The sequence below is a fragment of the Trichosurus vulpecula genome, chromosome 2, assembly GCF_011100635.1.
Source record: "Trichosurus vulpecula isolate mTriVul1 chromosome 2, mTriVul1.pri, whole genome shotgun sequence".
Classification (NCBI taxonomy): Eukaryota; Metazoa; Chordata; class Mammalia; order Diprotodontia; family Phalangeridae; genus Trichosurus; species Trichosurus vulpecula.
Genome location: NC_050574.1, coordinates 69,982,494 through 70,054,582, shown reverse-complemented (window position 1 = coordinate 70,054,582; position 72,089 = coordinate 69,982,494). Strand labels below are relative to the sequence as shown.

The 72,089-nt window shown below is 41.9% G+C and overlaps 2 protein-coding genes and 1 pseudogene across 2 annotated transcripts; all 3 read left to right on the top strand.

The window, feature by feature from the left end:
- Positions 1-5,005, top strand: part of LOC118836470 — a 14,997-nt pseudogene extending 9,992 nt beyond the window's left edge.
- Positions 5,006-19,557: 14,552 nt separating this feature from the next.
- On the top strand, positions 19,558-31,114 carry LOC118836468 (antizyme inhibitor 2-like). Its single transcript, XM_036743752.1, is given in 10 exon segments — positions 19,558-19,571; positions 20,195-20,354; positions 22,835-22,934; positions 22,937-23,007; positions 23,715-23,887; positions 25,050-25,184; positions 25,580-25,745; positions 27,271-27,436; positions 29,858-29,955; positions 30,800-31,114. Coding segments are annotated over 10 exon segments (1,398 nt in total).
- Positions 31,115-46,923: 15,809 nt separating this feature from the next.
- LOC118839138 (antizyme inhibitor 2-like) lies at positions 46,924-57,122 on the top strand. The gene is made up of 10 exons (XM_036746581.1): positions 46,924-46,937; positions 47,567-47,726; positions 48,808-48,981; positions 49,706-49,878; positions 50,919-51,053; positions 51,478-51,643; positions 53,178-53,325; positions 54,905-55,002; positions 56,351-56,568; positions 57,098-57,122. Exons 1-10 carry the CDS (start codon positions 46,924-46,926, stop codon positions 57,120-57,122), a joined length of 1,311 nt encoding a protein of 436 aa, XP_036602476.1.
- The last annotated feature ends 14,967 nt before the right edge of the window (positions 57,123-72,089 follow it).

Below are 72,089 nucleotides of genomic sequence, written 5' to 3'. Positions count from 1 at the left end.
TTCCCATTGCTCCTAACTCTGTTTTCTGGGCAAACAGAATGAGTGTAATTCTTTCCCTTTCTTTTTCCTTTACATACTCCCAATGAAACCAGTTCAACAAACATTGACCACTTAAGGAATCCATCCTTGAAGACAGCTATCGTATTCCCTTAGTCTTCCCTTCTCCAATATCTGCTGCCAATTGTCTTTTAGCTCAATATTCAGTCTTTTCAACACCTAAGTCTCCAACTTCTGTACATTCCCCAGCTTGTCTAGGTCCTTCTTAAAATCTGTTACCCAGAATCCAACTGGGAACTCTAAGTGTGTCCCACTAGGGCAGCATACATGGGAAAGATCACTTCTCTTCTTCTAGAGAGATGTAGTCAACCTGATAATGGGCCTCCCTGAGATTGGCCAGGCTGGTCCTTAGACAGTAGATGTATGAGTTTATCCCCAAGGCCAGCCTTGTGGGTCCTACCAGAACTTGGGTCCCCTGGCACAGCCTTCTAGAACCCAGAGTCACCTCCACACTATGCTGAGGTTTTGAAGAATCCATCTATAAGTGGGATAAATCCTTAACTTCTAGGTAAATGTCTTTGATAAGCTGCTCACAAAACCATCACCCCACTGAGAATTCTCCCAGGCCTCCAACTACCTACCTGGCTCTCATGAACCTAGCCCTAGGCTTAGGTGAAGCTAGAATTTGGGGGAGGAAATAGAGGCAGAGACCTTTTCATTGGCCTCAGGGCACTCAGACTCTGAGGGAGACATAGGAGCAGACCCTATGTCTACCACACTGTGCTGGAAAAACACAGAGTTAATGAGATCAGGCTTTGCCTTCACAGAACTAACAGACCCAAGCCCTGCCCCTGGGAAGCTCATATCTTATTGAGGAGACCAGCCTACCACCCACAGAATAGTGAAGGAACAGGAAGGATGGAAAGGTTGGGTTGTGTTGCTCTGATTTCAGGAAGGCTTTCTGGAGGAGTTGGTGCTTGAGCTGGGCCTTGATACTTTGGATACATTGAAGAATGTTGGCAGAAAGGATTGGGGAGGACTTTCAGGTGTTTGGGGGGAGGAGGAAAACAACAGCATCACCCAAGAGAAAATCTTGGTGTACTTGTGAGGTACTGGGTAGTAGACAACAAGGGGAAGGGATGTCCAGAGCCAATCCACATGGAGCAATCCCACATCTGGGAAGATAGATGGCAAATCCTGACAGATGTGAGACAACTTAATGGCACAGAGCAAGTCCTCCATGACATGCTCTTTTTGACAAGGTATGAGACGTGAACAGGTATATGCTATGGATCAGTCCAAAGTGTGCCTTTTACAAATACCTTGACTGGAAGGGAATGTGGTCTTGGGGGACAGGTAGGGCAGTCTGTACTGTTTGAGACCATCCTTTTTCCTACAGATCGCAGCTGTCATCAACTCGGTCTTGGACCAGAATTTCCCAGAAGGTAGTGGTGTGGAGATTATTGTGGAGCCTGGTCATTTCTATTCCACCAAGATGTGTACTGCAGCCCTCAATATCATCTCCAAGAAAGATGTGGTAGTACAAGGTAGGCCAAGTTGTTGGGCAGGTCATGTTGGGCTCAGATAACTCTTCCATCTAAGTTATGGTCCTTGGACCCACTCCACAGTGTTGTCAAGGGCCAAGCAGACACCAAGATCACAGAATCATACAATCAGAATCTCAGAGCTGAAAAGCCCTCAGCTGCATTGAGTCCAACCCCTAACTCAACAAGACATTGACTTTTCCTTTTGACTTTCCTAATTCTATCTGGCACCATCCATTCACTCCATCTCTTTTATTTACTGCCTTGAGGTTATATTTGCCTCTTCCTTTCCCATCCCTTCTAACGTTTGAACAGTTATTATGTCCTATCCAGTCTACCTAAGGAGTATCTCTCACATCCAGCCCCTCCCCTCTTTTCCTGTGACCTTCACCCCAGTGTAGGTTCTTATTACTGTCTGGCTAGATTACTGCAGTGGTATCCAAGTAAGTCTATCCTAACCTTTGCCTCCATTCTTTCCTTCTTTAATCTTTCTCTCCCATGATGACAGAATGATCTTTGTGACACTTAGATATGGTCATGTCACTTCTCTGCTCAAAAAATATCCAGTGGCTCCCTAGCACCTTCCAAGTAAAATTCAAGCTCTTCTGCTTGGCATTCAAAGCCCTGCACAATCCAGTGCTCAAATATACCTGGACCACCACCAGTCATCTTGACCTTTGTCTTGCCACTGGACTCCAATGACTATGGAGGAGAGCGTGAGGCTGACAACTTTGTGCAGCTCTGCCTCACTCAGATCCAAGTAACGCACAAGTCAAGACACCATACTCATGTTGTCATCGGTCCTCTTTGAGAATGAAGGACGAACAACAATATGCTACCCTACCTTTCTATCTCTATCTCATAGTACTTCCTCCCATGGAGTTTATCCGAAGAGCCTAATTTAATCATATTCAGTCCAATTAAACAAATATTCATTAAGTGCCTGGCACATGCAAGGATGCAGTGTGGAGTCATGGCTAGATAACTGGTCTTAAAGTCAAGAAGACCTCTTACACCCACTGGATGTATGATTCTGAATTAGTCCCTTAAACTGTCAGTGGTCTCTATAACTCTCTGTGACTAATGTCACATTTTAGTTGTTGATCCCTATTGCTAGAGAACTTCCTCTATTGTTACCAATAACTGGTGTGTTAAGACATAAAGAGAATAATCCCTGCCTTCAAGGAACTTAACAATCAATCAAGGGGATAAAATGTAAATTCAGAAAATTAAAAGAAAGAATGTGAATAGTTCTGTGAAGTAATTGAAAGAGGGAGAGAACACTGACAACTGGGGGGTTAGGAAAAGCCCTCACACAGGAGGAAACATATGAGCTGGGTTTTGAAAGAAGCTTAGGATTCTGGGAGGTAAAGAGTGAATGCAAAATCCAGATAAGGGAGACCACCTATGAGAAGGTATATTTAGTGACACAAGTTGTATCGTGTATGAGGCAGATGATAATACAGTGGATAGATCATTGGAAGACCTGAATTCAAATCCAACCTCAGGCACTTACTGGCAGTGTGACTCTGGGCAAGTCATATTACTTCTGTTTGCCTCAGTTTCCTTACCTGTAAAATGAGCTGCAGAAGTAAATGGCAAACAATTCCATTATCAACAAATACAAATAGTGCTTTAGTATAACTTTTCCCACAGGCCCTCCAACATTTGCCATTTTCATTTTTTCATCTTCATCAATCTAATAGATGCAAGGTGATACCTCAGAGGTGTTTTAATTTGCATTTCTCTAATTATTAGTGATTTACAGCATTTTTTCATAGAGCTATTCATAGCTTGCATTTTTTCTTCTGAAATCTGCCTATTCATTTCCTTTGATTGTTTATAAGTTGGAGAGGATGAAGGATGGAGGAGGTCAGGTTATTACAGTAGTATAGGCTAAGAAAATTGAAGGCTTAAGAGAAGGAAAAGGAAAAGAATAAGCATTTAAGTGCCTGTCATGTACTAGGTACTGGGCTAAACATTTTACAAATACTATCTTATTTGATTCTCACAATAACTCTTTGAGGTAGATTTAAAAGACAGTATTGCCAGTAAGAATTCATAAGAGGGACCAGATGATAGAGGTTTCATGGAGGCAGAATAATAAGAATTTGTCAATTTATTGGATGTTAAGTTAAAGGACAGAAAAGTGTCAGAAAAGACTGTGGGGTTCTGAGAGTGGTTTACTGGGAGGATTGAGGTATTCTCCACAAAAATAGGGAAACCAAGAATAGGGAAGATTAGGAAGAAAATTAGGTCAGTTTTGATGTGTTGAGTCTAAGGTGCCAATGGAATATTTCAGTAGGGAGCATCATCAGGCAGTCAGAGATAGAGATCAGGAAAGAAATTGAGGTTGTGTATTTCAGTTCAGGTAAGTAGGTAATCATTGAACCCATGGTTTCCAGGAGGACTCTAAGAACTCCATAGTGGCCCAGTGAAGTTGTGCAGCCAGGGATAAGCAATTTGTAGAATGCTAGACCTTGAGACTCAATTGGTCTGTAGTGTGTGCCGGCTGAGATAGATTAAGTGAAGCACAGTGTGGCTGCATGGGAATATCAGCTAAGGACTTTTGAAGGGAGTCAAAGTCTTGTATTTCCACCTACGTTGACCTTGCACAAGTCACAATATTTCTGGGCTTAAATTTTCTTAAGTAAAAAAATGAGTGAGTTGGACTAGGTGATCTCAAAAGTCCTTTCCAACTCTAGATGGATAATCTTGTGATTGCCCTTTCTGTATGGTAACATAATAGTTTTTAAGTGCCCAAATGCTTTTTTTGGTTTTTGTTTTGATCCTTTCAATATCAGAACTCTAAATAAGAGTTAATATCATAAGCGGTCAAAGAAAAGAGACAGTTTTAAAAAAAAAACCTATGAGATATAAGGGACCAAATGAGAACACTAACAGTAGGGATAACAAATCATAATCACTCAGAGGACTGACTTGAGATCATTCAAATTTCCACAGATAACAAAAACTGGGAAAAGTCTATGCTGGAGAGGCTTTGGGAAGATGGGCACATTGTTAGTGGATCTGTGAATTGGTACAAGGGCTGTAGATAACAATGAGAGGGGGCGGAGCCAAAATGGTGGCGTGAAAACAGCATCTCACAGGAGCTTTCTCACAAATTCTGTCAGGTACTTCTAAAAAAGTGAATCTGAGCAGATTTGAGAGAGTTAGAAGCCACTAGCAGGCTGAGTAGGGCACATTTCCGAGCCAGGAGAGCCTGCAGGGTTGACAGGATGGATCTGTAAGCTGGGAGAGGGCCTGGCGTGGAGCTGCACCAGACCACACCAAAGCTGAAGCAGCTATGGAACTCAGCCAGCAATCCAGGCTGGGAGAACGCTGAGCGCATGAAACTGGTGGTGATGCCCAGGCCTCCCAGCCCAGGATGTGAGTCTGTTGCAGCTACAGGAGGAAGCAGCACAGTGCCTGAGGCCCCAAGAACACCTACTCTGGAGGCTTGAGACCAATAGTCTAAAGGTTTGAAACTCACCTTCTTGAAATTCTGGGAGCCATAATGACCAGCTAAAATGGCTCTTGTCCCTCCCTAACTCAGATAATATGCCCTCGGGAGAAACTCTGAAATAGAGGAGCCAGAAGTGGGACTTCAGTAGACTTTTAGCTTGAGAGGTTGGGGAGAAGGCCCTTCTTGTGGTGGTGGCAGGTGACTAGTGCAGGAAGAGAGGTGTACCAGCAGGCCCCACCTCAAGCAGAATAGCAGGAGTGCTTGAGCCTCAGGGAGGCAGAGCTAGCAATCGTCAGCACCAGGACCCCTGATGTTCCTTCACACAACCAGGGGAGGTGGCAGACATCAATGCAGAAAAAGGCTGTACCATAGCACTAAGGGAAGAGGAGACTTCCAGCGGCCAGACCACCCCTCTCCCACACCTCACCAAACCAGAGGCCATAACACACGAAGCCAGTAACTACACCCACAATTCCCAGAACAAGAAGCCTGGGACAGAACCCCCTGATTCCCAGAAGCAGAAATCCACTTTAAAGCCAGGAAAAAGTTAACCAACTTAAAGAAGAATTCTAGAAAAGAGAGGACTATTAATTCTTTTTATGGAGACAGGGAAGATCAAAATACCAATTTGGAAGAGGGCAGCATTGACATTATACCCACATCTGAAATCTCAAAAGGGAATGTGAACTGGTCTCAAGCCCAAAAAGCATTCCTGGAAAAGCTCAATAAGGATTTTTAAAACCAAATTAGAGAGGTAAAAGAAAAAATGGAAAAAAATTCACTGATGAGAGCAAATTTTTAAAAAGTAAAATTGGCGAAATGGCTAAGGAGATTCAGAATCTAGTTAGAGAAAATGATGCCCTGAAAAGTAAAATCAACCAAATGGAAAAGGAAGCAAAATGAAGACAATTCATTAAAAATTAGAATGGAGCAAGTAGAAGCTAATGACTCTATGAGATCAAGAGTCAGTCAAACAAAATCTAAAGACAACAACTAGAATTACATAACAAAAATGCCTAAAATTCTTCATATCCTTGTCCCACTGATCCCACTACTGGGAATATACTCCAAGAAGGTCAAAGACAAAAACATAGGTCCAGTATGCACTAAAATTATTCATAGGAGCAATTTTGTGGAGCAAAGAATTGGAAACAAACTGGGAGCCCTTGGACTGGGAATGGTTGAACAAAATGTAGTACATGAATGTCATGGAATATGATTGTGTAGTAAGAAATGGTGAATGAGAGCAATTCAGAGAAGTGGGGAAATATTTGCATGAACTGAAACAGAGTTAAATAAGTGGAACCAGATGAATGATACACAAGATGATAATGATGTAAATTAAAAGATAAGTCAAGCAAAGCTGAATTCTATCTGAGTAATTAAAAAACCAATAATTGTCTGTGAGATCAGATCTTGAAATATCCCATCTCTGCCTCTTGGCTTCTCTGACTTCCTTCAAGTTCCAGCTAAATTTGTACTTTCTACTGGAAGCCTTTCCTAATTCCTCCTTAGTGTTAATGCTTTCCTTTGATGATTATCTCCAATTTATCCTGTCTATAGCTTTTTCATAATAATCATTTGCATCTCATCTCTCCCATGAGACAATGAGCCCCTTGAGGGCTTTGTTTGTATCTCTAGCTCCTAGGAAGGTGCCTAGAATATTGTTGTTGTTCAGTCATTTTCCATTTGGGTCCAACTCTTCATGACCCCATGTGGGATTTTCTTGACCAAGATACTGGAGTGGTTTGCCATTTCCTTCTCCAAGTCATTTTACGGCTGAAGAAACTGAAGGGAACAGGGCTAAATGACTTGCCCAGGGTCATGTAGCTAGTAAGTGTCTGAGGATAGATTTGAACTCAAGGAGTCTTTGTGACTCCAGACCCAGCACTTTATCCACTGAACCTCCTAGATTCCCATCCTAGTCAAGTGCTTAATTGTTGTGTTTGTCCTTTGTTCTCAAAGAAGACCTTGACATCAGAGAAATGATGACATGACTTGCAGTTGACTATATGCTCATTGGCTGACTGACTGGTCTTTCTTCTTTTGGCAGAAAGTCTATGGACTACTTGGTTAAGATATTTCTGGCATTATCAGATGTTGTCAATTGTTTTTCCTTAGTGTTTTTCTTTGTTAATGATAATGACAATAGATAGCACTTCAAGGTTTGCCAGGCACCTTTGCCTGTATTATGTCGGCTGATCCTCTCAATACCCCTAAGAGATAGGTGCTATTTTTACTTCCATTTTTACAGATGAAGAAACAGGATGAGTGACTTGCCTTAGGTCACACAGTGAGTCAGGAGAAGGGTCAGGAATCAAATTCAGGTGAGTTGTCTCACATAGACTCCTTGGAGGAGCTGGAGAATCTCTCTGCATATATTAGTAACAATAATTCACATTGCTCTTACAATAGAAAGTTTTACAGAGCATTCACTTCATAATTATCCTAGGAGACTGGCAGTGCTAGTATTATTAAAATCCACATTTGGAAAATTGGAGAAGCTGAAGTTCAGAGGGACTTAGTGACTGGCCAAGATAATTAAATATCAGGGCTGGGACTCATTACTTTTAGTCCAGAGTCCTTTCTACCACATACCATTGTCTCCTGTTAGGCTAAAGGGCCACATTGCTCAATATCTTTGAACATTTATACTACCCCACCCTGGCCTTGAAGGCTCCACCCAGGGCTAGTTGGGCACAAATGCATTGCATGAGGGAATTAATGGGTCCTTGAATGTAGTATTATCCCCCTCTTTATATGACATACAGGAAGAAACTTTAAAAAAAGTCCATGGAGGCCCCAAAGAAGAGATATGAGAAAATGACTCTCTCCACTCCTTTTCCTAGGTGGGGCATCCATGGGCATGGAATATCTCGTATATTGTAAGGTTTTTTTTTACAATGTGCTGATTAGTTTTGATTATTTTTCTCTTTTTCTTTTTAAAGAAATCTTCATTATATTAGTTAGATAACAAAGAGGTAGGAAGAGAAAGGATTTGTTGTTGTTCACTTGTTTTACTTGTGTCTAATTCTTCATGACCCCATTTGGGGTTTTCTTAGCAAAGATACTGGAGTGGTTTGCCATTTCCTTCTCCAACTCATTTTACAGATGAGGAAACTGAGGCAAACAGAATTAAGTGACTTGTCCAGGGTCACATAGCTAGTAAGTGTCTGAGGCCAGATTTGAAGTCAGGAAGATGAGTTTTCTTGACTCTAGGCCTAGCACTCTATCCACTGAGCTACTTAGCTGCCCAGGAGAAAAGATACAGAAAGAAATGTAGGCAACATAAAAATCAAAGACATCAATTAAAAATAATTTTAAGTCTATGCAGAGACCCCCAAACTCCCTTTACATACTTGATCTCCCCAAGAGATCAAGGCAGAGATTAGCTTCTGGTGCTTACGGGAAGCAGACACCAACCTCAAAGGAGACACCATGGGCCAGACACATTCTAGGAGGAAATGGTGGGAGATAGAAGAAATCAGAAGATTTAGAGCTGGAAGTTACCTTAGAACATTGATGCTAGAGCTACAAGTAGGGATTTCTTCACATGCAGCAAAAAGTTGAGTCAAGTTGTGGAAGGAGGCACTTCAAAGGAGACATCAAACACAGGCACGATTTTACTAGAAGAGAGGATGGTTCTTGTGGGAGAGAGTAACCCTGTGAAAGGGTACCATGGAACTAGGCCCTTGTGTACCACAGCTATAACCACATGCTCACATACTAGTACTTGAGGCAAAGCCCCATTCACACCTGTGATGATTATTAAATGCTGCGATATAATGCTCAAACTAGAAGGACTTTAGCTATCAGAGAATCATAAGAGTATTGATTTAGGTCTGGAAGGTACCTTAGACATGATCTAGTGCTAATCCAGCCCCCTCAGAAATCCTAGACTCAGAATGCAGATCGAAACACATTCTTTTCTCTTTTTTTTTCTTTCTCATGGTTAGTCCCTTTGGTTCTAATTTGAGTCTTCTTTACAACATGACTAATGTAGAAATATGTTTACTATGATTTTACATGTATAGCCTATATGAGATTGCATTCTGTCTTGGGGAGGGGGGAGGGGAAAGAGGAGAAAATTTAGAACTCAAAATCTTATGAAAGGGAATGTTGAAAACTAAAAATAAACAAATAAAAAGAAAAAAAATCCTAGACTCAGAGAAGGAGAACATCTTACCCAAGGTCCCTTGGTAAGTAATAGAATCAGGGTATGAACCCTAGAACCTGTTACTCCACATCTGGTGCTCTTCTCACCAAACCACATAGCCTTTTTGTTCCCATTAAACAGCAGTGGGTAAGATGGATAAGAGCAGGGAGGTCCTGCTGGTGGGGAGACAAGTTAGGACACTAACAAAATAGTGTTGGTATGATACGATAAAAATATAAATTAATAAAAAACCTTTTATTTTTGTTAAGGTGGAAGGGGCAAATGGAAATTTGTAACCCTTAGCTTCATAAAACATGTCTACCATAAAAAGCCCTGCAAGAGGGTTAATGTCAAACCCAGTACTAAACCAAGCCTAGAAAAGCGAGGTAGAAGAGGCATGTGATGGATGTGATACTGTGGATGTTACTTTGTAAAAATACTGTATTAGATATAGAGTTGAATCTCAGTACAGTACCGTGCCCCAGATACTCTTAACTATATGACTCTTGAATGTTAATGATTTATTTAATAACATTAGTGGTAACATCTCATAAACAAAAGTTTCCTTTGGAAAATTTTCAAGCTTTTAATGATCTTCAGTTTTCTCATCTAAGGGGGTTGGATTAGATGATTTCTAAGATCCCTGATAACTCTAAGTCTATGAACCCATAACCCTAAGCTTTCTCCTAAAACAAAACCCCCACAGTTTTTTAAAAAATAAAATTGTATTTTTAAAATAACAAGCATTTATTTTCTTCCTCTCCCACTTCCTCTTCCCAATTGAGAAGGTGAAAAAACTCCTTCTAACAAATATGCACAATCAAGCAAAATAAATTCCTCATGGGCCATGTTCAAAAATATTTGTCTTATTCTGCATATTAGTTCATCCCCTCTTGGTCAGGAGGTGGGTAGCATGTTTCAATATTGGTCTGTTGAAATCATGGTTGGCCATTGCATTGATCGAAGTTCTTAAATCTTTCAAAGTTGTTTGTCTTTACAATTTAGTTGATGTAGTATAAATTGATTCTCTTACTTCTGCTTATGCCACTCTGCTTCAGTCCGTACAAGTTTCCCAGGCTTTTCTGAAACCACCCTCTTCATAATTTCTTACAGCATAATAATATTCTGTTACATTTATATATCGTAATGTGTTCAACCATTCCCCAACTAAGGCGAGTCTTCTTAGTTTTTAATTCTTTGCCACCACAAAAAGAGCTGCTATAAATATGTCCTTTTTTTTTAATCTCTTTGCTAGGAGGCATATTGCTGGTTCAAATGCTGTGCACAGTTTAGTAACTTTGGGGATATAGTTCCAAAATGCTTTCCAGAATTCAGACACCTTTTAAATACAAATATTCTTCTGCTGTTGCTATACGGCTATAAGCTGTGATATGCCAGTCTTCAAAAATTTAAAGTTGTGAGAAGATTAAATTGATTCCATGTGATTTTCTTATTGATCCATCCTGTAACTGCTTAAGTCTTGGTTCTCTGTCTCTGAACTTGGTTCACAATTCAGCTCATCTATAATGGGTTAAGTTCAGAAATCTAGCTTTCCCATTAATTACAGATCTCTTCTTGCCTCAAGGAATTTGACTGATCTTGAGGGATATGACACACAAAGGGGAGATGAACACAAGGGAGTCAGGGTTTAATATCTTTACACCACCAAGTTATTCTTCAAAAACATCTAGTTTGCTGTCCAAAAGTCTAGGCCACTATCTTGTGCCTAGACTCAAATAAGGATCACTTATTAGTCTCAGGAGAGAAGGAGGGGGATCATTGCTAGCCCCCATTACCAAAATTCCAACCAATCCCGTTGTTCCATGTGCCTCAGCTCTATAACCAATCAAGCTGTCCTCAATCCCAGGGTGTCATCTGCCCTGTTCTGTTCTTTGTTCTCTGCTCTCCCAAACCTATAAAAGGGCTGTTTTGCTTGGGGCCTTCGGCATAAATGGAAGCAATCCATTGACCCATTTATTGACAGTCAGCATGCTGCTGTTTGTAAATGTTATCTTGCACAGAAGAATGTGCCTCAGTTTGACACAACAGTTGAGTACAAGTACAATAAGATGAAGGTTCCAAAGGAAAGTTACATTCAGAATTTTTAATCATATTTCTATTTCCACTTCTGATCTTCAACTTTCTTTTTTAATTGTATATCACCATGAGTATAAGTTTTGGGATTACTTGGACCAAGTTAACCAAAAGGGTCTTCCCCAAGTGACTTCTCAGACTCATTTTGCCCCCATCAAGAATTTCTTCTGGAAATGTGGAAACCAGCATATGGTTTGTGTCTAGGCTTCCACAGATGTGAGTTGAAGGAGTCTCCTATTCAAATATAAACATTCAAAGTAAAAGGGCATTTCAAGTATAGCATAGCCTTTTCTCCAACCTCATAGAAAAATAAAAGACAATATAAAAGACTCAGAGTGACCCATAAACATTTCACATTCTTCTTTTCCTCTTTTTTATGACTCTCACCTTCATACCAGGTTCCTGTACCCTACTCCAGCCTTAGAAGATGATCTTTAGGGTTTGGAAACCTCCAGAAGAAAATTTGCAATTACTAGACATGACATGTTGGTGAGTCCCACTTACACTCCAGAGACCAATAAATACCTCCAGGTTTATGGTACTACCATAGTGGACTTCATTTCCTGGAAAGAAATTATCATGGGACTGCTAGATAGATAGACCCCCTTCCCATTGACCCAGCACCATATGAATCACAATAGTAGCAGCTTTTTGGTCCTGTGTATATTGACTCCATCCCTTGTTTCTCTCCAAGGCCCAAAGTCATGTACATGATCCTCTTCTCCTATATAAAACTATATAGTTTGGGGGCAGCTAGGTGGCACAGTGAGTAGAGGTGGCACAGGGAGTAGAACACTGGCCCTGCAGTCAGGAGGACCTAAGTTCAAATCCTCAGACACTTGACATACTTACTAGCTGTGTGACCTTGAGCAAGTCACTTAACCCCAATTTCCCTGCCTTCCCTCTCCAAAAAAAACTATGGTTCAGAAACTCCCAATATTTTCCCAGGAATATAGGCTTTGTACACTTCTACCACTCAGCCTCGAGGTTTGCTTCTGTACAGCTGCCATCTCTTGGATTGAGAGTATACGCCACTGCCTTTTCTCTGCTTCATCCAAGAACCCTTTTGGGGGTCACTGCCTGCCACTGATACCTCTATAATTACTTGGAATTACTCTCGGTATCTGCCTTCTTAGCTCCTACTGACTTATGAGGTAGGGCAAGTAACCCAATCAGGTCCACTGGATTCAGTACACACTAACATTATCTAATCTCAATTGAACCTCCACTATAGCAAGGCAAGCACTTTACTCATTGTAATTGATTATTCCACTTATCACATTGGCTGCTCCAAACCTCCTCTTCTTCCCTTCAAGCTTCTTAAAAATGCCTTTTATCTCCACCCTCTCAACTAAGAATCCTTCTTCATACTTCACTGAAAAAAAGGTTATTTTCCTCTGAGGTTGGGTCCCTCCTCTCTTAGGCATCAAAAGCTAATCTCTGCCTTGATTCCAGGGGCAAGTGGGGAAGTGAGGGAAACCTTGAGTCTTTGCATGGACTTAAACATTTTATTGCCAGCTTTTTTATATTACCCAATTTCTTCCTATATTCCCCCTTGTCCTCCCAAAGATCTATCCCACATAAAGGTTTATTTTTAAGAAAGGAAGAGAAAAAAATCAGCAAAACTGAACAATTCATTGAAAAAAAATCTGACAATATATGCAATGTTCCTCCCTTGTAGCCTTCCTACTCTTGAAAGGAATGAAGGAAGAGAGGTGTCAAGTCTTCCTTGAGGCCTACGTGGGTCTTTCAAAATCCTGCCTTTGGCCCCCCACTATCTCCTTCTTTATTCAAATCTATGACGAAAAGGTGGCCCTCAGCCATTGTATCAGGAGGGCCGAGTTTATAATCTCAAAGAGGATCATAAACATGTCTGAAAGGTTCGGAATCGCCGGATATAAGAAACTCTCAAAGTAGAAGGCAGAAGAATCAAAACATTTATTTAGGCTCAACAGTAACCAACCCATGAACCAGCAACCCCATTTTGATATGTTGATCATAATCTTCCAGGCCCAATAAGTACGCCTTGCAAGAGTAACCAGGAGGCTACAGAGAAGCATGATTGCGTAAAGCAAAATCATGCTTCCCCCTCGATGGTAATAAGATTACCCACTGGCCTGAAGTCTTTGTTCAGCTTCCTCCCGTAGATCAGCTCTGCTACTGGCAGCTCCTGCCTCAGCTGTGTCTGTGGCTGAAACTGACGTAACTGTCGTAACTGCCTCTGTAACTGCCTCTGGCTCCAACTGTCGCTGTAACTGTCGCTGTAATGGCCTGAAGTCTTTGTTCAGCTTTCTCCCGTAGGTTAGCTCTGCTACTGGCAGCTCCTGCTTCAGCTGTGTCTGTCGCTGTGGCTGTAACTGACGTAACTGTCGTAACTGCCTCTGTAACTGTCGTTGTAACTGTCGCTGGCTCCAACCGGAAAAGGAAAGAGAGTCTTCAAGCTGTCCTCTCCCCTCTTATAGGGTTTTTGACATCATCAAGCTCCGCCCAAATGACCAGGGCCGATTGGTTCCTGAGTTGGCTCCTCCCCCTAGGGTAGACCAGGTTCTGGAGCTAACACCTCCCCTCAGCCAGCCCCATGACTCATCACACAGGAAGTTCTGGTCCTGCCCCGGAAGAGCAAGCCCCAGCGTCCAGGGAAGCTCAATGAGGTAAACTGAGTCATTCAAAGAAAACAAAAGCCATTCTGGTTACAGCCATACCAAGGCAAACCCTTCTACATGTTTCCATTATTTCTTCTCTCTTTCCTAGCAAATTTCTCCCATTCTAATCCTTTAACCTTCTACCTCTCCCTATCTATTGACTGCTCCCATGCTAATACAAACATGCACAAGTCTCTCTCATATTAAAAAAAAACTTCATGAGAAGAAGAGCCAAGATGTAGGGAAAAAGTCAGAGACTCACCTGAGCTCTCCCAAATTCCTCTCCAAACAACTTAAAATAATGCCTCAAAATAAATTCTGCAATGTCAGAACCCACAAAAGGATGGGTTGAAACAATTTCTCAGCCCAAGACAATTTAAGTAGGCTAGAAAAATGAACAAACAAAACAAAAAGATCCTGACCATGGAAAGCTACTATTGTGATGGGGAAGATCAAAATGTAAACTCAGAAAAAGGCAACAAAGTCAAAATCACTATAACCAAAGCTTCAAAGGAAAATATGAACTGATCCCAGTAAAAAATATTCTAGAAAACCTCAAAAAGGCTTTTCTAAATCAAATTAGAGAGGTAGGGGAAAAATTGGGAAAAGAAATCAGATTGATGCAAGGAAATCATGAACAAAAAGTCAACAACTTGGTAAAGGAGGTACAAAAACTATTGAAGGAAATAAGACCTTAAAAAACAGAATAAGTCAAATGGTAAAAAAGAGCCCCCAAAACCCAATGAAGACATTCTGGTAATAAACAATTTGGAACTATGCATAAAAGACTTAAAAACCATGCATACCCTTCCACTCAACAGTACCACTACTAGGTCTGTATCCCAAAGAGATAAAAAACAAAAAGGAAAAAGATCCATCTGTACACAAATATCTATAACAACTCTTTTAGTGGTGGTAAAGAATTGGAAATTGAGGGGATGCCCATCCATTAGGAAATGGCTGAACAAGTTGTGGCATATAATTTTGTGAGGGAATACTATTGTGCTATAAGAAATGATGAACAGAATACTCTCAGAAAAATCTGTAAAGAACAACTTGAACTAATGCAAAGTGAAATGAGCAGAACCAGGAGAACATTTTTACAGAATATTGTAATATTGTAAGAATGATCATCTATGAAAGAGTTATTCTCAGCAATACAACAATCCAAGACAATTCCAAAGGACTTATGATAAAAACAAATGCTATTCATCTCCAGAGAAAGAATTGATGGAGTCTAAATGCAGATCTAAGCATATTTTTCTTTACTTTCTTTATTTTTTCTTGTTTGGTTTTTTCTTGGTCTGTTTTCTTTCATAACATGTCTAACATGGAAATATATTTTGCGTGAACTGCGCAGGTATAACCTGTATCTAACTGTTTGCCTTTTCAATGATGAGGGGGAGAGGAAGGAATGACATAATTTGGAGCTCACGATTTTTTAAAAAAAGAATATTAAAAATTGTTTTTAGATGTAATTGGGGAAAAATAAAATGTTAAAAAAATTAAAACTTAGATTTTCATTCTTGCTATCATTCCATCTCTCATTCCCTTCTCATCTAAACTTGAAAAAGACTTTGATACTTTTTCTCCTCTCATCCTCTTCTAAGCCCTCTGAAATCTGGTTTCTAACCTTATCATTTAACTGAAACTATTCTCTCTAAAATTCCCAGTGAACAGCTTGCCAATTCTAAGTGTATCTTTGTGCTCCTCATCTCTCTTGATCCCTCGGTAGCATTTGTCACTCTAAACTACCTTCTCTTCCTGGATACTCTCTCTTCATACTTCTGATACCTGTCTGAAAACTCATTCTTCTTCGCTGGATCTTCATTCATGTCACACAGACCAATTATGGTTATCTCCCACAGCTGTGTCCTAGGCTTTTTCTTCTCTCTCTTTGCTCTCTCACTTGATGATCTCATCTGCCCTGAGTTAAATTATCATGTCTGTGTCAATGACTTACAGATCTATTCATCTGTCCCTAGTCTTTTTCCTGAGCTGAAGTCCTGCCTATAGAATAATGTAAACTGAATGTCCCATAAGCATCTCCAAGTCAATATGTTCAAATCAGAACTCCTTTTCTCTTCTCCCAAACACATTCCTCTTCCTAAATTCCTGATTGCCATTGAACCTGTTGTTTCTACTTCCACAAAATGCCTTATGTCTCTCTCTTTTTCTCCCTTTATATGGCCAGTCTTATTAACTTCTCCTTCCCCACCCCCAGCTGCTACTGTTTTCCTCTCAAATGTTAACTTAGATTTCCTTAGTATGTATATTTTATGTATGCTGGATTCATCACAGTAATATTCCATTATATTCACATACCCCAATTTGTTTAGCCATTGCCTATTCAATGGGCATATACTTTGCTTCCAATTCTTTGCCACCACCAAAAGTGTCCTTATAAATATTTTGTTGTATGTGAGGACTTTCTTCTTATCAATTGCCTCCTTTGAGTGAAAGATTATAAGTGGAAGCTTTGGGTCAAATGGTATGGACATTATATTCACTTTATGTGTATGATTCCAAATTGTTTTCCAAAGTGGTCGTCCTGATCCATAGCTCCATCAGCAATGCACTAGTATGCCTATCTTCCCACGATCTTCTCATTATTGACTCTTCTCATTTTTGTCACTTTCTCCAATTTGTACTGTATGGGGTGAAAATGCAGGGTTGTTTTGATTTGCATTTCCCTTATCACTAGTGATCTAGAGGGTTCTTATATGTCGTTGTTAATAGATTGTGATTCTTTTTGGGGAATTGTTTCTTCATATTCTTTGGCCACTTGATTACTGGGGAGACCTTCTTCACTGATTCTATCAATAAAGCAAAAAAAGCACAATTAACACTTGCAGAATATATTCAGTTATCTGGCAGATGCCGATAGAATGGCCTTGTGTTATTGTTTCAAGTGAGGAATCAAAAGCCTGAAAGAGATACTTATGGTCTTTTCACTTTGAGATTTTACATACGAAATACTAACTCAGATTCCACAGAGGGGAGAAATAAACTTCCAAATACTAAGATATGAAGAAGGCCTCATTTATTAATAATAGCATTGTAAAATGTATATATGTATGCATTTATTCCACCACAAGAAATATTGATTTATTTATATTTCTCAGAGTATATACACATATATACATACACATATTTTATTTCTCACAGAGCTTATTATACACAAAATAAAAACCATAAACATCATCATAAAGTACATCATAAAACATCATAAAAAACCATAGTGAATGGATGCTATGGCAGTTAAAGATTTGTTAGTCCTATTAGTGGCCTAATAAAAAGACATAAGAAGTTATTTGAAGAGATATAGGGGACCCTGTGTGTGGTGCTCTTTACATACTATCAGACTTGGTTGATGTGTTGGTTAGTTTTGCTGTCCTGATTTATTCTCCTATTCTCTTCATTGTCATAAGAGATGACTCTCTGAGTGCATAATAGTGGAAGGATATATTTGGAAATAAAGGTTATGTAAAACATAATACATCAATAATAATTTTTAAAATAAAAAATTATACCACAATCTAGGACCAAAGTACCAATTAAAAGTAACCCTAGAACATGGTTGATTCCTCTTAATTCCTCTTAATAATGAACCAAGAAGTTCTCAGGATCTAGTTTACAAAGATGAAGAGAATTTCCTGGCAAGCAAGACTCTTAACTCAAGCTTTTGGCATAGACTGACAAGCATGAAGAAGGTAAGGTGATCCACCATTTACACCTCCTGAGAGAACCCTATACATACATACATACATACATATATATATGTATGTATGTATGTATGTATGTATATGTTAATGGAGCACAAAGAATAATTGGAATAACCATTAATACTAGCCAGTTCCTCAAGAGAAGGAGTAAAAGGAAGATCCACGGACAGAGAGTGATGGGCTCTGATTCATTGAGCCATATGGTGCGTTAGTGTACAGAACAATCAACCTTAGAGAGAAGGACAAACAACAATAAGAGGTTACAAAAACACCAAAAAGCACACTGCATGCTAGTAAACACCTTTGTGGAATAGGTTAGTTTTCCTCAAATTCATGTAAAAATGTCAAATTGCAATGCTTTCTCAAGGAGAAAGAACTCTTGTTGGTCCTTTGGTCAAAGAAGTAATCAGAACCATGGCCAGGAATAATGGGGTAAAAGAATAGCTTTATGGTTCAGCACTGGGGCCATGGACAGCAGCACAACCTTTGTAGCTGCTAGGCTGTGTACCTGCAGGGGAAGGAAGGATCAGTTTTGTCTGCCTTAAGGGGTTTTAAGTAGGTTGGCTGACTTCTGTACCTTTAAACAGTTTGAATTGTTCATAGAGAAAGAACATACAACCTAGAAAAAATCTCTGGCTTATATGACGGTCAATTATATTCTTTCCACTGAAATGACTGAGGAAACTTTAGTTTCGTTTTTAAATGTCTCTCTGTTTCAGTCTCTCTCTGTCTGTCCCCCCTCTCCACCGTCCACCCCTCTTTTTCTCTCTCTTTTTGTCTCTATATATGTGTGTAAACACACTAATGAGAGATTCTCAACACCCAGGCAAAAAAAAAAGGTGAGAAAGAAAGCTGTAGCTCTCCCAGCTCTAATTGTGGGAACGCTTCTTAAATCAGACAGCTATTGGGAACGTTATTTCATCCAATGGAAGAGGCACAGAGAAAGAAAAGATGGGCATTATGGTGATGGAGACTTTAAGGGGAAAGGGGAGAGCAGGGTCTCCTATAGATAGAAAACTGGTCTATCTTGCATTTGGAAAACACAGACAGACATAATAATCTCTCTCTCTCTCCTCTCTTTCTCTCTCTGTCTCTCTACACATGTATGTGGACACAATTATATGCATATATATGTATACATAGACGCATATGTGTATCTAAAAACAGCACTAGATTTGAAAAGGACCTGCATTTGAAATCTGGCTTCACCCCTTATTACATGTGTGACCTTGGGCAAGTTAATTAACTTTTCTGGAACTCAACTTCCCCAGATGTAAAATGGGGAGATTGTACTAGCTGATGCCAAATGTTACTTCCCATTCTAAATTCATGATCTCAGGTTCTTCAGTCATAGTACATCCATTAAACATTGAAAGTGGTTCACCTCCCACCTATTGGTAAAAACAAATTGGTCAAGTTCCAGTCACCAATTTGTTGTGTACCCTTGGACAAGTTTCTTATCTCTCTGAATGTCAAATTCTGTGAAGTGCTGGCTGAGATGAGCTCTCAGTTCCTTTCTGAAGTCTGCATTGTCATTGCCTGTCATTCTTCTGTGACTTATTTGTGTTCAGAAAAATGAGTGAAGGTGTCACCACTCTGGCCTCACCCTGGACTGGAACAAAATAGATCTTTCCATGACTCTCCTTTGGGCAATCTAGGAAGGTGTGTGATTGTTGCCAGAGGGGTAGAAGGGTGTTGAGAGTAAAGTGCAATAGGGTAAGATAGAGACTACTGATGGACTCAAGGTGGGCGGGGCAGATTTGAAGCATGATTCCTTGTATACTCTCCTCTCATCACTCATTCACTCATTGCCTGGAACCACTAGCCTTACCTTGTCTGAATTGTATTCTTTCCTTCCCCAAAGGTTTGCTTCCACCTGAAGCAGCAGTTTCTCCACTTCTTAGTCCACAGAGATCAGTGCTGCCACAGAGGAATGTTGGCCAAGAGGTGAGGGCAACATTGGTTAACAATGCTTGCATGGATATGGGATGACCTTGTAGCTCCCAGAGATTGGTGGGGCAACTCTAGTGCTTTTAGAAGTTGAAGATATGATGGTTCTCAGGGGTTAATGGTAGAGAATTTAAAGTCCTCAGGGCTGGAGGAGAATATCCCTAGGGGCTGAGGGATTGTGATCCCTGAACTCCCAGAAGCTAAAAGGGGTCCCCAGGCTCTCCAGGATCAAAGGGAGCCCTTTGACTCCCCAGGGCCAAAGGGAAACATCTGGTGACTCAGAGGCTGGGGTTGTGGGACCTTTCTATTTTACTTTTATGGATATGAAAGGCCTTTTGAATGTAAAAGGGCTGTCTCACTGTCAGGGATAGCTCCATAGGGCAAATCTGAGAAAGAGCCAAAATCTTTAGCTCTCTGTGTTTTGGCTCCTCATTGGGAAAATGAGAGATCAGATTAGATGATCTCTGAAGTTTTTCTCATCTCTAAATTTTGCAATCCATAGAAGATTGTTTCCAGAAAGGGAGGGAGGTGAAGTTGAGTGCCAGATTATAGGGGGAGGGATTGGGATGGGGTGTTAAGATGAAGCAGAAGGGAGACATTTTATGGCCATCTCTTTCCAGAAACTGTGTTCAAATCCTCTCTGAGAGGCCAGAACCCGACATTCAAATTCCAAAGGGGGTTGGAAGCCCTGGGGAACTACAAGAGCAGGTGATCTGTCTAGAGCCAGGAGCCTCTGCTTGGAAGCTTGTCCAGGAAAAAATCCAGGAACTATCAGACTTGGTAAGAGAAGCTGATGCAGTGGTTCTGATGCTGTTGGGAAGTCAGGGAAGGAGGAACTCAGTTCTGGAAGAATTGCACCTATTGGGCATCTGACAATGGAGAACAAAGATGAGAGGCAAAGGCCTGGGCTCATCCCAACTCTCCCAATAACCCTCTATGTAACCTTGAACAAATGACTTCTCTGAGGCTTAGTTTCCAAAGAGAGGAAGCAAAGGGGTTGATGAAATTCTGTGAATCCTTCCTGCTGACATTCTGTGTTCTAAGATTCTTCTTAGTACTAATAGTCTTAAGTGTTAGGATCCCTCTCATCTCTAATATTCTATGTTGTAAGGTACCTTCCAGCTTTGACAGTCTATGTTCCAAGGGCATTTTTTCATTAAGACCCTTTATATTCTACTTTCTAGTATCCGTCCCAGCCCAAACATTCTATTTTCTATGTTCCAAAATCCCCCGGGTTCTCATATTCTATCTTCTAAGGGTCCTTTCAGCTCTAACATTGTTTTTCTTTCCCAACTCCAACTTTCTTTTTTGAGATCCCCTCCAGCTAAGAAATTCTATTTTCTTTTTAAAAATTCTATTTTATTTTATTTTCAAATGAAAATCCAGCTTCTCTCCCTCCCAGCTGTCCTATCCCCCACATTGAGAGAGCAAGAAAAACAAAACTCCCTTTACAAAGATGTGTAGTCAAGAAAAATAAATCCCCACATTTGGCCACATCCCTCCTTCCCCAGCAGTTTCCCCATTTCCAGTCCAAAGGGGTCAATGCTGCCACAGAGGAATATTGGCCAGGAGGTGAGGGCGACATTGGATAATGATGCTTGTGTGAGTAAAGGGAGACCTGCGTTCCCAGAGTTTGATGGGGTAACCCTAGTCCTCTTAGAAGATGAAGTCCCAAGGGTTCTCAGGAGCTGATTAAAGAACTCAAAAGTCCTCAGAGGCAGAGGAGAGCACACTAAAATTCCCAGGGGCTGATGCATACAGATCCCTGAACAACTAGGGCTAAAGGAGGTCCCCACACTCTCCAGGATTGATGGGAGCCTTCTGACCCTCCAGGGCCAAGGGACATATGTAGGGAGAACAATGTGGATTCTCAGGAAACTCAACAACTAATATAGACTTTTGAATATAAACCCAAGATAACAATAATGTTAAACAACATTTATTTAACACTTTAATATTTGCAAAGAACTTTACAAACACTCTCCCATCTGATCCTCAAAACAACCATATTAGGTAGGTGCTCACATTAACCTTATTTTAGGAGGAAATTGAGGCAGACAGAGACTAAAGTGACTCACTCAGGGTTACACTGATAGCAAGTGTCTGAGGCTGGATTTGGACTCGGGTCATCCTGATCCAGGTCCAGAGCTCTATTCTCTGTACCAACGAACTGGAAGAAAGGCCAAGTAATAGCAGATGAATACAAAGGTAAGACTTGGTCCTGTAAGAATGTGTCAGGAATTCTGATAAAACTCAGAAGGAGCTGAGACTGGTGAAGAATGAATGACAAAATGATTTGGGGATTTTTTAAAGATAGGTTGGAGGAATAAGAGTGATTGAGGGAGCGAGGGATTGACCAGACTACTGCCCCAGGTAGAATGGAATGATGATAACATATGAAGGTTTGAACTCAGAGCTAATCCATTCATTCCACTGCTGTATTCTCTGTGGATGAGAATGATCTTGGGCTTGCCATAGTAACTTCATTTCCTTTTTTGAGAGGTGGTAGATTAGCAAGCCAGGGAAATTATGAAGATATAGCTTACCTAGATTTTAGTGAAGCATTTGATAAAAATGTCATGCTATTTTTGTGTAAAAAATTGGGAGATGCAGCATAGATGATTGTACAATTAGATGGATTCAAAAATGGTTGAATGGTTGGACCCAAAGAATCATCACTAACAGGGTCAAAGAGTTGTTTACTTGTCAGGTCTTCAGCTCAGTGCTTGAGAGGTATAGACTTGGCCCTGTGCTATTGAATATTTTTATTAATAATTAGACACAGGCATAACAAATTTGCAGATGGCAGAAAGCTAAGAGGAATATTTAAAACCACTGGAATACAGATTCAGGATTCAGAAAGATATTTATAAACTAAAATATTGGGATGAATTAAGTAAGATGAAATTTAATATGCATAAGTCTAAAGTCTTCCACCTTGGTAGTACAAGTAGCAGTATATTCAATTTTCAAGGTAAGGGTACTGAGGCTCTGAGAAATTAAATAACTTAATGAAGGTGATGTAGTTAGAAAGTGTCAGAACCTCAATTTGAATGGAGGCCTCCTGATTCCCAAGCCAGGTCTCTGTCAACCACACCATTTTTGATTGCCAATGGTTCCTTTTCCACAACTCCAAGGGAGAACTTGAGTTAGTTGTGATTTGGAGTGAGTAGAAGGCAGAAGACCACAGGATAACCAAGGTCAGGAAAGTTCTTCCTTCTCCCACCAGAGATGACCCTACCCTGCCCTTTCACCCACAGGATAAGAGAGATGCCTTCATGGTGGCTGACCTGGGGGTTCCGGCTGAGCAGCACCAGATATTCCTGCAGACCCTGCCTCGTGTGACTCCCTTCTTTGCTGATAGTGCAACAATAGCCACAGCGTGTTGCAGGTGCTGGCTAACCTGGACACTGGCTTTGACTGTGCAAGTCGGGCGAGCTCCAAGGAGGCCCCATATCTGCATATGCCTGGAGGTGGCGGGTCATGATGGGAAGGCAGGAGATTCATGGAGGCCAGAAGGAAAAGGCTCTTAGAAAGACTGAACAGAGTAGCTGAGGTCAAAGGAGAACTATAAAAGAACTCAGGCTGTGGGTCATAGGAGTGGAAGGAAATCAGAACACGGGCAATACAGTTACAGATCAAGGAGGGTCTCATCTTTCCTTTCCTTTTCTCACTGGTAACATCTCCAATATAGTCTGTCTAGGAGTATAGAGTGGGGAGATTAAAATATGAATAGGAGGCTACCAGTGAAAGGAGCATATATTTGTATGTGTGTATGTACAAGGAGGTACTGAGAATGTTTTGGACCTTCTCCTTTCCTCCCCTGGCCCCCAAGAACTCCTTGGGAGCTCTCATCCAGGAAGTATTAAATCCATCCATCCCCCTCTAGTGAGAATTTGAAATTTCTTCTAAGGCTCTGGTGTTTTCTAAATGGAGTGTGAAGGAATGGGAGGTGGAGTATGGGTTAAATGTCCAGAAGCTCATGGCTGTGCCCCATTGTCTTTCCTTGGGTTTTCCAGGGCCCTTGGGAGCTTGGGCTAGGGATGAGAGTGCTCCATTGAGTTCTAATGAGCTCCTCAGGTTGAGGATGTAAGAAGGGTGTAGCTCCTAGAGGGATAACCTCTGCTGTCCTGCCATTAGGGGGAGCTGGAGCAGGTTCTGAGCATGGGAGTTGCCCCCATCTGCATCACCTATGCCAATATTTGTAAGCAGATCTCTCACTTCCAATATGCTGCCAGTTGTGGGGTCCATCTGTTGACTTTTGACTGTGGGGAGGAGCTTGGCAAGGTTGCCAAGTTTCACCCCGCTGCCAGGTAAGGATGGCAGAAGAAACCTGCCGGACACCACTGTTAGCATCAGGTTCTGGTCAGTGGTGTCATGGGATGGACCCAGAGTCCAGGTAGACCTGAATAGCAGGAGACATAACAAGGCAGAATGTTGACTCAGCAGTTTCAACTTCCTAACTTCTGACATAGGGCTAATAATAGCACTTACCTTAAGGGTGCAGTTGTGAGGATCAGATGATGTAACATATGAAAAGTGCCTTGCAAACCTTAAAGCTTTGTGTATTAATGACAGCGAATATTATTGCTGCTGTTAGTAACAACAAAGGAGTGGGTGAATGAATAAGATTGATAGATGATGGATCGGTAAAAAGTATAGATAGAATATTTACTATCTAGAAGTAGTATATATACTATTTATAAAAAAGTGCTAGGTATATTATATATAGTATATATGCAAAGAATATATATGTACTTTCTACATGTACTATCTATAAAGTAGTATATAAACTATCTATAAAAAGTATAGATAGATAGGTAAAAGGCTGCCTGATCACTGGATTTCAAAGAGATCCATGGGCAGGTGACAAGTGGATCTCCCAGAACATTCCTAAAGCCACAGCATTGGGGGGGGGGGGGACTAGACACAGGTAACAGGCACAAGTCTGCTCTAGGTGACATGGCCAGACCATGGAGCCCCAATAAATGGCAGGCGATACAAGGAGGTATCATGCAAAGGGACAGGCAAAGGTCTTAGAGCAATGGGATGTAGTCATATATAACACAATGATCTAGACCCTGGGGTAGGAGGTGGGTCAGTGCCATGGGAAGGAGGGTAAAGGTCTAGGCAGAATCAGCAGCTAGACTGACTCAGGGGTGACTGGGAAATGAGGAAAAGTGAAGATGGAGTGGGTGTGGGGTGAGGAACAGAGGTGTCTAGGAGAGACTCCAGGAGCCTGAGGCCTCCCTGGATCAATGGCTTCCCATTCCGTAGAAGTACTGTTGAGCATTAGGAAGAGCACTAACCCTGCACTCAGCCCTGAATTCCAATTCTGTCTCTAACACTAGTTATATGGCTTTGGATAACTTGCCTCCCCGGGGCACTGGGAAAGGGGATGATGATGTTTGCACTGCTTATGTTACTAAGCTTTGTTAAGGCATGAGAGAAATGTGGGCTGTTATTCCTTGGCAGGTTGTTCCTTAGAGTCTGGACCCAGGACAATGAGAGCCTGTTTCCCCTGAGTGCCAAGTTTGGGGCTCCCCTAGACCACTGTGCTCATCTGCTGAGCATTGCCAAGGACATGGGAGTGACTGTTGTTGGAATCTGGTGAGCCTGCCTGTAGGGACTCCTCCTTTTCAGTGGCTGCTGGAAAGGGAAGAGCCAAAAGGCCTGGGGTCAAACTGGGCTCTACTGTTGATGTACCAGGTCAATGACCTTGATCTTTGACCTTGGGCAAATCCTTTCCCTTCTCGGGGCCTCAGTTTCTACTCTGTCAACTAAAGGCATTGATCTCTTCCTTGTCCTCCTCACAGAGGTTTTGTGAGAATTTGCAAACTATGAAGGACTTGGCAAACAGAAAGCATTTCTAAAGTATCTGTTTATGCCCCTGTGTGTGTCTGCATGTGTATGTATTTCTAGGCTTATGTGTGAACAAGCACACATGAACCTGTGTGTTTTCATGCCTGTACCTCAACACTAACAGTATGCTTGGCTCCCCTCAGTTCCCATGTGGGTTCTGGCTGCCAGAGACCTCAGAGCTTCAACCAGGTTATTGCAGATTCCAGGCACATGTTTGACCTGGGCCTCCAGATTGGACACTCAATGAGCCTACTGGATATCGGAGGGGGCTTCCCAAGCAAGAAGAACTTTATGCTTACATTTGAAGAGGTGATCAGCCAAGATCCAAGGCTGGAGGGAGAAGGCATGAAAAGATAGCTTAGGGCAAGAGATTGGGCTCTACCAATGGAGGTGGGAGAGACATGTTTCCAGGTCCAATCCTAGCACTTTGTTAAAAAAAAAACAGTTTTATTGATGATAAAAATCTCTATCTTTTAAAATATCCATATCTATTTTTTCAATGCTGTATCCCCCACCTAGTGGCCTCACTTGGTTATTGTTTAAGAACATATGCTTCATTCTGTACCTATAATTCCCCCTCTTCCCCACTTTTTTCCAAGAGGCAGGATTCTTACTTGTCAGTCCTCAGATATCCCTTGTAATCAGAGCATCTGAGGAAGTTCTGAGGACAGCTTGCATTTACCTTGTAGTACCCACTTTCTGCCCCTTTCAACAATCAAAATTCTTGAATACAAAAAGTACTGACAATGGGTCTCTCTGAGCATAGCCAGGCTGGTCCTTGGGCAACGAATGGGTAGTTCACCCTTGGTCCCATACTTGAAAACCTCCCAGTCAGCTAGAGCCTGCCAGCAGCTGGCTCTACTCTCAGGGCCTTTCAGAACTCAAGGTCATCTTCACAAGTTATGGCATTGAAGAATGCTTTATGGTCTAAAATGAATGGTCTACAGCATTATTTCCAAAACGGAATAGCTCTGAAGAGTTGCTCACAAGAGTGTCAACTCATTGAACATTCTCTCTACCAAACGCACAATGACCCCAGGTACTATGTTCTCAGCCCTGAGCTGAGCTGGGGCTTGGGATGGGAGTGAGAAAAAAGATTAAGAGACCTTTTTCCTGACCTCAAGGAGTTCAGAGTCTTGAGAAGCAAGAGGAAGAATGGACCCAGACCTTAACCTGGGAGAGATATCTAAGAAAAAGATCCTATCTCTGCTATTCAGAAACTTAGACTGTGCTGGAGAGACAGAGAAAAAAAGAATAGACCCAATCCCTGACCTCAGAGAAGTAGCAGACCCAGGCCCTGCCCTTGAGAAGTTCGTATGTTTAGTAGAGTAACCAGCCTCCCACACACAGGGAAAATCCAAAGGTGGACTGTGTTGCTCTGACCTCAAGAAGGTTGCCTGGAAGAGGTGCCATGTAGCCTGGGCCTTGAAGACAGAAAGGATGAGGGAAAACCTCCCATGTATTTAGGGGGAAAAGATAGGGGAAGAACACAGCATAAGCAAAGACTGGGAGGCAGGTAAAAGCTTGGTGTGTGTTCATGTGTTGGTGGGGTGCCTGGTGGTAAACTGAAGAATGCTGGATGTAGGGCTGATCTACATGAAACAGTTTTAGTATCTATGGAGAAAGATGAGAAGTCCTGAGAGAAGTGAGATATCTGAGTGATATACCACAATGCAGAGCCCCCACTAACATCCCCATGGGACAAGTGAGCACTAGGCATGAGACATAAACAGGAGTGTGCTAGGGACATTGTACAAGTGAGGCCATGATAACAGGCGTGGCTGGAAGGGAGTGGAGGCATGGGGACCAAGTAGGGTGGTCTGTACTGACAGAGAGCATTCTCTTTGCTATGACGGCTGCTGTGATCAGTAGAGTCTTGGACCAGTATTTCCCAGAAGTCAGTGGAGTGGAGATCATAGCCGAACCTGGCCACTTCTATGGCACTAAAGTGTGCATTGCTGCCCTCAACATCATTGGCAAGAAGGAAGTAGTGGAACAAGGTGTGCCAGGCTATTGTGCATGGCATGTTGGGTTAGGATAACTTCCTCAACCAGGTCGTGGTCTTTGGACTTGGTCCACAGTGTGGCTGAGGGATAAACTGACACTCTGGTCACAGCATCATACAATTAATCTCAGAGGAGCCTAGTCCAACCCCTATCTGAGTACTACACCTCCTTTTCCTTCTTACATTCCTATTTCTATCTAGTACCACCATTCACATGATAGGTCAGAATCACTGCTTTAGGGTCATGCTTGACTTTTCCCTCATCCTCTCCTTCCTCCCTTATATCCAGTTGGTTATTAAATCCTGCCAAATGCACCTCTGAATGCTCCTTTTATTTCCTGTGACCACCATCTTGACCTAGGCTCTTATACCATCTGCCCAACTACTTAAGTAGCATCTAACATACAGGCAACCGGGTATAGAAATCTATCTTGCCCTACAAGAAAATAAGGGGAAGGGGGATAGAGGAAGGGAGATGGGGTGACAGAAAGGAGGGCTGACTGGGGAATGGGGCAATCAGAATACATGCCATCTTGGAGTGGGGGGAGGGTAGAAATGGGGAGAAAATTTGTAACTTAAGGTCTTGTGGAAATCAATGTTGAAAACTAAAAATAATTAAGTAGCCATCTAAGAAATCTGCTCCCCTTCACTCATTTCCAGTTGACCACATTGGCTCAAAGATAGAGCTGGAATGGACCTCAGAGGTCATGTAGCTCAACCCCTTCATTTTACGGATGTGAAAGGTTTTGCCCAAGGTTCCACAGCTAGAGGGATGATTGGAGCCTAGTTCTTCTGACTCCAGAACCAAAGCTCCTCCCACTCAACTATATTGCTGCCCTCTCTGATAGGTCCTTTGCAGGCTGCCAGGATCAGCTTCAGTAAGCACAGATCTTACCATGCCACTGCTCTGCTCCAGAATTTTCAGTGGTTCCCTCCTGCCTCCCAAGTAAAGTTCACAGTCCTCTGCTTGGTGCTCAAGGTCTTCCCAACAGATGCCACCTGACTTTTCCAGCTCTCTTTCATATTCCTCCTTTCCAAATAATCTATTCTTTTGTCCAGACAAATTGTGCCTAATATGATACAAAGACAAAAACAAAGCAATCCTTGTCCTCAAGGAGCTGATATTCTACTGGGGTTGGGGGTGGGGTAGGGAAGGGACTTGGTGTAGATAAGTAAATACAAAATACATAAAAAGTTATAGAAAGTAATTGCAAATGGAAGAGAATAGTAACAACTTCATGAGTCATGGAAGAAATCATGCAGTAAGTGGCATCTGAGTTGTTTTCTGAAGGAAGCTAGGGATTGCAAGAAGTAAAATACATGGGAATAATAGTGATTGCATTGTAGACATGGGCAACTACTTATGCAAAGACATGGAGGAAGGATTGAAACATCATCTATGAGATGAATGTGTCACTCCTTTGCTTAAGAATCTTCAGTGGCTCCCCATTGTCTTTAGGACAAAATCCAAACTCTTCTGGATGGGATTTAAAACCATTTACAGTCATAATCCAGCTACCTTTCCAGGCTGATTACATATCATAGAAAGGATTGCCTTATGCAAATTTTCTCTTTCTCCAGTGCCTGGCACCAAGCTCTCTGCAAGGAATGCTCTCAGTAAGTTTGTTTTATAAACATTCCGCCAGTCTCTGCTTGCAAAACTCCAGTGTTGGAGAATTTACAGCCTGCCTGGAGAATGGAAAAGCCTAAAAGGAAAGACATCCTTGGGCAATCATGATAACAGGGAAGCATAAGCCTCACTGATGAGGTCAGGATGTGATTCTGTGGGATGTCTGAAAGAATTTCAGACTCAGGACAACTTCAAGCCAGTTAGAGAGATTTATTGTGGTTTTGAGGGTTCATGCTCTGGTAAGTGACTAAGTTCCTTAGAGAAATTAGCAATTTCAGTAAGACAAGAAAGACAATTTTATAGAGTATACGATGCTGATTACACTATCGAAATTTACATAGAATATAGGAATATGATTAATATTAAAAAGGCAGCAGGGTCAGATAGGTGGTGCAGGGAGTAGAACTCTGGTCCCGGAGTCAGGAGCACCTGAGTTCAAATCTGGCCTCAGACACTTGACACTTACTAGCTGTGTGACCTTGGGCAAGTCCCAATTGCCCTGCCTTTCTTCACCTCCAAAAAAAGGCAGGAGTTTTTTGTTAAGGTCTTCAGTAATAGAGGAGGGATCCCTTCTATGGTTCAGTGGTCAAACATCCTGGTTGTGCTGCTTTCTAATTGCCTTGGGCTAAATGGATGGTGTGCTCGTGGTTGAGTACAAGAACATGCCTCTTCAAAATGTGAATTGGATCTGGAGGCAGTGGCTATTCTGAGTTTGGAGGCAGCTTTATTAGGATTCCATTATCACTAGTTCCAAACACCCTCCTGACTGAGCTGTTTTCCCTGAAGGTGGCTGAAGACTGATGTACTACGTCAATGATGGTTTTTACACCTCTTTTGCTTTTCTGTGGAGGGAGAAAGAAACAAAGATACATCATGTGGTGAAGGCAAGAGGACCCGGGGGCAAGAGCTGATTTTGGCAGCTCCGGAGGTAGGGCAGGGCAAAGCTGTATGGAACTTCCTGGAATAGAAGAAGTCAGTTGGACAGAGCTATATTTCCTAAAGAATTCAGTCATTAAAGAGCAAGTTCCCTAAGATTTCCAGGTGAGTGTGCAACCTCAGATATAAACTCAACCATACTCCCTCAGCTTCCACTCACAACTCACCCCTGAATTTCTCTACTCCAAGCTTGGGCATGGGGAAGAGAATAGTAACTACCGAATGGCTTCCAAGGTGACCAGAATATAGCTGGTAGCTCTACATCCTTGCTGCCAACCTAGCTCAGACCCAGCAAATTAGAGTTCCTTAGAAGAGGCCATAGAAATGTTTGAAAAAAGGGAATTGATCAAATTCACATGCCTATATTTTCCCCACATTTAACAGCATTGCCATCTAGAGTGATTTTCTGGTAAGTTAGCTGAGACACCAGAAGACAAAAAAAGGCTATGCGCAGAACTGATATATAAGTAGTCAGATTTATTGAAGGACATGCTATACAAACTGAGGCTGACAGAGATTAAGTGGCTTGTCCAGGTTTATAAACTAGTAAGTGCCTGAGGCAGAAGAAAACCTGCTGGGGGTGGTCTTTGAGTTGAGTTTTAAAGTGAGAATCCAACAGGGAAAGTGAATAGGAATTGATCAGGGAAAGAAGGAGAGGGAAGATATTTTAGAAATAGAGATCAGCATGACCTAAGACAAAAAGAATGGTAGCGAATAGGAGATTGAAGAGGTTTGGGTCAAGAGACATTTTATTTAGCTGAATCCACATCCTCTACTTCCCATCTGGTACAGAAATTCAATTGCAAGCCACTTCTTTACCCCTCCACACTATGGGGTCCCTCATGTGATGCCTTTGACTGTCTGGGTCCAGCAGACATCTTGCTGCCTGAGCTTCATGTGGGTGACTGGCTGGTCTTTGAAGACATGGGGGCTTACACCCACACCCTAAGTTCCAATTTTAATGGTTTTGCATGGCCTGAGATGACTTTCACCATTCCTTTTGAGCTACAGAGAGTAGGAGTGCAGGACTGGGAATGGGGATCTGAAGAGATTGGCCTCCAGCTACCCCTTCCCTTGGCCCTGGGCCCTTTCAAGAGGGAAAGTTGAACCTGGCGTAACTCCCTCATGCCACTGAGTTGTGCTGGAGATGGAGAGGGGCTGTCCCTGGAGCTCTGACCAGGAGATATCACCTCCCCCTGGGTCACTAGGCAGAGTCTTTGACCCAATAATCTGCTTTTTCCTACATATATGCACAATGCTGTGGGGTGGGGATCAGAAGGAATTTCTGTACAGCTAGAGTGGGAAATTACTCTGGCTTGACCCCCAGAGCGTTCATGGGCCCTCTCCCTCCCTTGCCCTTCAATTAATCCCCATGCTCTCCCCATGACCTTCTTCTAGCCCCATTTCTCTGCCCTTTAGAGCCTTATGCCTTACTGGGTAACAGCAAATTAATTTAAAATCCAAATCTTGTGCAAATATCTTGAAGGTGGCTGGGTGAATGTCTCTCCAGTCCCATGTAACACAGATTTATTTTCACAGAGGCCTTCTGAACCACGTGCCTTAACTCCAGGAAGAGATGTTCACCATGGAGCTTTCAGACAACCTAAAAATGCAGTGAAGGAATGGGGAATGGGAAATGCTGAGAACTTTTGCTGCTTCCTATGTCACACTAAGAGTCCTGCCTGAGCATTTATCATGATGTAAAAAGTAATCTCTGAAAGTTAAAAAAATGTCTTGACTGGAGTTGGGGTTGAGGTGGAACAGAGAAGGAGGACAGGTCGGGCTAGAGCAGATACAAATCATGTGCAGTCTCTGCCCAGAGCAGGGAATTCCATTCCAGCACTAGGACTTGTGAGCTGGGTGACTCTGGAGAAGTCATTTGCCCTCTCTGGGCTTCAGAGGCTCCACTGTAAAATCAGGGGCCTGGATGAGAGGATCTCAAAGGCAGCTTTCAGGTCTCATTTTCTAAGATACATTCAGGCCACTAAGAAAAGTAAATGTTACATAAATTCACCTCCTCAGATTCTGCCCTCCTCTAGCCAAAGAAAGATGCCCCAAACCCAATATTTCTTTTCTCCTATGAAGACAGCACCTCACCCAGTGCCTTCTGTATAATATAATAAAAATGTATTAAGTTGTCCACTTTTGTTTGTTGGCTCAATTCATGCTGCCTCCTTTATACATACAAGGTGACAGGTGTCACATAGTTTACAATCCAGTGAAGGGATTTGGAGGAACTCAGAGGGCAGTTGTTGTTTAGTCATGTTTCCTTCATGTCTGACTTTTTGTGACCCCATTTGGAGTAATCTTTGCAAAGGTACTGGAATGGTTTGTCATTTGCTTCTGCAGGTCATTTTACAGATGAGAAAACTGAGGCAAAGAGGGTTAAGTGACTTGCCCAGGTTCACTGAGCTAGTGAGTATCTGAGGACAAATTAGAACTCAGGTCTTCCTGACTCCAGGCCCAGCACTCTATCCACTGGCCCTCCTGGAGGCCCTCAGAATATAGTACCTGTAAATATACTCAGACTGTTCCTTCCCTGTAGGGGATTGAGCAGCACTCTCAGCCTTTCAGTAGCCTGCAATCTCCCACTGTGGCCAGTAGATGGCATTCAAAAAGCAAGATGCTCAATACCACCCCACTCCCACCGTCACCCCTACCCCCACCCCCACCCCCAACCCCACGTCCCCATCTCCATGCCCCAGTTCCTTGCCCCCAAATTGCATTCCCCAACCACCTGTGGTGACTAGCCACTTTTTACCTTTTCACTTCTCTACGGGAAAGCAGGTTTGCATATGTGAACTGTGTGGTTTTCTGAGGTCAAAGGCTAAAGGATGAATAAATAATACTCATAACAGTAACTGTTACAATTACTACTCCCATCTTCAAAATTAATTTGGTCTTTTAATTTCTCTCTCCCTGCACCCAATGATTGAGATCAGTAACATATAGTTCACTATTGTGAGAGATTGATAAACATTAGGGAAAGTTAGGTTTCCACAGAAGACTTAATTAAGTCAGCTTAAACAAAGAAGGGATAAAAATTAACTAAGGTAGATGGATCCAACCAATGAGAGAATAGCTAGTGGCTTTCTTAAAACCACAAACTCTGGATATAGGCAAAAGTAGCCTAAACCAGCCAGATAGGAATCAGGGTTGAAGAGAGAACTGGGTCAAATGAATACCACACACGCTTAATTGGTTAATTGAATATTACCTTACACACCCACAGGGAGGAGTTTTCTGCCATTTTTGAACATGGGACCTATGTTGAGGGAGAGGGGATCATACCAAGGAGTTGTATGTGAGGGGGGTATAGGGAAGATTGTAACCCAGAAGAGAGTGGACTAATTCGTTCTCTGGAGGGAGGTACTGAGCTGATGGTCCATCAATCTGTGTCAGCCTAACAGAATAAAGCTGGTCTCACTCCTGTATTTCCCACTCTCTCTTCCTAAAGAAGAGTGGAGTCTGCTCCTGGCCAGGAACTTTTACCAATTTCTTTGGATTCCTCAATAATAATAAATTGCTCTTGATACCTGAATTGCAGTGTCAAGAGTATTTCTAACACTATGATGTTAATTAATGTATGTGAGTTTTAAGTGAGAGTAATCAGACACACTCTCCTACACCCACATAGCTATTAACCACTCAGACTCAGAGAAACATTTTTACTTCTTTCATTCCTTTCTTTTTGCTTACGCAATTATCTGTGCTAGGAAACTCTTATCTCCCTCAAAGCTGATAGGTGGGTAGGGACTTTCATAGAATTCCTCAATGATAAAGAGAGGTAAAGAAACATACTTTGCTAGGTCATCCAGTCCAATCTACTTAGAGAAAGTAGTCCCTTCTATTGTTTTGGGGTTTACATCCTGCTTGAGCATACTGGTGATGTTGCTATCATGACTATTGTGATTATTGTGGTCCTGAGACTAGATGGATGTGGTTGTGGTTGACTGCATGGACACACCTGTTGTTCTAGTGAGCAGTGAAGCATATGTGAGGAAATTAGGGTATTGACTCAGGTGGGGATGGGGTAGTAGCTAGGTAGGGGAAGTGGCTATATTGAGTGGGGGCCTGTGATGTCGTTAAAGCAGGATGGATTGCAGCTTGGAGTCCTCAGCAGGCTCTAGGTGATAGCTAACTTCAGTCTCTTTTTCCTGTCCCATCTATAAAATCAGCATGTTGCGGTCAATAGTCTCTGAGACTGACTTTTCTGGGATATGTCTGTAAAATAGGGAAATGTAATTAGATTATACATAAGAACCTTCGTAGCTCTAAATTTTGTGAGAATTGAACTCCTATATTAACTGACCTGTAATGAAACAGCCAGAGCTTTAAATCAAGATAACACTAGAAGAGGTGCTGATCCTTAGAGTGCTATGATTCTATGAACCTGGAAGTACAGGGGACCCTGTTTACAAATATGAAGAGATATCCCCAGAAGGCAAGACACTATACTTGTGCCATAGAGTGACAAGCAGCTATGATGGAATCCTAGTAAAGCTACCTCCAGCCCCAATATTCTAACTTCCTTATGGGCCCTACTGAACAGCAGGCATGTCCTGATTTAAACCACACAATCTGGCTTTAACCACACACCACAGGCCCCCAGACTCAATATAGCCACTTCCCCTACCTAGCCACTGCCCCACCACCACCTGAGTCAATATCCTAACTTCCTCATATATGCTGCACTTTTCACTAGAGTAAAAGGTATGGCCATGAGCTCATATGTCTCACGGAAGCAGTAGGTGTGTGCATGTGATGGGATCCCAGCCACTGCCTCTAGCTAACCACTGCCTCCAGATCCTTTTCTCATATTTCCCACAGAAACAGCAGGTGTGTCCATGCAGTCAACCACAACCACATCTATCTAGTCTCAGACAGAACCACGGTAGTCAGCCAATCAGAAAGCCCCACCACCAGGATACTTGAGGAGGATGTAGACCCCAAAACAACAGGAGGGACTTGCCCTAAGTAGGCACCCACACAGTCATAGCAAAAGCTGTGAACTTATGATAGAGAGGCTTATTATAATATTGTTATCATACATAAATATCCCCCATGGGTTTTTCTGTATGCTTTGTAGGTAAACACATGTGTAGTTCCACTGAGACTGGGACCCCTCCCCCACTCCCTAATCCCTTAACAACTCCTCCTGCCTTCTTAATATTCATAATTTCTGTTATGTAATTACATCTTTACCCTACAAAAATCCATCTTTCTTTCACTAAAGTTGCTGGTTCCTCTTGGAACCTAGCCCACTTCTGAGGGACATCAATCCTCAATAAATGCCTATACTTGGATTATAGGTGGTCTGACTCTGAATTATTTGAGATGGTGCCACCACAGCACATCATGAAGCTGCAAGAGTAGGAAGGGAAAGTGTGACATTCATCTTTATCTCTTGGGATAAATCAGAAAGAATAAAGAGTAGTAGAGGGAATAACTGAAATGACTATTAGTACTAACCAATTTTTCAAGAGAAGAGAAAGAAAAGTCAAGGGAAGTTAAGTGATGGGCTCTAATTCAATGAACCAAATCATTTGAGTCCATAGTTGTGTGGAATAGCCAATAATAAAGGAGAAAGATGACCAATAATCAGGTTATGAACACATTGACAAACACATTAGAATCGTTATTTATTAATAGAAGAACAGCGGCACCCTTGCTGGAACAAGTCAATTTTCCCCAGGTTCCTGTGAGAAGAGGAAGTGTGGCTAGCTTGCAAAGTGGAATCCTATGCCTTAGCATGGCATAGAGGAATGTAAAATTGAAAATTGATTTTAGTTCTATTTTTGAGGCTTGGTCAAGGTAGATTTAATATTCTCTTTCATGGTTCCTTCCCCAAGTCAACTTCACCACTCCTCCACATTCCAGAGAAACTTGCCTAAAGATTAAGCTTTGTCTTGCAATTACCTCCACCTTTGTGGTTCCACCCATTACCAACTTTCCAGGAAAACTTGGTGAAATCTCTTCAATTTAAACTATTGTAGTAACAACTTATCACCTGAAGACTATTACATTTGCTTGTGTTTGGAATCATCTGTCTTGCTTAAGGGGGTTTCAGAAGGGGAGGTCCAAATGATTTAATTTTAATTCTGACTATGTCACTGATTCCTATTCTGAAAAAGACACCCATGTTGAGTGAGATTTTGTTAATTGTTCTATCAGTCTTCACTTAATGTCTCTGGCTTAGATTAGGTAGTCATTGTCTGTCTTTATTAATAAATTCATACTGTATCAATAAACTGATAGTGCTCAGAACTCTGTGCCTCAGTTTGCCTTAATGTCAATTGCAACAGGAAGCAATGAGGCATCTGGCAGTACAGTGGATAGAATTCTGGGCCTGGATTCAGGAAAACCTGTTTCCAAATCATACCTCAGAAACTCTCTATGTCACTTCAGGCAAGTCAGTGAACCACTCTTTCCCTCAGCTTCCACAATTGTAAAGTGAATATCATAATAGCACTTACTCCCCAGGGTTGTTGGGAGGATCAAATGAGATAATATTTGCAAAAAGCTTTTATCAGAGTGCCTGCACATAATCAGAACTATATAAATACTTATTCCCCATATTTTCTAGGAAGCTAACCTTAGACTTAAGTCTACCAGGATTTAAATTTCACCTCTGATACATATCAGCTTTGTAACTGAGAAACAGAGTTGACTAGGAGCTGAGTGAAGCTACCCTGGTCTCAATTTCCAGGCCAATGAATTTCCTGAGACTGACCAGACAACTTCACTTGCAGCCTCTGATTATTTTGTAGTTCTCCTAAACCAGGGGTGGGAAACCTGCAGCCTCGAGGCCCCACGTGGCCCTCTGTGTCCTCAAGTATGGCCTTTTGAGCAAATCCAAACTTCAGAGAATAAATCCCCTTAATAAAAGGATTTGTACAGTGAAACTTGGACTCCATCAAAGGGCTGCACTTGAGGACCTAGAGGGCCACATGTGACCTCAAGTCCACAGGTTCCCCACACCTGTAAATTCTCTGCTCTAGAGATTGCCTAGCTTTCTTTATGGACCTTTGGTTGTTATGTAAAACAACCTACCTTGTGAAACAGTGAGATGTCTAACCCATTCCAGCTGTAGCCTAGTCATTCTTTCCTCCTTAGTACCATATTAAACCTTATTCCCAGCCCCCTCCTTAGGTACTACAGCACTTGTGTGGCACCCTGAGTTGCAACTCTCCTGCCCTAATTAAAGACCTCTCTCTGTTGTATTGACTGTTTTTGTTTAAAATTCATGTCAACATAACCCTGAGCAAAACATTTAGCCTCTCAGTCCCATCCTCCCCAAACACTTACCCTCCACTCCAGTCTCTAAGATTAACTTATAGGATAGTTACCGATATTCAAACTTGCATAGGTAGAGGGATAGTCCTCACTTGAGAAAAATGAAATCACAAGTCTAGGCTATGTAAGAAAGCCAAATCACAATCTTCTTCCCAAGAAGAAAACGGAGGGAGGGGAGGAGAGTGAGAGAGAGAGAGAGAGAGACAGATGTAGATGGACAGATGGGGGGGGGGGAGAGAGAGAGAGAGAGAGAGACTGTAACTACTATTAGTTATTGATATAGGTGTTATCAGCACCACGGTCAGTACTAGTGTTGCTGCTAAGAGCTGAGGCCTGATGTTACTAAAATGAATCTCAGAAAGGGAGTAGCCAAGCCATGTGATCGATGAGACACTGTGAATGGTAATTTCTATGGATACTTTAGACCTTTAGTTGAAGCTTAATATGGTTCAGTGTCCCAGGTACAGTACAGAACAATTTTTTGTTAAAGAGTTATAACATTAGTGTTTATTTATCTTTGGGAAATTTTGCATGGCTTATGGTGACTTTTAGTTTTTAATTTTTTAATGAGAGGTTTGACTTAAATTGTTTCAAAGTGCTTTCTAACTCTAAGTCTAGGACACATGGTTGAGGCTATGTGGAACTGAGAAATGTCTTTGGTCCAAGGTGACCAGTGAGTGTCTTGTGACAAGGTTCCCAGTGAGTGGCTTTGTATCTTCATAGGCTTTCCCCCATCCTGAGATCTTATCTTAGGGCTCTCTCTTATGCTCCATGCTGTAAGTGTAAGCACTTTTCTTGGAGTTTAGTTTTCCAGGATCCATGGCCATAACAATCTCCTGTTCCTAGATACTTTGCCTTGCCAATCAGGGACTGAGTCACATAGGCTCTGGTGCCTTCAGGCTCTGAGCCTATATATTTTGGAATTAATCTTTTGCCTTGGGGGTTTGCTCATAGGAAGGATCTTTGTTTTCCTGGATGGGACTCTGGGTAGTCCTTGTTAAGGAGTTCCTGACTACTCAGATGTTGGTGCTTGCCCCGGTGTGGTGATGCATGTATATGTTAAAGTATATAACAAGTTTACTGAGACAGTTGGAGCCCTGTCTCTATGCTAATTTCTCCATGTCTCTCTGTTCTGCATTGTTGAATTAAAGTGAGATTACTAACCCCTTTGAAGCTGTCTTTCCTTTACTAAAGCAGATCAAGAGCCTGTGCTAGCAGTCCACCCTGTGTGTTAGTGTGGTTGCTAAGGCAATTGGCATAGTCAGCTGGATCTCCACAGACTAAAGGAAAATACGGGGTTTTGTGGGACTGGGATAGCTTTCAGATGTTTCCCAGTTATTGTATTGTTATGTGTTGTAGTGAAGGGAAAATATGCATGGGGAGGAGTCCCTCTTAGACCTCCCAGAATTGTTAGAGACTGCCTCAGAGGCAGAGTCCTTTGAGAAGTGGGAGCAGATGCTCTTTTTGAGTTTCCTTCCATTAAAGGAAAAACCCAGAATACAATGGAGCAGCCCCACCCCAGATTATGCTGAAAGGGTGGAGGCCCTGGAAGTGTGCTGTGCTCAGAGCCCAGGCTGGAGCAGCCCCTCCCTACATGAGGCTGGGGGAGGACGGGCTGTCCCAGAGATGGGGCAGTGTGGGCCAGAGACAGAAACTGGGGGCAGGGGCACCTGGAGCCTGCTGTGCCTGGAATCCAGGCAGGAACAGAGAAAGCTTGGAATGGAGCAGTCCCTCCCCACCCCACCCCATGAGGTGAGGCATGGAGCAAAGAGTTGCCTGCCTCCAGACCCAGGCAGGAGCAGGGAATGGTCAGCCCTGGTACCTGCAGGAGGAGGAGCCATGGATTTTGGAATTCAGCCCTGGGTCAAGATGAAAACTTTTTAGCAAAGCAGGAGCATCGAGTGTGCTTTCCTGCTATGTCCCCCTGGGATTGTTTGGGACCCAGGGTTGGAGTTGTCTATGGTGGGATGGGGGAAGTACCATAACCTCCAGGGACCCACCCTATTGGTGTTGTCACCTAGCTGCCCCCAGACCTTGCAGCTGGGGCAGCAGCAGTGTTAGGACTTGGAATTTTTGGCTCATTTGAGCATGTGTGTGCTTGGGAGTACCAGGTGGGAGCCTGCAATGACTGTGTGGAAAGAACACACCCCCAGGAGGACTTTCGGGACTTGGTCACTCTGTTTTGATTGAGGGGATCGTAACCTACTGTGACCTAGGGGTGGAGTGTGTTGTGTTTTCTGCTATCCTTGGGAATGTGCTGTGTTAAAGGAAGCCCCTGTCCAGTGAGGAGGAGCTGGCTGTTCACTCCTCAAAGATTTTGGCCCCAAAGAATGTATAAGGTAGGAGGTAAAATATGTTATATATTGTACTATGTTACATACTGAGTGTTATGTTATATACTGAATGATATGTTTTGTTTTAGGCCTTGTGGCCATACTTGCTGGGGGAAAAGGGCCGGTTACTTTTGTGTCTATTTGAGGCCACGTGGCTACTCTGGTAATATGCTATGCATATATAAGTGATGCCCAACACAATGTTTATGTTATTGTAGTATACGGTTGTTAAGTAAGTGATGCCCAACACTGTGTCTATGTGGTTGCAGCCTATACTGTTGTTATCGTAGCAGGTGTATTTTTGCAGTTTATATTGTTATTGTTAAGTTGTTATGGATTGTGAACCTGTGCAGATTGTAAGGGTCAGGTAGATTGTAAAGGAAAGGATCCTGGAGGGGTGGAATGTAAGCATAAGCAAAATGGATTTTCTTGGAGTTTAGTTTTCCAGGATCTATGGCCATAACAATCTCCTGTTCCCAGATATTTTGCCTTGCCAATCAGGTTCTGAGTCACATAGGCTCTGGTGCCTTCAGGCTCTGAGCCTATGTATTTTGGGAATTGATCTTTTGCCTTGGGGGTTTGCTCGTAGGAAGGATCTTTGATTTCCTGGATGGGACTCTGGGTAGTCCTTGTTAAGGAGTTCCTGGCTACTCAGATGTTGGTGCTCGCCCCGGTCTGGTGATGCATGTAAATGTTAAAGTATGTAACAAGTTTATGAAGACAGTTGGAGCCCTGTCTCTATGCTAATTTCTCCATGTCTCCCTGCTTGTTCCGCATTGCTTAATTAAAGTGAGATTACTAAGTCCTTTGAAGCTATCTTTCTTTTGGAAATGCAGATCAAGAGCCTGTGCTAGCAGCCCATCCTGTCTGCTAGTATGGCTGCCAGTACACATGCTCAACTCTCTCTGGATCAGTCTGGCAAGGTTGTCACTGTTCTGTTAAGTTTGTGCAGGGTGACTTTGACCCCAAAAACCTGGAATCAACCAGTTCATCTCCAGACTAATCACTCATCCTCAGGGAAACAAGAATGAGCTGAAAAATACCTAGAAAAAGGGAATGAGGAGATGTCCAATTGGCATGTCCACACCTTTTTTAGGAAGATACAATCAGCATCCCAAACAAAGGTTCGCTTCCCAGTACAGAAATACCTCGTGGTTTTCTTTTGCACTTTGCTTTAATATGCTTCAAAGATATTGGATTTTTTCCAAATTAAGGGTTTGTGGCAATCCTGCATCGAGCAAGTCTATTGGAGTCATTTTTCCAACAGCATGTACTCAGATCTTGTCTCTGTGTCACATTTTGGCAGTTTTTCCAATATTTCAGACTTTTCCATTATTATTATATCTGTTATGGTGGTCAGTAATCTTCGATGTTAGTATTGTAATTGTTTGGGGGTACCATGAACCACATCCATATAAGACAATATATAAGAACTTAATAGATAAATGTTGTGTGTGTGTTCTGACTGCTCCACCAACCAGCTGTTCCCTGACTGTCTCCCTCTCCCTTGGGCCTCCTTATTCCCTGAGAGACAACAATATTGAAATTACACCAATTAATAATGCTAAAATGGCCTCTAAATGTTCAAGTGAATCAACAACCACCACCCTGATTAGTCAGCCATCAACATCAAGGCAAGACCCTCCACCTACCTAAAGATTATGATTCACTGAAGGCTCAGATGATGGATAGCATTTTTTAAGTAATAAAGTATTTTTAATTAATTAATTTAATTAATTAATTTTTAATGACATATGCAAGGTATGTAAGCTAGTGCTGGTATTTCCTTGGCCAGGGTACAGACATAAAAGAAAAACCTAGTGTCGGTTGGCAGAGCATGAGAAAACTAGACAGCCACTCCTTGAGCATTCTTATAGGATAAAATCTTAAATTTCTCAATTTCATATTGTTAGGGAATTCTGCCAACTAAGTCAATTGTAAGGTCTGGAAGTTCTTTGGCTGGGGAACCTTATATTTCCCCCATATCTGTGGGCTGTTTTGTTACCAAGAAAAGAGACCAAGGAGTTCCAGATAGATTATAGGAGTTTAATCAATCGTTATAATTACTTACAAAGAGAGGCAATCTGGGGTGGATCCCAGTTCAATGAATCCCCAATAAATACTTCAGGAAAGTCCAGTGGTAATTATAGAAATCAGATAAAGGAAGGAGAAGTTATAGGATGCTTTACTGCTGATTGGTAGACATTTTGGGTTTTCCTGACTAGTTAATGTTTGGGTTAATATTTTAGTTTGTACTTAGTATTGAACCTGGTTCCCAGACATCCAGGCAATTACCCAGTCTTGCTGGGTAAATACCTAAACACAAGATTATGTACTGGTCAAAATGGTTCACAAACAGATGACCATATTCTTATTATGGCTTTTACCAGACATGTTATCTGAGTTAGGACTCAGTGTCCAAATTATGAATCAGTATCTAAGTTAGGATTTTTAATAGGTCATCATGTACGAGCTTCCACTTTTCAAAGAATTTAAGTTAATGGCTCTTCACTTCTTACTATATATTATAGCTTTTGCCCAGTCAGGAACCCACAATATCTTTCCCTGAGCACAGCATGCAAAGAATTCAAATGAAAAGTCCAGATTAGTGAATTTCTACCACACAATAGAAGATTGATTTCAATAGGCATAGGAAAAAACAAAACTAAATAAATTTGTGTGAGATAGGACAAATTTATCCTTCCCTTTCATTCTTGTACAAGTTCCTTGGAGGCAGGAACTATCTGGTTTTGTATTTGAATCTGTGATTCCAAAGACAATGGCTAGCACATAGTAGGTGTTTTAATTAAAGTTTGCTCTATTTGCAAAGCTATTACCTAATTAGAGATTCTGAACACCTGGGCAAAATAAAAATAAGAAAGAGAAGATGGGCACTGTGCCCACATGAAACCTTAAGGGGGAAGGAGAGAGCCGTGTCTCCTATAGATGGAAAACTGGTGTGTATCTTGCATTTGGAAAACACAGACAGACATAATAATTTGTCTCTCTGTCTCAGTCTCTCTGTCTCTCTCTCTACCTATGTATTTAGACGTGTGTGTTTGTGTGTGTGTGTGTGTGTGTGTGTGGCCAGCCACATTATTCAAATGCAAAATGTACCATTGCCAAAAAGACTATTTTATGGAGAACTCACACAGGGCAAGCATTCACATGGTGGTCAGAAGAAGTGATACAAGGACACTCAAGGTCTCTCTCAAGAACTTTGGAATAGATTGTGTAACATGGGAGACATTGGCACAGGACTGCTCAGCATGGTGTCCCCACATCAGAGGAGGTGCTGTGCTCTATGAGCAAAGCAGAATTGAGACAACTCAAAGGAAATGCAGGATGCAGAACTTTGGAGCATCCACCCCAAATGTTCACATAGACTATTTGTACCCAAGCTGTGGTAGAGCATTCTGAGCTTATACTGGCCTGATCAGCGAGTTGGATACATTGAATCTTGACTGAAGCATAGTGATGCTATTTTGGTCCTCTTCAAGAATGAAGCACAACAAACCAACTATATAAATGTGTACACACACACATGTGTATATCTAAAAAGAGCACTGGATTTGGAGGCAAAGAACCTGCATTTGAAATCTGGCTTCACCCCTTACTACATGTTTGATCGTGGGAAAATGAATTAAGTTTTCTGGGCTTCAGTTTCCCCAGCTGTAAAATGGGAAGATTGTAGTAGATGATGTTAAATGTTATTTTCCATTCTAAATTCATGATCTTTTTTTTAATTAAATTAAATTTATTTATTTAACATATTTAGTTTTCAGCATTGGTTTTCACAAGAGTTTGAATTACAAATTTTCTCCCCATTTCTACCCTCCCCCCCACTCCAAGATGGCGTATATTCTGGTTGCCCTGTTCCCCAGTCAGCCCTCCCTTCTGTCACCCCACTCCCCTCCCATCCCCTTTTCCCTTCCCCTCTTGTAGGGCAAGCTAAATTTCTACTCCCCATTGCCTGTGTGTCTAATTTTCTAGTTGCCTGCAAAAAACTTTTTTTTTTTATTTTGAACATCTGTTTTTAAAAACTTTGAGTTCCAAATTCTTCCCCCTCCTCCCTTCCCACCCACCCTCCCCAAGAAGTCAAGCAATTCAACATAGGCCACATGTGTATCATTATGTATAACCCTTCCACAATACTCATGTTGTGAAAGACTAACTGTATTTTGCTCCTTCCCAACCCATCCCCCTTATTGAATTTTCTCCCATGACCCTATCCCCTTTTGAAAGTGTTTGTTTTTGATTACCTCCACCCCCATCTGCCCTCCCCTCCATCATCCCCCCCTTTTTTATCTTCTTCCCTCTTCTTTCCTGTGGGGTAAGATACCCAACTGGATATGTATGGTATTCTCTCCTCAGGCCCAATCTGATGAGAGCAAGATTCACTCATTCGCCCCTCACCTGCCCTCTTCCCCCCTCCCACAGAACTGCTTCCTCTTGCCACCTTTATGTGAGATAATCCACCCCATTCTGTCTCTCCCTATCTCCCTCTCTCAATATGTTCCTCTCTCATCCCTTAATTTGATTTTATTTCTTTTAGATATCTTTCCTTCATCTTCAACTCACCCTGTGTCTGCTCTCTCTCTCTCTCTCTCTCTCTCTCTCTGTATATATATATATATATATATACACATATATATATATATATATATACGCACACACATAGATATATACATACATACACATTCACTTATATATATACATAAACATATATCCATATATGCATATTCCCTTCAGCTACCCTAATACTGAGGTCTCATGAATCATACACATCATCTTTCCATGTAGGAATGTAAACAAAACAGTGCAACTTTAGTAAGTCCCTTGCAATTTCTTTTTCTTGATTACCTTTTCATGCTTCTCTTAATTCTTGTGTTTGAAAGTCAAATTTTCTATTCAGTTCTGGTCTTTTCACTGAGAAAGCTTGAAAGTCCTCTATTTTATTGAAAATTCATATTTTGCCTTGGAGCATGATACTTAGTTTTGCTGGGTAGGTGATTCTAGGTTTTAATCCTAGCTCCATTGACCTCCGGAATATCATATTCCAAGCCCTTCGATCTCTTAATGTAGAAGCTGTCAGATCTTTGGTTATTCTGATTATGTTTCCACAATACTCAAATTGTTTCTTTCTGGCTGCTTGCAGTATTTTCTCCTTGATCTGGGAGCTCTGGAATTTGGCAACAATATTCCTAGGAGATTTCTTTTTGGGATCTATTTGAGGAGGTGATCGATGGATTCTTTCAATTTCTATTTTGCCCTGTGGCTCTAGAATATCAGGGCAGTTCTCCTTGATAATTTCTTGAAAGATGATATCTAGGTTCTTTTTTTGATCATGGCTTTCAGGTAGTCCAATAATTTTTAAATTCTCTCTCCTGGATCTATTTTCCATGTCAGTGGTTTTTCCAATGAGATATTTCACATTGTCTTCCATTTTTTCATTCCTTTGGTTCTGTTTTATAATATCTTGATTTCTCATCAAGTCACTAGCTTCCACTTGCTCCAATCTAATTTTTAAAGTACTATTTTCTTCAGTGGTCTTTTGGACCTCCTTTTCCATTTGTCTAATTCTGCCTTTCAAGGCATTCTTCTCCTCATTGGCTTTTTGGAGCTCTTTTGCCATTTGAGTTAGTCTATTTTTTAAGGTGTTGTTTTCTTCAGTGTATTTTTCAGTATTTTTTTGGGTCTCCTTTAGCAAATCATTGACTTGTTTTTCATGGTTTTCTTGCACCCTTCTCATTTCTCTTCCCAATTTTTCCTCTACTTCTCTAACTTGCTTTTCCAACTCCTTGTTGAGCTCTTCCATGGCCTGGGACCAGTTCATGTTTTTCTTGAAGGCTTTTGGTGTAGGCTCTTGCACTTTGTTGACTTCTTTAGGCTGTATGTTTTGGTCTTCTTTGTCACCAAAGAAAGAATCCAAAGTCTGAGACTGAATCTGGGTGCATTTTTGCTGCCTGGCCATATTCCCAACCAACTAACTTGACCCTTGAGTTTTTCAGCGGGGTATGACTGCTTGTAGACTAAAGAGTTCTGTGTTCCACGTTTGGGGGGGATGTGCCAGCTCTGCCACACCAGCACTGCTCCTTCCCTAAGAACTCCCAACCCAGACTGGGCTTAGATCTTCAGCAGACTGTGCACTCCTGCTCTGATGCACCATGTAATTCCTCCCACCAGGTGGGCCTGGGGCCGGAAGCAACAATAGCTGTAGCTGCCCCACCTCCGCTGCCCCTGGGGCTGGTAGCTGAACCTCGAACTCCTTCCACTCCCACAGCTTTTCCCACTAACCTTCTCTACTGTCTTTGGTGTTTGTGGGTTGAGAAATCTGGTAACTGCTGCAGCTCACTGATTCAGGGCGCTAGGGCACTTTCCACCCAGCTTCTGGTCTGGTTGGTCCACGCAGTTCACGCTGGGCTCGGCTGGGCTTGGCCGGGCTCGGCTCCCCATGGCTCCCCTCTGCTCCCAGCTCCGTGTGGGATAGACCTCACCCAGAGACCATCCAGGTTGTCCTGGGCTGGAGCCCTGCTTCCCTCTGCTGTTTTGTGGGTTCTGCCATTCTAGAATTGGTTCAGAGCCATTTTTTATAGGTTTTTGGAGGGACTCGGCAGGGAGGTCATGCTAGTCCCTGCTTTGCAGCCACCATCTTGGCTCCACCCCCCTAAATTCATGATCTTAAGTCATGGTACATCCATTAAACATTGAAAGTGGTTCATCTCCCATCTATTGGTAAAAACCACCCCCTATTTCATTGGTCAAGTTTTAGTCACCAATTTCCTATGTACCCCTGGACAAGTTTCTTAAATTCTCTCTGAACCTCAGATTCCGTTAAGTGGTGGTTTAGATGAACTCTGAGTTCCTTCCTGAATTCTGCCTTGTCATTGCCTGCCATTCTTCTGTGACCTATTTGTGTTCAGAAAAGTGAGTGAAGGTGTTACCACTCTGGCCTCATCCTGGACTGGAACCAAATAGACCTTTCCATGGTTACTCTCCTTTGGGCAATCTAGGAAGGTGTGTGATTGTTGACAGAGGGGTAGAAGGGTGTTGATAGTAAAGTGCAATAGGGTAAAATAGGGACTACTGATAGACTCAAGGTGGGTGGGGCAGATTTGAAGCATGAGTTCTTATAAATTCTTCTCTTATCACTCATTCACTCACTGCCTGGAAGCACTAGCCTTGCCTTGTCTAGATTCTCTTCTTTCCTTCCCAAAAGGTTTTTTTCACCTGAAGCAGCAGCTTCTCCACTTCTTAGTCCACAGAGATCAGTGCTGCCACAGAGGAATGTTGGCCAAGAGGTGAGGACAGCATTGGGTAACAATGCTTACATGGGTATGGGATGACCTTGTAGTTCCCAGAGATTGGTGGGGCAACACTAGTGCTCTTAGAAGATGAAGAAATAGGGTTCTTAAGGGTTAATGATAGAGAATTCAAAATCCTCAGGGATGGAGGAGAGTATACCCCTAGGGGCTGAGGGATAGTGATCCCAGAACTCCCAGAGGCTAAAAGGGGTCCCCAGGCTCTCCAGGATTCAAGGGAGCCTTTTGACTTCCCAGGGCCAAAGGGAAAAATCAGGTAACTCAAGAGGCTGGGGTTGTGGGACCTTTCTATTTTACTTTCATGGATATGAAAGGGCCTTTGAATGTAAAAGGGCTGTCCCACTGTCAGGGATAGCTTCATAGGGCAAATCTAAAAAAGAGCCAAAAATCTTCAGCTCTCTGTGTTTTGGCTCCTCATTGGCAAAATGAGTGATCCGATTAGGTGATCTCTGCAGTTTTTCTCATCTCTAAATCTTGTAATCCATTGGAGAAGATTGTCTCCAGAAAGGGAGGGAGGTGAAGTTGAGTGCCAGATTATAGGGGGAGGGATTAGGATGAAGTGTTAGGATGAGCCAGAGGGCAGATATTTTATGGCTGTCTCTTTCTAGAACCTGTGTTCAAATCCTGGCTGAGGGTCCAGAACCTGACATTCAAACTCCAAAGGGGGTTGGAAGTCCTAGGGAACTACAAGAGCAAGTGATCTGCCTAGAGCCAGGAGCCTCTGCTTGGAAGTTTGTCCAGGAAAAAATCCAGGAACTATCAGACTCGGTAAGAGAAGCTGATGCAGTGGTTCTGAGCCTGTTGGGAAGTCAGAGAAGGAGGGACTTAGATCTGGAAGGATTGCATCTATTGGCCATCTGACAATGGAGAACAAAGATGAGAGGCAAAGGCCTGGGTTCATCCCAACTCTCCCAATAACTCCCTATGGAAGCTTAGACAAATGACTTCTCCACTCTGAGGCTCATGTGGTTTGTCCTTTGTTCTTAAAGAGGACCATGACATCAGGGAGATGATGACATGACTAGCAATTGACTTTGATTTGAGTGAGGGAGGGCTGTGCAAAGTCACCAGCTTTACTTTCTCCTCCAGAGCCATCTGGGTCCAGTGGCCAGATATTTATCAGGACAACTGGAGATGGCCCTGGATGCATCGGGAGACCTGGGCCCCTTTAAGCTAAGGTCTTTTCAGGTTCTCACTTTGAGTGAGGCAACACCCATTCAGTGAATAGGCCTCTTTAAGAATTGACTCAAGGGATGACCCCTTTAATAAAACAAAAACAAAAACCCACCTAGGTGCCCCATCAAAGACATAGATGATAGGAAAAGAAGAGGGACACTAAGCAATAGCAAGAAATAGCTGCTAAGTCTCAAGAGCCGAAGGGCTGATGAAATATCCAAACAACCAGAGGAAGTCTGTAAGCACATTGGATAGACTGCATATGGAGGTCTTGTATTCAGATAAGTAAGAATCACATGGGCTAGAAAGGTGAAGGGAGCTTTTACATTCCATGAGTGAAAGGAGCACCCACAGTGCTTAAAGCTCAGATTACCTGAAGTATTAAAATTCAGGATTAAACAGCTTTTATTCTACTGACCTGGCAATCTAACCACCATTAAGAACATAGTTAGAAAGTGTTAGAACCTCAATTTGAATGGAGGCCTCCTGATTGCCAAGCCAGGTCTCTGTCAACCATACCATGTTTGATTGCCTTGCCTACAACTCCTAGGGACAGCTTGAATTAGTTGAAATTTGGAGTAAACAGAAGACAGAAGACCACAGGATAACCAAGGTCAGGAATGGTCTTCCTTCTCCCACCAGAGATGACCCTACCCTGCCCTTTCACTCACAGGATGAGAGAGATGCCTTCATGGTGGCTGACCTGGGGGTTCTGGCTGAGCAGCACCAGATATTCCGGCAGGCCCTGCCCCGTGTGACTCCCTTCTTTGCTGTCAAGTGCAACAATAGCCTCAGTGTGTTGCGGGTACTAGCCAACCTGGGCACTGGCTTTGACTGTGCAAGTCGGGTGAGCTCCAAGGAGGACCCATATCTACGTATGCCTGGAGGTGGTGGGGAATGATGGGAAGGCAGGAGATTCATGGAATTCAGAAGGAAAACATTCTTTGAAAGACTGAGCAACTCTGAATTGAACAGAGTAGTTGACGGCAAAGGAAAACTATAAAAGAATTCAGGCTGTGGGTCATAGGAATAGAAGGAAATCAGAACATGGGCAATATGCTTATGGATCAAGGAGGGTCACATCTTTCCTTTCCTTTTCCCATTGGTAACATCTCCAGTAGAGTCTATCTAGGAGCGTATGGTGGGGAGATAAAAAAAAAGATGAACAGAAGGCTACCAGTGAAAGGAGCATATATTTGTATGTATGTGTGTACAAGGAGGTACTGAGAGCATTTTGGACACTTTTCTTTTCTTCTTTTGACACCCAAGAACTCCTTGGGAGCTCTCATCCAGGAAGTATTAAATCCATCCATCCCCCCCCCCCAGTAAGACTTCAAAGTTTCTTCTAAGGGTCTGGGGTTTTCTAAATGGAGTGGGAAGGAATCAGAGGTGGAGTACGGGTTAAATGTCCAGAAGCTCATGACTGTACCCACTTCTCTTTCCTTGGGTTTTCCAGGGCTCTTGGGAGCTTGGACTAGGGATGAGAGTGCTCCATTGAGTTCTAATGAGCTCCCCAGGTTGAGGGCTAACCTTCTCACCTAGAGGAATAACCTCTGCTGTCCTGCCATTAGGGGGAGCTGGAGCAGGTTCTGAGCATGGGAGTTGCCCCCACCCGCATCATCTATGCCAATACTTGTAAGCAGATCTCTCACCTCCAATATGCTGCCAGCCATGGGGTCCAGCTGATGACTTTTGACTGTGAGGAGGAGCTTGGCAAGGTCGCCAAGTTTCACCCCACTGCCAGGTAAGAGTGGCAGAATGCCACCTGCCAGACCACACTGTTAGCATCAGATTCTGGTCAGTGGTGTCATGGGACAGACGGAGATGATCTGAACCCAGAGTCCAGATAGACCTGAATAGCAGGAGACACAACAAGGCAGAATGTTTCCTTGGCAGTTTCAGATTCCTCATTTCTAACATGGGCATTATCTTATGGGTGTTGTAGTGAGGATCAGATGATATAACATATGAAAAGTTCTTTGCAAACCTTAAAGTTTTATGTATAAATGACAGTGAATATTATTGTTACTGTTAGTAACAACAAAGGAGTGGATGAATGAATAAGATTGATAGATGATAGATAAGTAAAAAGCATAGGTGCCTGATGACTGGACATCAAGGAGATCCAGGGGCAGGTGACAGGTGGATCTCCCAGGACATTCCTAAAGCCACAACATCAGGGTGACTAGACACAGGTAACAGACAGAACTCTGCTCTAAGTGACATGGCCAGACCATGGAGTCCCAGTCAATGGCAGGTGATACAAGGAGGTATCTCCTCCTGCCCATGGACAGCAAGGTATCATGCAAAGGGACAGGCAAAGGTCTTAGAGCAATGAGGCAGAGGACGCAGGTGGGATGTAGATGTATATAACACAATGACCAAGACCCTTGGGTAGGAAGTGGGTCAGTGCCCAGGGAAAGAGGGCATAAGGTCTAAGCAGAATCAGTGGCTAGGCTGATTCAGGGGCGACTGGGAAAAGGAAAAGTGAAGATGGAGTGGGCACAGAGTGAGGAACAGAGGTGTCTAGGAGAGACTCCAGAAGCCAGAGGCCTCCCTGGGTCAATGGATTCCCATTCTGTAGAAGTGTGAGGCATTAGGAAGAGCACTAACCCTGGACTCAGCCCTGAATTCCAATTCTGTCTCTAACATTAGTTATATGGCTTTGGGTAAGTTGCCTCCCTCCTACGGGGCACTGGGAAGGGGGATGATGATGTTTGCAATACTTACCTTCCTAAGCTTTGATAAAGCACGACAGAAATGTGGGCTGTTATTCCTTGGCAGGTTGGTCCTCAGACTGTGGACGCAGGACAATGAGAGCCTGTTTCCCCTGAGTGCCAAGTTTGGGGCTCCCCTGGACCACTGTGGTCATCTGCTGAGTACTGCCAAGGACTTGGGAGTGACTGTTGTTGGAATCTGGTGAGTCTGCCTGTAGGGACTCCTCCTTTTCAGTGGCTGCTGGAAAGGGAAGAGGTCTAGACTAGGAGCCACAAGGCCCGGGGTCAAGCTGGGCTCTACTATTGATTTACTGGGCCAATGACCTTGACCGTTGACCTTGGGCAAATCCTTTCCCTTCTCGGGGCCTCAGTTTCTGCTTTGTCAACTAAAGGCATTGATCTTTTCCTTGTCCTCCTCACAGAGGTTTTGTGAGAATTTGCAAACTGTGAAGAGTTTTGCAAACAGAAAAGCATTTCTAGAGTATCTGTTTATGCCCCTGTGTGTCTGTATATGTATGTATTTGTGTTTGTGTGGGAATCTTTCTACGCTTATGAACAAGCACACATGCACCTGTGTGTTTTCATGCTTGTACCTCAACACTAACAGTATGCTTGACTCCTCTCAGTTTCCATGTGGGTTCTGGCTGCCAGACACCCCAGAGCTTCAACCAGGCCATTGCAGATGCCAGGCGTGTGTTTGACCTGGGCCTCCAGATTGGACACCCAATGAGCCTCCTGGATATCGGAGGGGGCTTCCCAGGCAAGAAGAACTTTGTGCCTACATTTGAAGAGGTGAGCAGCCAAGATCCAAGGCTGGAGGGAGAAGGCAGGAAAAGACAGCTTAGGGAAAGAAAATGGGTTCTACCAATGGGGGTGGGAGGACATGTTCCCAGGTCCAATTCTAGCACTTTGTTTAGAAAAAAAGTTTTATTGATGATAAAAATCTCTGTCTTTTAAAATATCCATCTCTATTTTTTCAATGCTATATGCCATACCTAGAGACCTCACTTCGTCATTGTTTAAGAACATATGCTTCATTCAGCACCTATAATTCCCCCTCTTCCCCACTTTCTTCCAAGAGGCGGGAGTGTTATTTGTCAGTCCTCAGATATCTCATGTAATCAGAGCATCTGAGGGAGTTCTGAGGACAGTTTGCCTTTACCTTGTAGTACCCACTTTCTGCCCTTTTCAACAATCAAAATTCTTGAATACAAAAGGTGCTGACAATGGGTCTCTCTGACCATAGCCGGGCTGGTCCTTGGACAACAATTAGGTAGTTCACCCTTGGTCCCATACCTTCCAGTCAGCTAGAACCTACCAGCAGCTGGCTCTACTCTCAGGGCCTTTCAGAACTCAAGATCATCTTCACAAGTTATGGCATGGAAGAACGCTTTATGGTCTATAATGAATGGTCTATAGCATTATCTCCCAAATGGAATAGCTCTGAAGAGTTGCTCACAAAAGTGTCAACTCACTAAACATTCTCTCTACCAAATGCACAATGGCCCCAGGTACTATGTTCTCAGCCCTGAGCTGAGCTGGGGCTTGGGATGGGAGTGAGAAAAAAGATTAAGAGACCTTTTTCCTGACCTCAAGGAGTTCAGAGTCTTGAGAAGCAAGAGGAAGAATGGACCCAGACCTTAACCTCGGAGAGATATCTAAGAAAAAGATCCTATCTCCGCTATTCAGAAACTTAGACTGTGCTGGAGAGACAGAGAAAGAAAGAATAGACCCAATCCCTGACCTCAGAGAAGTAGCAAACCCAGGCCCTGCCCTTGAGAAGTTCATATGGTTAGTAGGGTAACCAGCCTCCCACACACAGGGAAAATCCAAAGGTTGGATTGTATTGCTCTGACCTCAGGAACGTTGCCCGGAAGAGGTGCCATGTAGCCTGGGCCTTGAAGACAGAGAGGATGAGTGAAAACCTCCCATGTATTTAAGGGAGAAAGATAGGGTAAAGAAACAGCAAAAGCAAAGGCTTGGAGGCAGGTAAAAGCTTAGTGTGTGCTCATGTGTTGGTGGGGTGCCTGGTGGTAAACTGAAGAATGGTGGAAGTAGGGCTCATCTACATGGAATAGTTTTAAGATCTATGGAGAAAGATGAGAAGTCCTGAGATATGTGAGATATCTGAGTGACATACCACAGTGCAGAGCCCCCGCTAACGTTCCCATGGGACAAGTGAGCACTAGGCATGAGACATAAACAGGCGTGTGCTAGGGACATTGTATAAGTGAGGCCATGATAACTGGCTTGGCTGGAACAGAGCGGAGGCATAGAGACCAGGTAGGATCGTCTGTACTGATGGAAAGCATTCTCTTTCCTACAGATGGCAGCTGTGATCAGCAAAGCCTTGGACCAGTATTTCCCAGAAGGCAGTGGAGTGGAGATCATAGCTGAACCTGGCCGCTTCTATGGCACCAAAGTATGCACTGCTGCCCTCAACATCATTGGCAAGAAGGAAGTGGTGGAACAAGGTGTGCCAGGCTATTGTGCAGGGCATGTTGCGTTGGGATAACTTCCTCAACCAGCTCATAGTCTTTGGACTTGGCCCACAGTGTGGCCTAGGGATAAACTGACACTGTGGTCATAGCATTGTAGAATTAATCTCAGAGGAGCCTAGTCCAACCCTTATCTGAATACTACACCTCTTTTTCCTTCTCACGTTCCTATTTCTGTCTAGGACCACCATTCACATGATAGGTCAGAGTCACTGCTTTAGGGTCATGCTTGACTTTTCCCTCATCTTCTTCTTCCTCTCTCATATCCAGTTGGTTATTGAATCCTGCCAAATGCACCTGTGAATACTCCTTTAATTTCCTGCAACCACCATGTCAACTTTGACCACCTGCCCAACTACTTCAGTAGTTGCCCTGCCTTGACTCTTTTCTAGTTGAGCTCATCATCTCATAAATAGGGCTGGAATGGTCCTCTGAGGTCATTTAGCTCAATCCCTTCATTTTACAGATGAGGAAGCTGAGGCCCAGGGAGGTTTTGCCCAAGGTTCCACAGCTAGAGGGGTGATTGGAGCCTAGTTCTTCTGACTCCAGAACCAATGCTCCTCCCACTCGACTATGTTGCTGTCCCCTCTGATCTGTCCTTCGCAAGCTGCCAGGATCAGCTTTATTAAGCATAGATCTTACCATGCCACTGCTCTGCTCAAGAATTTTCAGAGGTTCCCTCCTGCCTCCCAAGTCAAGTTCACTGTCCTCTGCTTGGTATTTAAGGCCCTCCCAAGGAGATGCTACCTTACTGTTCCAGATCTATTTTGTATTATTCCTTTCCAAATAATCTATTCTATTGTCCAGACAAATTGTGCCTAATTGATACAAGGACAGAAAAAAAAACAATCCTTGTCCTCAAGGAGCTGATATTCTACTGGGGTTGGGGGTGGGAAGGGACTCAGTGCAGATAAGTAAATACAAAACACATAAAAAGTTGTATAAAGTCATTGCAAGAGGGAGAGAACACTGACAACTTCAGGGTTCAGGATCAGGGAAGACCTCGTAGTAGGTAGTACCTGAGTTTGCTCTGAAGGAAGCTGGGGATTCTAAGAGGTAGAAGTGATGAGAATAATAGGAATTACATTGTAAACATGGGAGACTACTCATGCAAAAACGTGGAGGAAAGATTGAAACATCATCTATGAGATGAATGTGTCACATGTCACTCCTTTCCTTAAGAATCTGTGATGGTTTCCCATTGTCTTTAGGACAAGGTACAAACTGTTCTCTGTAGGATTTAAAACCCTTTAAGATCTTGGGCCAGCCAGATTTCTAGGCTGATTACATATCAGAGAAAGGATTATCTTATGCAAATTTTCTATTTCTCCAATGCCAAGCACCCAGCTCCGTTTGAGGAAGGCTCTTCGTAAGTGTTTTATAATCATTTCTCCAGCCTCTGCTGGCAGAACTCCAGTGTTGGAGAACTCACAGAACTTCTTGGAGAATGGAGGAGAGAGGGAGGAGAGCCTTGGGGCAATCATGATAACAGGGAAGCACAAGGCTGACTAGCTCCAAACATCCTCCTGACTAAGCTGTTTTCTTTTCCCTGAAGGTGGCCGAAGACTGATGTACTATGTCAATGATGGTTTTTACACCTCTTTTGCAGCTATTCGAAGGGAGAAAGAAACAAGGACACCTCATGTGGTGAAGGCAAGAGGGGCCAGGGGGCAAGAGCTGGTTTTGACAGCTCTGGAGGTAGGGCAGGGCAAAGCTGTATGGAGCTTCCTGGAATAGAACAAGTCAGCTGGGCAGAGCTATATTTCCTAAAGAATTCAGTCATTAAAGAGCAAGTTCTCTAAGGTTTCCAGGTCAGTGTGGGCCCTCAGGTAGAATCTTGACCATCCTAACCAGTTTCTACTCACAGCTCACCCCTGAATTTCTCTACTCTGAGCTTGGGCATGGGGAAGAGAGTAGTAACTACCTAATGGCTTCCAAGGTGACCAGAATATAGCTAGTAGCTCTACATTCTTGCTGCCAACCGCGCTGAGACACAGCCAGTTAGAGTTCCTTAGGAGAGGCCATAGGAATGTTTGAAAAAAGGGAATCGATCAAATTCACTTGCCTGTATTGTCCCCACATTTAGCAGCAAAGGTGCTCTAAATGAGTGATTTTCTGGTAAGTTAGCTGAGACACCAGAAGAAAATAAAATCTATGCACAGAACTGACATATAGGTAGGGAGATTTATTGAAGGACGTGCTTTACACACTGAAGCTGACAGAGATTAAGTGGTTTGTCCAGGGTTATACCACTAGTGAGTGCCTGAGGCAAGATTAGAACTCAGGGCTTTCTGACTCCAAATCAAATGCTTTAACCATAGGTGTAGGATAATCTTTGAAAGTGTATCTTTTGGAAATAGAGATCTTAGCAGTTTAAAACATAGAGCAAAATATTTACAAATTTTACAGATATAAAAATCCTAAATAGTGAACATATATTTAATATAAGTTATGAAAAAGAGTATAGCAAATAAAAACCATTTATTATGAAATGCATTGTGACCTTCCCAATGTACCTGTCTCTAGTATACCCAGCTATTGTCCCTTTGAACTTGTATCTGCCCACACCTGATGTGTTCATTCAACAAACAAACATTCAATAAGCATGCCCTGTTCAGGATCCTATGCTTGGCATATTGAGGAGGATGTAAAATTTCAGTAAGACCATGACCCTGCCCTAATGAAGCTCAAAGTCTGGTGGGGAGATAAGCTTTAAAAATAACTGTACTATCAAATATTACCTGATAAATTCATAAGGGAATGACGGTTGGGGTGGGGTGGAAATAAGAGGAGAAAACCTGCTGGGGGAGGTCTTTGAGTTGAGTTTGAAAATGAGAATCCAACAGGGAGAGTGAGTAGGAATTCATCAGGGAAAAAAGGAGAGGGAAGACATTTTAGAAATAGAGATCGGCATGACCTAAGACAAAAAGAATGGTAGGCAATAGGAGATGGGGGTGTCTTGAATGATGAAATCTCATCTTCTACTTCCCATCTGGTACAGAAATTCAACTGCAAGCCACTTCTTTACCCTTCCACACTATGGGGTCCCACATGTGATGCCTTTGACCGTCTGGGTCCAACAGACATCTTGCTGCCTGAGCTTCATGTGGGTGACTGGCTGGTCTTTGAAGACATGGGGGCTTACACCCACACCCTAAGTTCCAATTTCAATGGTTTTGCACGGCCTGAGATGACTTTCACCATTCCTTCTGAGCTACAGTGAGTAGGAGTGCAGGAATGGGAATGGGGATCTGAAGAGATTGGCCTCCAGCCCCACCCCCTTCCCTTGGCCCTGGGCCCTTTCAAGAGGGAAAGTTGAAACTGATCAAATTCCCTTATGCCTCTGAGTTGTGCTGAAGATGGGAAGGAGCTGTCCCTGGAGCTCTGACTAGAAGATATCCCCTCTCCCTGAGGCACTAGGCAGTCTTTGACCTAGTAATCTGCCTTCTCTTACACATATATAAAGTGCTAGACAGTGGGGATCAGAAGGAATTTCTGTAGAGCTAGAGTGAGAAACTACTCTGACTTGACCCCCAGAGCTTTCATGAGCCCTCTCCCTCACTTGCCCTCCAATTAATCCCCATGCTCTCTCCATTACCTTCTTCTAGCCCCATTTCCCTGACCCTTAGAGCCTTACGCCTTACTGGGTAACAGAAAATTAATTTAAAATCCAAATCTTGAGCAAAAGCTTGAAGGTGACTGGGTGAATGTCTCTCCAGTCTCACATAACACAGATTTATTTTCACAGAGACCTTCTGAACCCAGTGCCTTAACTCCAGGAAGAGATGTTCACCATGGAGCTTTCAGACAACCTGACGAGGCAGTGAAGGAATGGGGAATGTGAAATGCTGAGAACTTTTGCTGCTTCCTAAGTCACACTAAGAGTCCTGTCTGAGCATTTATCATGATGTAAAAAGTAACCTCTGACAGTTAAAAAAATGTCTTTACTGGAGTTGGGGTTGAGGTGGAACAGAGAAGGAGGACAGGTCGGGCTAGAGCAGACACAAATCATGTGCAGTCTCTGCCCAGAGCAGGGAATTCCATTCCAGCACTAGGACTTGTGAGCTGGGTGACTCTGGAGAAGTCATTTGTCTTCTCTGGGCTTCAGAGCCTCCACTGTAATATCGGGGGCCTGGATGAGAGGATCTCAAGGGCAGCTTTCAGGTCTCATTTTCTAAGATACATTCAGCCCACTAAGAATAGTAAGTGTTACATATATTCACCTCCTCAGATTCTGCCCTCCTCTAGCCAGAGGAAGATGCCCCAAACACCAATATTTCTTTTCTCCTATGAAGACAGCACCTCACCCAGTGCCTTCCACATAACATAATAAACATGTATTAAATTGTCCACTTTTGTTTGTTGGCTCAATTCATGCTGCCTCCTTTATACATACAAGGTGACAGGTGTCACATAGTTTACAATCTAGTGAAAGGATTTGGAAGAACTCAGCGGACGGTTGTTGTTTAGTCATTTTTCTGTCATGTCTGACTCTTTGTGACCCCATTTGGAGTAATCTTTGCAAAGTTACTGGAATCATTTCTCATTTCCTTCTGCAGCTCCTGTGTTACAAAATCCTACCTCTGACACTAGCTATGTGACTTTAGACAAGTCAGTTAACTGCTCTTTCCCTCAGCTTCCACAACTGTAGAGTGAATATCATAATAGCACTTACCTCCCAGGGTTGTTGTGAGGATTGAATGAGATATTATTTGTAAAAAGCTCTTATCACAGTACTTGGCATATAGTAGGAGCTATATGAATACTTATTCCTGACATTTTCTAGAAAGCAAGCCTTAGACTTAAGACTACCCGGATTTAAATTCCACCTCTGATACATAACTGTAACTGACAGAGTTGACTAGAAACTGACTGAACCTACCCTCGTCTCCATTTCCAGGCCACTGAATTGCCAGGGACTGACCAGACCATGTCACTTCCAGCCTCTTATTATTTTGTATATCTCCCGAACTCTCCCCTCCAGAGATTCCCAACCTTTCTTTATGGACTTTTGCTTGTTATATAAAAGAACCTATCTTGTGAAACAGAGAGATAGCCTAGTCATTCTCTCTGCCTTAGTACCCTGTATAAACCCTTTCCCTAGCCTCCTCCTTGGGTACTCCAGCACTTGCTGTGTGGCACCCTGAGCTACAACTCATGTGCCCTGATTAAAAACCTCAATTTTGTTTTATTGACTGTTTTCATTTAAAATTCATGTTGACATAACTCTGAGCAAAACATTTAGCTTCTCAGTCCCATCCTCCCTAAACACTTACCTCCACTCAGTCTCTAAGATTAACTTATAGGATAGTTACCAACATTCAAACTTGCATTAGTAGAGGGATAGTCCTTACCTGATAACAATGAAATTACAAGTCTAGACCATGTAAGAAAGCCAAGTTACAATATTCTTCCCAAGGAGAAAAAAGGAAGGAGGGAAGGAAAAAGGGAGAGGGAGGGGGGAGGGAGAGAGACAGAGTGACAAGGAGAGAGAAGGAGAGAGAGAGAGAGAGAGAGAGAGAGAGAGAGAGAGAGAGAGAGAGAGAGAAACTACTGTTATTGTTATAGGAATTATCAGCACCATGGTCAGCACTAGTGTTGCTGCTAAAACCTAAAAGCTAAAGCCTGGTTCAGCACCGAAGATATGAACAGCAGTTGTCTTGTAATTGACCTTAGGCGCTTGGTTTAAATGACTCAGCTTTGTCCTCCCAGCATATAAAGAAAGGAGGTGCAGTTACTAGACCAATATTCTTAATTAGATTGACTGATGTTTTGTGTTGGGATTGTTCATAGAACAAAAAATGATTTGTAAGAGTCACTAGATTATGAGAAGGATGCTGTGGCATTCTCTGCATTTCCTAAATAGAAATTCCCCTTATCAATTAACAATCATCTGGGATCTTGTGGAAGGATTTGATTCTATTCCTGGGTTAGAAAGGTGCTATTATACTTGGTAAAGGCTGTGATGGGTAGGTCTATTAGTGACTGCTAAAGCTGTCCTTCTGGTAAAATTTGGATTCTGAGATTCCACTTCAGAATGCTAAGGGTAAATCTGAAAACCAAGCTGCAACAGTGGGTAAGATTTTGCAACATGACAAATGGCAGGTAGTAGCACTAGCAGTAGCAGTAGAAGCAGCTAGATGGCACAGAGAATAGAGCACTGGGCTGGGAGTCAGGATACACCACCCTCAGTTGCTTGCTGTGTGACACTGGTTAAGTCAATCAACCTCTGTCATATTCCTCAACTGTAAAATGGGAATCATAATCATAATCATCTGAGATAATAACACTTGACATAATGACTGGCATACAACAGGGGTCTAATAAATGCTTGTTCCTTTCTCCCTAACAATAAAACGATTTATAGAGGTCCTCAAAGTTTGCAAAGCACATTATAAATATCTCATTTGATTCTCACAACAACCCTGGAAGGTAGATGTTATTATGATCCCTATTTTAGAGCAGAGAAAATTAAGGCAGATGAGTTAAGGGACTTGCACAGTGCCATACACCTATTAAGTACCTGGGACTGAATTTGAATTCAGTTCTTTCTGAATCCAGGTCCAGTGCTCTATTCACTATGCCACTTAGCCAATGATGAACTAATCAAAAGCAGCCAGGACCCCTCCTATCTTTTTAACTATCTTGGATTTCAACTCCCTAATTAGCCATTTTGTCATCTCACCAGTTTGATGATCATACTCTTTGAAAGGAAAAAATACAGAAATGAACAAAAATTAGACAGGTCCTGCCTTTTCTCATTCAACCATTGTTACTATAACCTCCACCTGTAGCAGTGGTCCTATCGTTTCCTTGAACTTCTTCTTCCCTACTAAGGTTTTTTCATCTCCACCTTTTGTTGTCCTTAACCTTCCTACCAGCCACAAAATATTTAAAACTTTACCTTTATAAGACTGTCTCATGCTTCTGTATTCATCTTCCATTACCTGCCTTTGCTTCTGTCTTTTCTAAATTTAAATTGGTTAATGACTTCCCTGTACACTTATATCAGTCTCTTTGGTCAGCACTCCATTCTCTTCTTCATCAGAATAGTATCTGTTTATGCCTTCAGAATTTCATTATGAAGAACTTTCTTTTGGGAAGACTTGCTTTATTAAAATTTAGACCCCAGGTTCATATCTATGCCTTCTGTGAACTATTTGAAATCTACTTTCTAAAATCCAGATTACATGTCAGATAATGGCCTAGCTTTCCTCTCCTCTGTTGTGAATTTTAAAATGAATTAGTCACGTTTCACCAAAGTTACCATCATTTCTATTTCAGTAGCCAAATTTTCTCTGATAGAATAATAGTTTGCCTTCCTTCTTCCTCCTTTTGAAGAATTAAATTACAATAAAATCTGTTATCTGATTGGTATATAGACAGCTGGTAACATGGGCTTCATCACTGGCTTCTTTCTTTGATTTTGACTCCTGTGTATTATCGAGCACCTTACCTGCTTTCCTTCTTCCTACATGCAGGTATTTTAAATGGAATGTATGTGTATACACAAATATACACACACATGCACACTACTCCATTTTGGAAGAAAACTATAAATACATGCACACATGTACATATATATTCTATTCATTAAAATCCATTTGATAAAATTTCATGAAATACATATATATGCATAACATACATGTATGCAGTCATAGCTAATATGTGCACATGCATATGTATATATTACCATCTGTCAGTAGATACACTACATCCCTGACCAAAAACTCAGCATTGCAATTTTTAAGGGGCAGTTGAAAGATTTAATGATAATTTTATCCTTCAAAACACTGAGGAACTAATGAGGAAGTTCTGTTCTGGAAGTGATTCTCTTTAAAAGTCAGGAATAGTGCAGAAAGGATGATACCATTATGGGGAAGAGCAGGAATTATGTGCTATAGACCCTAGATTTTGGGAATCAGATTTCAAAGGGTTCATATAGATAGAATCTCAATGACTAAAATTCTATTAGAAAAGTCAGCCCAGGAAGGATAGAAGTATGAAGTCATGAAGAAACAAACAGAAACAATACTGGCAAGAAAAAGGGGTAGTTGTCAAAACAATGTGATATGGATACACAGTCAATTTACCAACCAGCTCAGATTTATGAAGGACATATATAGAGGTCAGATTCAAGGAGAGGAAATTCCCAGCAAACCAAGGCGATACAAAAGTATGGCATAGTCCTGTAAGAATTGTTTCTTCAGTTCTAAGTCTACAGAAAGCAGAAGCTGGCAATGAAATCCAAAGGGAAAAACACTTTGTGTTTCAGCCCTCCTGGGGGAAAGAAGAAGTAAAAGAAACAGATAAAACCATGAAGGAATAAAATCATTGATTGAGGGTGGATGGGACAATGACAAATGACAACAGAGAGAAGGTGGAGTTGCTTAATTCTCACTTTGCTAGAAAAACAATTTATACACCAACATTGAGAAATTTAAGAACTCTCATCTACACAATAACTAACCATAATTCCATAGGACCAATGATTATCCACACTACCCACTCTCTGTCAGAGTCAAATCAACAAGCACTTAATGATCCCTACTAACTTTGGGCTCAGCACTAGCAGGACAAAGAAAGGCAGAAAATTTCCTACAGGAGTTTAGGTTCTAATGGGATGGACTCAAGATGCAGAATGCACCATGCATTGAGGCCAATGCCAGAATTTCTTTTGCTTGACCACATGTTGTTGTTCATTTTTTTTCTTTGTTAAGGGAAGGAGCTGGGAGGGAGAGAAAATAAATGTATCTTAATTTTGAAAATAAAATAAAATGGCTGCCATTATCAGGATGTTTTTTTAAAGACTCTGCGGAGTCTAATCTGCAGCATTGTTGTTGATCTTACATGTATATATCCTGAATGGTCTCACCCATCTCCTCACTTTCCCGTGGTCCTGTCTTCTATACCTGAGGTGGTGGGCTGAGGCAGACAGGGAAGGTAGTGGGGAATAAGATTCTTGTGATTTCTGTATTCTGTCCTTCACAGCCTACCTCAACTGGGTCTTCTTTTTAAGTAACATTCCCAAATGAGTTGAGACAGCCTCTCCTCTCTCAACTATCCTGACTGGAAAAGGTCCCAAGGAATGTATGTAGGGATAATCCTAAGGAAAAGGATTTCCAAACTGGAAGGCCATCCTCAAGAGAAAAGGGCAGATGCAGCAACTGCCAGTTGAAGGCCAAGAAATCCCAGAGGCAAACCAGGAACTTCCTGCATTGATCTGGACCTGCAAGAATGAAATCACTGAGAGACTGCTGGAGGGAGATTGTGAGGAAGCAGGGCTGGGCCCGTGATTACCAGAGCAAGGAAGCAAGAGGTTCCCAGAGGGTATGAAGTGAATGGTGAGATACTGTCCTTCACAGAGTAGTTCTTCTAAGACTTCATCTGTCAGTGTTATGAATTTTGTGGAGACAATGTCTGATCCTCTTGCATAACAGTGGGTGGAGGGAAGCTAAGTTCACTGGACAGGAAGATATTAGTACTTTGCTAAAAGGGGCTTGATATACATCTCTTTTCTGGTCTGTCCTTGTTGTTACAACTCTACCATTTTTGCAAAGCAAAGTGAGCAGAACTGTGAGAGCACTGTACATGTTAAGAGCAATATTGTACCATGATCAACTATGCATGACTTAGCTATTCTCAACAATGCAGTAATGGAAGACAATCCTGAAGGACTTAGGATGAAAACTGCTATTCACCCTAGAGAAAGAACTGATGTTGTCTGTATACAGACTGAAGCACACTATCTTTCTTTATTTCTTTCTTTTCCTTCCTTCCTTCCTTCCTCTCTCTCTCTCTCTCTCTTCTCTCTCTCTCTCTCTCTCTCTCTCTCTTCATTTTTTTATTTGAGTTTTTTGTGCAAAATGACTAATATGAAAATGTTTTACATGATTGTACATGTATAACCTATATCAGAGTGCTTGCCATTTTGGCGGGGGAGAGGGAGGGAAGGATAGAATTTAGAATTCAAAGCTGTTAAAATGTTTTAAATGGTTTAAATATGTAATTGGGGGAAGTATTATTTTAAAAACCCTCTGCCATTTTCATTGCTTTAGAAGCCTAATGCTTGTTGATAGTCAAGTGTCCCTTCCTATCCCTACCTCCAGTTTTAAGTTGTGTGAGAGACGAGGGATGGTCAGATTAGCCAGGGGTAAACAAGAGATTGGACTGTTGGAAATATCTACACTGAGAATTGAAAAAAGCACTGGATTTGAGGTCCTGGGTTTCACTCCTCACTACAGCATGCACTTTTCTGTGTGTCAGTTTCACTCTACAAAATAAGGAGCTTAAATTGAATGATCTCTGCCATATGGTTCTACCATCCATTATCAGTGTAAAATCAGGAAAAATTCTGATGGGGGAGCAATCGAACGTCCTTGTAGTCAGAAACCCCATGAGATTCTCTTAAGTAATCCTGGGGCCTGAAGGGAAATCTGAGGCTCTGTGGGGCAGAAGTAATCTGAAAGGTTTTAGCAGTCTAAGCATTGGAGGACAGAAGATGACCTAGGAAATGTAACAAGGTAAGCTCCACTCTCTTCTTCTCCTATGTGTAACTCAGTTTAACAAGAGCATATTAAACTGGCACAACCGACAAAGCATTTGATGGAATTCTAATGAGGGATGGAGAGAGTTATGACCTAGACACAAGTGTGTTTGGTGGATTTTAAAACAGTTGTATGACCAGTACCCAAAATGCCAACTGGAAGGAGGTACCCAGTGGAGTACCCAAGAAATAAGTGTGTTCTTATTCAATATCTTGACAAATTTCTTAGATAAGCCAATAGAGAGCATGTGTACCAAATGTGCAGAGTACACAAAGCTGAGAGGGATATCTAACATGTTGAATGATCACATTAGGACCCAAAAAGATCCAGACAGAGTAGAACATTGAATTGAATTGGGGGAAAATGACATTAATTTGGCATACATTCATTCCCCAAAGTGAAAACTGACAGATTCAAAAAAAGTCAATGTCAAAACTACAACATCACAAGATAGGATAGGCGTGGCTAGTCTACAGTTTTCATGAACCGAGATCTGGGGGCCTTAGAAGACCACAAGCTCAACATGAGTGTGATGTGGCAGCCAAAAAAGCTGTAGTGATCTCAGACTGCATTAAGAGTAATAGTGTCTAGCACCAAGAAAGTAAAAGGCCTGAGATACTCTTCCATGCTCTGGTCACATCTGAAATATTGTGCCCTGCTCTGGGAATATTTTAGGAAGGACACTGATAAACAAGAGAGTGTCCGAAGGAAGGTAACTAGGATGGTGAAGGCCTAACAACCATGCCAAATGAGGATCAATCAAAGGAGCTGGGGGAGGGTGGTGGGGAGTAGCTTGGAAAAATATTAAGGGGAATATTGAAATGTCTTTAACTATATTTGAATGGCACTCCTATGGAAGAAAGATTAGATGTGTTCTTGGTCCCAGAGGACAGAGGAATATAAATGACAATTGGAAGCTGCAAAGAAATAGATTAAGGTGCAATTTCAAGTCAAGTCAGCTAGCATTTATTAATCTTCTACTAGATGCTAGGCACTATGCTAAGCCCTGGAAGTACAAGGAAAGGCAAAGGCAAAATCTCTGCTCTCAAATACCTCACAGCCTGATGGGGGAGACAATATGCAAGTAACTATGAACAAATAAGATATATACAGGATAAATGGGAAATGACCCCAGAAGGAAGGCACTAAAATGAAAGAGATGTGGGGATTACAATTGCCCAACCTACAAGAAAAACCCACTGAGATAGAGCTATGAGCCAATGACACTTTATTAAAGGATCCATGGTCCCACTAATGAAGTGCTCTCTTCTTCCAGGACCTTGTTTTTATAGAGTTCGGTACCTAAATGTGCAAAAGAGGCATGATCAAATACAGGATCCCATTGGTTGATAGACCTTGCTCTTAAGGGCCAAAAATGACATATCAGCAGGGAGGTCACAGGTTGGGTGAAGCATGGGGCATCTCCACTAACTAAGTGGTCACAAAATATTCCTAAGTTGGTCACCTACTCATGTCAAACAAGATAGAATAGTTGGAAGTTACAAAAATAAATTGGGTGACTTTATAAAGCATCAAGGCATCCCACCCATGCTGGGTTTGGACATGGAATTTCAGCAGAATGTGATGGAAATATCTTTGTTGCATTCTTGTGGTTGTGCAAGGGAGCCTCCTAAATTGGTAAACAAGTACAGAACATTACATTAAAGTTTGAGGCCCATTAGTAGCACCTATCTATCACTATATGGTTTATGTAAAATATCAAACTGATTAATATTGATTGGAATAGAGTAGGGGTCCAAATGAATTATTTCTCACAGAGAACTTGGAAAGGCTTCTTGCAAAAAATGGGACTTTATCAGAGACTTGGAGAAGCCAAGGAAGCCAGGAAGTCCCCATGAGGAAGGATAGAGTTCTGGGAATCAGGGAGAACCAGCGAAAATACCCAGAGGAGGGAGATGGAGTGTTGTGTTCAAGGAACAGCATAGACTCTGGTGTCACTGGATCTGAGTATGTGGGAAAGTGTATGGCGTAAAAAGACTGGAAAGGTAAAAAGAAGCCAAATTATGATAGGCTTTAAAAGCCAAAGACGCAGTTTTATGTTTGATCCTGGAGGTAACAGGGAACGATTGGAGTTTATTAATGTGTTTTAGGGAGTTATATTTGATGATGATGATTATTGGGGGATGCACTGAAGTGTGGAGAGACTTGTAGCAGGCAGACCCACCTACAGGATATTGCAATAGACCAGGTATGAGGTGATGAGCTCCTATAGCAAGGTGGTAGCGGTGTCAGTGGAGATAAGGGGGAGTATATGAAGGATGTTATGAAGGTGGAAACAATAGGATTTAACCATTGATTTGGTACAGGGGAGTGAGAGAGAATGAGAATTGAAAGATGACCCCTAGGTTTCAAACCTGGGTGCCTGGGAAGATGGTCGGACCCTTGACAGTTATAGGAAGGAAAGAAGGAATGAAGGAAGGAAGGAAGGAAGGAAGGAAGGAAGGAAGGAAAGAAAGAAGGGAGGGAGGGAGGGAGGGAAGAAAACAATTATTTATTCAGTACCTACTGCCTACCAAACTGAAGATCTACAGGGCTATTGTGCTGACCTGATTGTTGTATGCCTGTGAAAGCTGGACAGTCTACCAGTGCTATGCCAGGAAACTGAATCACTTCCATGTGAATTGTCTTAGGAAGATTCTGAAGATCACCTGGCAGGAGAAGACACCAGACACTGAGGTCCTTTCTCAAGCTATACTGCCAAATATCCAACTCTGATGGACTCGCCACATTGTTGGAATACCAAAGTACATAAGACTTTTATGGCGAGGGTGGAGCCAAGATGGCCGCGTGAAAACAGCGTCTTACTGGAGCTCTCTCACAAGCTCTGCCAGATACCTATAAAAAAGTGAATCTGAGCAGATTTGAGAGAGTTAGAAGCTGCTAGCAGTCTGAGTTGGGCAAATTTACAAGCCAAGAGAGTCTGAAAGGTCAATGCTTTCGGATCTGTAGGCTGGAGAGCACTTGGTGTGCGGAGCTGCACCAGGCAGCACCAAAGGGGAAGCAGCTGTGAAATCCAGCCAGGAACGAGGCTTGGGAGAAAGCTGTGCACTTGAAACTGGCAGAGATCCCCAGGCCTCCCAACACAGAATGGGAGTCTGTAGAAGCAATGAGAGGCAACAGCACAACACCACCAGTCGTGAGACACCAACTCCTGAAGCTTGCAGCCCAATGGTATGAGACGCTTCTTCTTGAACTTCTGGGAGACACAATGACCAGGTAAATGGCTCTAATCCCTTCCCCACCCCGACCCAGAGAATTCCTCGGGAAAAAACGCTGAAATGGAGGAGACAGAAGTGAGGCTTCAGGGGCCGAGCAGTGGGAGGTCCTGAGTCCCAGAGGGGCAGAGCCAGCAGGGGTCAACACCAGCAGCCCAGACATACCCTTGCACCCCCAGGGGAAGTGGCAGAAACCAGCACAAACAACAAACAGCTGAGACCATTGCTGAAGAGCAACAGTGCTGGAGAGCAGCCCCAGGGGAAGAGGAGACTTCAGGCAGCCAGACCCCTACCCCACACCTCAGGAAACTGAAATACACAAAGCCAGTAACTAGACTCACAATCCCCAGAATAAGAAACCTGGGACAGAGAACCCTGAGCCCAAAAAGCAGAAATCCACTGTAAAGCCAGGAAAAAGCTAACCAACATGAAGAAGAACAAGAAAAAACTGAGGACCATTGATTCTTTTTATGGAGACAGGCATGATCAAAGTACCAATTTGGAAGAGGATAGCATTGATACTATACCCACATCTGATACCTCAAAAGGGAATGTGAACTGGTCTCAAGCCCAGAAAACATTACTGGAAGAGCTAAAGGAGGATTTTAGAAGCCAAGTTAGGGAGGTAAAAGAAAAAATGGAAAAAGTGGAAAAAAAACCCACTGATGAAATCAAGTCCTTAAAAAATAAGATTGAAGATATGGCTACAGAGATTCAGAATCTAAATAGAGAAAATGACACCCTGAAAGGTAAAATCAACCAATTGGAAAAGAAGACCCAAAAGCAAAAGGAAGCAAAAACAAAAGTTAGAATTGAGCAAGTGGAAGCTAATGACTCTACGAGGCATCAAGAAGTAGTAAAACAAAATGTAAAGAATGAAAAAATAGAAGAAAATGTGAAATACCTGATTGGAAAAACAACTGACCTGGAAAATAGATCCAGGAGAGACAATTTAAGAATTTTTGGTCTACTGGAAATCCACGATGAAAAAAAGGGCCTTGACAGTATCTTCGAAGAAATTATCAAAGATTACTGCCCAGAGGTCCTAGAACCAGAGGGTAAAATAGTAATTGAAAGAATCCACCGATCACCCCTTGAAAGAGATCCCAAATTGAAAACACCAAGAAATATTATAGCCAAATTTCAGAATTACAAAGTCAAGGAGAAAATACTGCAAACAGCCAAAAAGAAACAATTCAAATATCGTGGAACTATAGTCAGGATCACGCAGGATCTTTCAGCTTCTACATTGAATGACAGGAGTAATTGGAATATGATATTCCGAAGGGCAAAGGAGCTGGGTCTACAACCAAGGATCAACTGCCCAGCAAAATTGAGCATAATTTTTCAGGCAAGGAGATGGACATTCAATGAAATAAGGGAATTCCAGACCCTCCTGATGATACAAAACTCAAGACAGACATAAAAAGGTAAACAGGGGGAACCCCCCCCACAAACCTCATTAATCAATAAGGGCACATTATTTACTTCTTTATATAGGATTATATCATCTTATGTATGTTATATGTATATATATGTATATGTCAATCTTGAGAATAGTGAACTTATTGTGACAATTGAAAGGGATACACATAGATTGTGGAAGTCTGTATAAAATAACTGATATAAGGATAAAAAACATATTTAAGAGATGTAAAGGGAGGTTTCTGGGAGAAGAGGTAAGGAGGTAGTAGAAAAGGGTAAATTACATCAAATGGAAGGCACAAAAACACAATATAGTAGAAGGAAAGAAGGACGGGAGAAGAGCAGTATTTGAGCTTTACTCTCATTGGATCCAGTTCAAGAAGGGAATAACATACCCTGATAAGTATAAAAATCTAACTTGTCCTACAGGCAGTAGGAGGAGGAAGGGGGAAAAAAGGGAGGGGGGGTTGTCAGAAGGGAGGGGAGAAGTAACAAGTGGAAAATGGTAAGATAAAGGAGGGGAATCAAGAGGGAGGGTAAACTGAGGAAGGCAGAGATCAAAAGCAAAACTTTGTTGAGGAGTGGAAGGGGAAAGGGAGAAATAAAAGCACAAAAGGGGGAAACAGGATAGAGAAAAAGACACAGATAGAAATTATAACTGTGAACGTGAAAGGGATGAACTCTCTTGTAAGAAACACATTTTAAACAGGGGGATACACACAGGGTAAAGGTAAGAGGCTGGAGTAAAATATATTGCACTTCAGCTAAAGTAAAAAAGGAGTTGTGGCAATCCTAAACTCAGACAAAGCAAAACTAAAGATAGATTCAATTAAAAGAGATGAGGGAGGACACTACATCCTACTAAAAGGCACCACAAACAATGAAGCAATATCATTGTTGAACATATATGCACCAAGTGGCATGGCATGCAATTTCTTAGAGGAAAGGTTAAGGGAGTTACAGGAAGAAATAGACAGCAAAACTATAATAATGGGAGACCTCAACCTCCCCCTCTCTGAATTTGATAAATCTAACCTCAAAATAAATAAGAAAGAAGTTAAGAAATCTAACCTCAAAATAAATAAGAAAGAAGTGAACAGAATTTAGAAAAGGCAGATATGATACACCTCTGGAGGAAACTGAATGGGGATGAAAAGGAATATAATTTCTTCTCAGTGGTACACGGCACATACTCAAAAATTGACCATGTACTAGGGCATAAAAACCTCACAATCCAGTGCAAAAAGGCAGAAGTAGGCAAAGCATACTTTTCAGAACACGATGCAATAAAAATTATTGGTAATAAAGAACCACAAAAAAATAAGCTAAAAATTAATTGGAAACTAAACAATCTAATTCTAAAGAATGAGTGGGTCAAAGAACAAATCAGAGAAACAATAACTTCATTCGAGAGAATTACAACAATAAGACAACATACCAAAACTTGTGGGATGCAGCAAAAGCAGTTCTTAGGAGAATTTTTATATCTCTAAATGCTTTCATGAATAAAATAGAGAAAACAGAGATTAATGAATTGAAAAAGCTAGAAAAAGACCAAATTGAAAATCCCCAATTAAATCCAAAATTAGAAATACTAAAAATCAAAGGAGATATTAAGAAAATTGAATCCAAGAAAACTATTGAATTAATAAATAAAACAAAGAGCTGGTTTTATGAAAAAACCAATAAAATTGAGAAACCTTTGGTCAATTTGATTAAAAAAAGAAAGAAGAAAAACAAATTATCGGTATCAAAAATGAAAAGGTGAATTCGCCTCTAATGAAGAGGAAATCAAAACAATAATTAGGAATTATTTTGCCCAATTGTATGCCCATAAATTTGACAACCTTAGGGATATGGATGAATATTTATAAAAACATAATTTCCCAGGTTAAGAGAAGAGGAAGTAAAATTTCTAAATAACCCCATCTCAGAAAAAGAAATTGGGCAACCCATCAATGAACTCCCTAGGAAAAAATCTCCAGGCCAGATGGTTTTACATGTGAATTTTATCAAACAGTTAAAGAACAATTATTTCCTATACTTTATAGGAAATACTTTATACTTGGGAAAATAGGTGAAGAAGGAGTCTGACCAAATTCTTTTTATGACACAAATATGGTACTAATACCCAAATCAGGAAGAGTCAAAACAGAGAAATAAAATTATAGACCAATTTCCCTAATGAAGATTGATGCAAAAATTCTAAATAAAATATTAGCAAAAAGATTGGCGCAACTTATCATAAGAATAATACACTATTACCAGGTAGGATTTATTCCAGGAATGCAAGCCTTGTTCAGTATTAGGAAAACTATCAGCATAATTAATCATATCAACAACAAAACTAGCAGAAACCATATGATCATCTCAATAGATGCAGAAAAAGCCTTTGACAAAATACAACACTCATTCCTATTAAAAAACACTAGAAAGCATAGGAATAAATGGAGCCTTCCTTAAAATTATAAATAGCATCTACCTAAAACCATCAACAAACATTATTTGTAATGGGGATAAGCTAGATGCATTCCCAATAAGATCAGGAGTGAAACAAGGATGTCCATTATCACCCCTACTATTCAATTTGGTACTAGAAATGTTAGCTGTAGCAATAAGAGAAGAAAAAGAAATTGAAGGAATTAGAATAGGCAAAGAAGAAACTAAATTGTCACTTTTTGAAGATGATATGATGATTTACTTAGAGAATCCTAGAGAATCAAGTAAAAAACTACTTGAAATAATAAACAACTTTAGCAAAGTTGCAGGATATAAAATAAACCCACATAAATCCTCAGCCTTCCTATACATTACTAACAAAACCCAACAGCAAGAGATAGAAAGAGAAATTCCATTCAAAGTTCCTGTAGATACTATAAAATATTTGGGAGTCTATCTGCCAAGACAAACCCAAGGCCTATATGAACATAATTATGAAACACTTTTCATGCAAATAAAGCAGATCTAAATAAATGGAAAAACATCAGTTGCTCATGGTTATGCTGAGCTAATATAATAAAAATGACAATTTTACCTAAATTAATCTATCTATTCAGTGCCATACCAATCGAACTACCAAAAAATTATTTTACAGAGCTGGATAAAATAATAACAAAATTCATCTGGAAGAACAAGAGGTCTAGAATATTTAGGGTATTAATGAAAAGAAATGCTATGGAAGGTGGCCTAGCCATACCAGATATTAAACTGTACTATAAAGCAGCAGTCATCAAAACTACCTGGTACTGGCTAAGAAACAGCCATGGATCAGTGGAATAGGATAGGTACACAAGACAGAGAAGTCAATGACTATAGGAATCTACTCTTTGATAAACCCAAAGAATCCAGCTTCTGGGGTAAGAATTCACTATTTCACAAAAACTGCTGGGGAAAATTGGAAAATGGTAGGGCAGAAACTGGGCATAGACCAATATCTTACACCATATACCAAAATAAAGTCAAAATGGGTTCATGATTTAGGAATAAAGGCTGATACTATAAGCAATTTGGGAGAGCAAGGAATAGTTTACCT

Excerpts from the sequence above, each read along its gene's own strand:
- LOC118839138 (XM_036746581.1), top strand. Across the intron at positions 51,054-51,477 it reads GTGACTGTTGTTGGAATCTG|TTTCCATGTGGGTTCTGGCT; the intron begins GTGAGTCTGCCT and ends GACTCCTCTCAG. Across the intron at positions 51,644-53,177 it reads TTGTGCCTACATTTGAAGAG|ATGGCAGCTGTGATCAGCAA; the intron begins GTGAGCAGCCAA and ends TCTTTCCTACAG.